Source organism: Crocuta crocuta, unplaced genomic scaffold (assembly GCF_008692635.1).
Source record: "Crocuta crocuta isolate KB4526 unplaced genomic scaffold, BGI_CrCroc_1.0 scaffold141, whole genome shotgun sequence".
NCBI lineage: Eukaryota > Metazoa > Chordata > Mammalia > Carnivora > Hyaenidae > Crocuta > Crocuta crocuta.
In genome coordinates this window covers 5,337,068-5,409,156 of record NW_027527951.1, presented here as the reverse complement: position 1 = coordinate 5,409,156, position 72,089 = coordinate 5,337,068, and the positions used below count along the sequence as shown (strand labels likewise).

The 72,089-nt window shown below is 40.8% G+C and overlaps 1 protein-coding gene and 2 pseudogenes across 2 annotated transcripts; 2 read left to right on the top strand and 1 right to left on the bottom strand.

Moving 5' to 3' along the window:
* Positions 1–28,759: 28,759 nt before the first annotated feature.
* LOC144221980 (spermine synthase pseudogene) lies at positions 28,760–29,771 on the top strand (annotated as a pseudogene).
* A 1,467-nt stretch (positions 29,772–31,238) lies between these two features.
* TRAM1 (translocation associated membrane protein 1) lies at positions 31,239–62,157 on the bottom strand. Of its 2 annotated transcripts, XM_077752450.1 has the most exons (11): positions 62,015–62,157; positions 54,877–54,940; positions 52,813–52,934; positions 52,574–52,690; positions 51,051–51,109; positions 49,194–49,278; positions 41,781–41,851; positions 41,575–41,679; positions 40,614–40,757; positions 40,106–40,266; positions 31,239–32,812 (listed from the first exon to the last, which is right to left on the bottom strand). In XM_077752450.1, exons 1-11 carry the CDS (start codon positions 62,135–62,137, stop codon positions 32,739–32,741), a joined length of 1,125 nt encoding a protein of 374 aa, XP_077608576.1. In that variant the 5' UTR covers positions 62,138–62,157; the 3' UTR covers positions 31,239–32,738. The 2 variants fall into 2 exon arrangements, with proteins under 2 accessions (XP_077608576.1, XP_077608575.1); XM_077752449.1 differs by lacking the exon at positions 62,015–62,157 and having other exon boundaries at positions 52,813–52,931.
* Positions 62,158–65,981: 3,824 nt separating this feature from the next.
* On the top strand, positions 65,982–66,784 carry LOC144221994 (small ribosomal subunit protein uS2 pseudogene; annotated as a pseudogene).
* Positions 66,785–72,089: the final 5,305 nt, after the last annotated feature.

The window sequence follows — 72,089 nt, the reverse complement described above, 5'->3', positions numbered from 1 at the left end:
TAATTTTTTTAGGAGCCCAGTTATATTGCTTTAAACACTGTCTCAGTTATTGCCGTGTAAAAACCATGCCAAATTTACGCAATAAGAATTTATCTAACTCAGGAATCTGTAAGTTGGCTGAGTAGTTCTGTGATCAGAGGCAATTTTGGCTGATCTCTGCTGGGTGGTTGGCACGGGGCTGGTCCAGAGTTGCCTTGGCTGTGACAATTTGACATTGTTCCACACAGCCTCTCAGCCTCAACAGATTAACCTGGCTTGTTCTTATAGCATAGCAAAAGCCCAAGAAGAGAAGTGTGCAAGGCTTCTTGAGGTGTATGTTCATCATAACTGGCTCAATGTCATTTCCACTGCATTTTCTTAGCCAAAGTAAATAAGAAAACCAGCCCAGATTCAAGGGGTGGGAAAATAGACTCCATCTCGTGGTGAATTGCAAAGTCAACTGCAAAGAGCATGGTTAAAAGGAGACCACTAATCGGGACCGTCAGGGCAACAATCTACCATCACACTAATAATACAGAGTTGTTGATTGGAATTGAGAATAGCAAAGATAATTTCCAACAACAAAAAATGTGAATACATTGTCTTTAGTTAGCATTAATCAATCTTTTTTTTTAAAAAGAGGAATTCATGTTCTACAATAGGTCTACTCAGCAGTCATAGACACACCCATGAAGTAAAACATAGAAAAATGTTCTTAGATCTTGGGATATTTTTTTTCTGTCAAACTATACCTGGATTAAGTCTAGGAATGGATACAGAGACAAAGAGTCTGTGGCTAAAGATTTCTTCAACGTTCTGTGAAATTGTAATTTGTCCCGGATTGCATTTTTCTCTGAAATATAAAGTCTGTGTTAAATCTTAATAAAAAGGGTGGGAGTGTCCTGAGGTTCTTGACAAAGAAAATGAAAAGAGTTATTTTTGTTTCTTTGATTGTTTGGGCCAGCTTGTTCATTCATTCATTTAACATAAATGCATTCAGTTCCTACGATGTACTAAGTAACCATGCTAGGCGCTGAGATACAATGATTACCAAAAATTGAAATAGTGCCTACTTTCATGGAGTTTACTCCCAGGGGTTGGGGAGGTGAGACATTAATTAAATGACCTCACAAATAAATGCCCCATGACAAAATGCAGAAAGTGACATGAAGTAAAAGTACACAATGATGAGACTTTCTAAAACAGTAAGCTGATGTAGCCTAGGGCATCAAGGAAAGCTTTGTTTTTTTAATTTAATGTTCATTTTTGAGAGAACAGAGTGTGAGTGGGGGAGAAGCAGAGAGAAGGAGGTAACACCATCCAAATCAGGCTCCAGGCTGTGAGCTCTTAGCAGAGCCCAACAGCACAGGTCTCGAACTCACGAACCAGAAGATCATGACCAGAGCTGATGTTGGATGCTTAACCGACTGAGCCACCCAGGTGCCCCTTGGAAAGCTTTCTTGAAGAAGGGATGTTCGAGTTGAGATTTGAAGAATAAATGAGAATTAAGAGGGTAAGGGTAGAGGATAGGTTCTAGGCACAGAAACAGCATTCTAAAGGCCCTGAAGTACACAAAGCCCAGTACTTACAAAGGCCCTGAAGAAAGCCGCTGGGCTAACACAGCGAGTAAGAGGAAGTGGGTTCTGAGGTGAGATGGAAAGGTTGATGGCTGTGAGGTTACGTCAGGCCCTAGCTGATATAAGAAACTTTTGTCTTTACCTTCAGAACCAAGAGCAGTCATAGGAAGTGACATGAGCAGATTGGTGGATTTGAAAAAATAATTTTGAAGTGAGGTCCGAGACTGGTTATGCAGAGGCCACTTAGATGGCTGTTGCAGTATCCAGGTAGAACATAACAGCTCAGAATAGGATGGTCATGGAGGAGAGGGTAAGCAGTGGACATATTCAGGGGATTTGGGTGATAACATAAGCCAATGTAATGTGTCAGCTATGGGAAGTAAAGAGGAGGAAGATAAGGTATATCGAATCTTTTACCCCTTCCTGCATTCATATTGTTGACTTTGGGCTTGATGATGTGGCCTGCTTTAGCCAATGACACAAACAGAAATGTCAGTAACGCCAGTAACGTCAGTGTGCCATTTCAAGGCTGGGATTTAAGAGACACTGTGTGGGTGCCTGGGTGGCTCAGTCATTAAGCATCTGACTTCAGCACAGGTGGTGAACTCATGAACCATGAGTTCAAGTCCTGCATCAGGTGAGCACGAGCCCCACTTCAAGTGAGTTCCATTTCTCTATCTCCCTTTCCTTGCTCTCTCTCTCTGCCCCTCATGGAATTCTCTCTCTCCCTCTCTCTCTCCCACTCTCTCTCCCTCTCTCTCTCCCTCTCTCTCTCCCTCTCTCTCTCTGCCTCTAGCTCACTTGTGCCCTCTATCTCAAAAAAAAAAAAAAAAAAAAAAGACACTGCGTGTTTCTGCTTTGCTTTTGAGCCTCAGCCACCAGCATAAAAGGAACATACCCATACTGGCCTACTAGTCTGAGAAAGATGGGAGACATGTGGAGGAGCTCCACCCTCCCCAGAGCTACAGCAAGAAGCAGAGCACCCTGGTGGCTGCAACCTAAAAAGAATGGCCCAACTGAGCCCAGCCTGGATCAGGCAAAATCCAGCTAGTCTCTAGGTATATGAGTGTTAAGAAATGAATGTTGTTTCAAGTATTAAAATCGGGAGCTGTTTGTTACTCAACATTAGCTAACTGATACCAGAAGGGTCCAAATTTAAAGCTCCACTCTTGGGCATTAAGTCTGAAAAACTAAATGAATGATGGTACCATTGACTTCAGTTCATCCACTTCCTGTCTCTACATGCCTTTCACTGCCCAGCCCAATTTTCCTAGTTCTTTTCCTGTCAAATCTACTCCTGTGACTGCCACTTAATCTCTAAAGGCAAAGATAAGTAGGAAGCTAGGTGGGAGGAAGGAAGCAAGGGTGATTCTATAGACTGAATTGTGTCTGCTTCAAATTCATATTTTGAAGCCCTACCCCCTGAAGTGACTGTATTTGGGATAGGGCCATTATGGAGGTAATTAAGGTCATAAGGGGTCAGGCCTTGATCCAAAAGGAGTAGTGTCCTTATAAAAGGAGGAGAAAACACTAGAAAATTTTCTCTCACTCATTTTCCCTCCACTCCTACCCTAACACACACCCAGCTTGAATAGAGCAGCCATAATAGAGCACCATAGCAGGTGTGAGGCTGTGTGACACAAAGATGGTGACAGTATGGATGACAAAGGAAAGCTCTATTGGGAAGGGGCAATGGCTGGTAGCACATGGGCATCTCCTTAGAAGGAAGCACTTTACACGATTCAGATACTTATTCTGCTGTCACTGACCTAACTGAAGTTCACAAAGTGATCATCAACCTTTTCCAGAGAGGCTACATTTTAACATAATAAACAATCTCCAAAAAAAGTTGCAGGTTCATAGTAAAGTAAGGGAATAGCAGGAACATCAACCACTGCCCTATCCACATATTCTGCTTCCTCTATTATGTGATGGGCTCTGTGGCCAGGGCCACACCCAGGACAGGACCCCATGCCTCATCCAAAGTCCCGGCTTGTCTGTGAGGAACAACAGTGAAAAAGGTTTAGGTCAAAGGAGATTTTTCCTCCTGTTGATCTGACCCAATCCACTTCCCTTCTGCTAGCAGAGGCCGCAGACTGAAGCTGATATGCAAGAAGAGTATCCGTGACCTTGTTATTTGGATTTGGGTTCCTTCTTCATTGCCGTGGATATACACTGTGGGGGGGAGGGGTACAGCACAACAGTGGTGGTGGGGAACTGTTCAAAAGGAGAAATTACCTAAAACCACCACATAGCACATGTTCAAATCTTACCTGCTGCCTTGTAAAGTGAAACATTTATTATATGGCAGATAACATTAACACCACTCGGTGTTGTTTGCTGCCTCCAAATTTCATGCCAGTAATTATCATGAAGTTTAAGTGCCAAGCCGAAAGAGGGTCTCTGCTCTGACACAGTTCTGAGTGAATTCCACTTGTGAAGGACGTGTGTGTGTGTGTATCAGAGAGGGACTGAGACACAGGAGAGACAGACAGCTGGCTGTGGTGTCTCATTCCTATAGCTAAGCTGTTGGCTGGTCTGGTTTTGGTTTAACAGTTCTTTGACTACCTTTGACTCTGCTTCATCTTTAGAATAAGGTCTTTTATAATTTCCTCCCTTTCCCTGCATGATTTCTATCCATCATTGGGTAAATCAGGATTATTCCTAATGGGTTTTTGATTTGTTCTTTGGAGCCCCCGTTTTTAGTAAGCACACAAAAAATCTATTCATCCACATTGCTACCTTACACTAAACGTTCTTTGTTAAGTTAAATTCTACAGGCTGGGCAGCATAAACATTCAAGGGAAAAAAAAAATCATTGTACAGCCAGTTCTAAGAATCTGGCACCAAACAGTCCTCTAAGGTTTGTTTAAACAAGAAATGTATTAAAAGAGAGACATTTTTTATGGTGATGATGGCTTTGGCCACAGAAGTCACATATTTGAGTCCTGGTCATTGCAAGAGCATTAAGGAGCCTGTCAGTGAAGATTTCCTCCAGGGAAGAGCCAATCAGAAGACTTCTTTACTTTGGGAGTTGTGCATTTTTTATTTTTTCCAACGATAGCTTCTGCTTTTTTAGGCTTAGCACATGTCAATACTTCAGGAGAGGGTCAGAGAAAAACAGCTGCAAGTGTGAAATCATACTACTGACTTTCAATCAAGCGGATCTTAATTTTCTAGCCACTTCACTTAATTCAATCTCTGCAAACAACTTCAGCACTCAGTGGGCAGAGTTGGGGTCAGGGCGTTATTTTTCTGTGCTGTGTGCCCAGGATTTTGTCAGCTTCCCCTTCCCTGCACCGGGCCACTCACTCCCTACTTGTTCCTCATCTGCTCATTCATTCCCATCTTGCTGTAAATCACTGCTCAGATGTTAATTTAATCATGGGATTTGATATTATACTTCATATTTTGTACTGAAGTATACATAGCCTTACAGGATGCTTAGAGCTGACAGGGTCATTCATTCATTTGGTCATTCATATATTCATCATATATATGTGCTTTTGGGTCACGCATTGCCCCGGGCCCATAGTAGCTTCCATTTTGGGAGTGAGGGGGGAGGCATGCAGGGAGTAGATGTGCAGAGAAGCAATTATAACCCAGTCAAATTCCAAACTGGAAGTGTGAGCAGAGTATGGTGGAGGCATAGGAGTAGCTGGTCAGTTGTCCAGGAGGAGACTGTGAAGCCTTCCCAAAGCTGGCAGTGGACAGGTCATATTCAGAAAGCGGGTATAGGAATAATGTTTCCACCGGAGAGAAACTAAGTTCAGAGACCACTGGTAGCTAATATTCCTCCAGGGTATATTGTGAGCAGGGAAGCCACTGCCAATGGCCTTGAAATGGTGGGATAAGGAGCTTGAATGCCAAGCAAGGGAATTTAGATTCTAAACTAGTGGCAGTGGGAAAATAACTGAAGACATTTTAACAGATACTGCATCTTACAGTGATCACTCTTGAGGGCACCTGGGCGGCTCAGTCAGTTAAGTGACCAACTATTGGTTTCCGCTCGGGTCGTGATCTCATGGTTTGTAGAATTGAGCCCCACATCAGCTCTGTGCTGGCAACACAGAGCCTGCTTAGGATTCTCTCTCCCCCTCCCTCACTCTTTTTCCCAAAATAAATAATCTTTTTAAAAAAAGGATGATCACTCTGAAATCAAGGGGTATAAATTGAGGGTGGGGGGGATAATCAGTTGGATCCGAGTCAGGGAAATGTAGAAAGAAACTGGTGTAATAACTCAGGCAGTGGATGAAGGCCTAAGCTAGGGCAGGGACTCTGGGCTTAAACAAGAGAGATGTTCAGGACTAAAGGACTAACTGGGTGGGGAGAATCAATTTAGATTCATCTAAAATGAATCCAGGTTTCTCTGGCTTCATTAATTGGATGGATGGTTGTACAGTTCATCTATGGGAAATCTGAATATTTACAGAGCAGTTTAGAGTCTGAATGAAATGATGAATTCTGTTTTGTGCATCTCAGGTTTGGACTGAAGGTATAGAGTCCTAGAAAAATGAATGGCAACTGAAGTGAGAGAAGTCTGAGAGGAGAAGGTCAAGGCTGGAGTTGTGGAGTAGTCCACATTTAAAGATATCATTAGGGATTAACTCCTCAACTCTGAATAGATTGCAGGTGCTGTCCTAGATGATTAAGAAGGTCTAGGTGAGGCCTAAGGATCTATTTAAAAAAAAAAAAAAAACACCTCCTCAGGGCACTCAGAAAAGCAACTAGAGCTGAGAATCACAGGTCAAGTCCCACCCTATTCCCAGACACTGCTGGAGCCCAGGTCTACTGGGGTGGGATGACTTTTCCAAGGTCACAGACTTCCCTAGAGGCTAAGTGAAGCTCGGGTTTGCAATCGACTATGCTTTATCTTCTGGGGTGCTCAGCTTCTCCAGTAGATCCTTTTGTCTTCTTTAGATTTTAAAACAGCTGGTCTGCACATCTCCTATTTGCAACATACAACCAGTTAGAATAGCATATCTGGCCGAGCAGTGGACCTGGTAGATTGAGAGACATGTCTCTCACAAGTTCATGCCAACAGTTTCCTAACAATCTTATCTTGTACAGCACCTTTATCAGTGGAGAAAAGTGTATATTAGGATTCAGTCTTACTATTCTGCTGGCAGCCTTTTGTGGAATCTGGTCTTTGAGCTAATATCTTCCTATATAATCTGGACCATGGAATAGAAAAATGCTTCAATTTTTGTCAGAGATGCTCAGTGGGAGAAAAAAAGGCCCAGAATCCAAAAGTCCTCTTACAAGTATTTACAGATGTTACAAAAATAAAAGACAACATTGCTGTGTTTAGGGAAATTAGAATTTCATGGGTTGTGAGAGACCTTATTAATTAGTGAATACGAAGATTCCTCTTCAGTTCTCTCCTTCAGAGCATGTACTCCCTTGGAATTAGTCACAGTCACATGATTTGCTTCAACCAAAGAAATGTTAGAGTAAGCAACCTGTGGCGTGTCTACATGGAAGGAATGTGTGAAACTTCTCCATCCTCCATGCTTTGTGGCCCTGGCCTAACAAACCCTGAATGCTCATCGCGTTGAGACGGCAGTGACACAAGATGGCAGAACTGGTAGCCTGGACTGTGGAATAAGTATGATGATCAGAGTGGACAATGTAGTGCAAATGAGGAAAAGAAAAGCCAAGAGTATTGTTTTAAGCCACTGAGACTTGGGAGTGATTTGTTTACAGCAGCATAATTTAGCTTAATCTAATGCACTGATCAATAAAAATACGCACAGGAAGTAGGCAGCTGAAAACACAAACCCGGAGGTACCACAAAAGGAAAAGATTCCTGGATTCCTGCAGGCTAGAGTAGTCATGGAAGGCAATGCTGGTCAACTGGAATAACAGGACATAGACCGGATGGAGTTCAGCAGAGAAAAATTCAGGGTTGTGCACTTGGAGCTGAAAAGTGAACATATTCAAAGGCAAGGTGTCAACCACTCAAAAGCAGTTGGCTGGAAAATTGTAAGTATAGCTTTAGTGGATAGCCAGTTGACCGGGAGGAATTGTCACAACCCTGCAGTTCTGATGATTAAAAAAAAATGCAAGCAGAGAACTGTGGCAAATGAAAAGCATGTCTGTATCATGAGGTAATTGCTACACTGCTTTGCACGGATCTGAGCTGTAACAGAGAGCTGGGGCTGGCTCTGGTCTCCATAGTTCAATGGGATTGAGAGAAAGTGGAGAGAGTTCACAGCAAAAGCCAAATAGTCATTCAGCGACCGGCAGAGAGGGGCTAGAGGACCTGGGATTATATACAGCCTAGAGAGGAAACGCTTCAGGATGACTTAAGAAGCATCAGCAATGGACATGAACTGCAGAAGAACCATAGCGTGGAGGGGAATGACTGCTTTTACTCTGTTGCCAAGAGCACACACAGAAACTGGCCTATTAAAGTTAACCAAAAGGATGAATTTCCTTACCCTAAGGGTTGTTTGACAGATAGGGTTGGAGATTTCTCTCTGGAGGAGTTACAAAGATCAATGTTCTTTCAAATGTAATGGATTCACTGGGTCCTTCCTGAAGCTAGGAGATGGAAGGTTCTCAATCTCTTTTCTGCCACGACCCAGATGATGGATGATGTCCACCAGGGACACACTCCTAGGGGCATGCAAATATTTTACGCAACACCCAGCATCGTACTGGCAGCTGTATTTCTCTCCTTCCTCTCAAGAAAGCATAAGGGAAAATAAGGAAGAGCCATGTTACGATCAAAATAACCTCAAATCTTCATTTAAAAAAAAAAAAAGATAAATGTTTTGTAGATGTCAATATTTTAACTATTGTTTGTAAAAATAATATGTGATATGACCATTTGACATTCGTTTATCAATTAATTATCGACTAAGGTGTGTGTGTGCGTGTGTGCGTGTGTGTGCGCGTGTGCGTATGGTGGGGGTGGTATTTAAGGCTGAATTCTAACATGCAGTTACAATGCGGTGTGATAAATACTGTGATATGGGAAATGGGATATGCGGGGAGATCATGGGGAAGGGGTGATGAGCCCGTATTTGAAGGGGTAGGGAAGGCTTCCCAAGGAAGGCATGTGCAAGCTGAGATCCACAGGGTGAATAGAAGAAAGCTGAGCAGAAAAGGAAAAGCAGGAAAGCAGAGGGAACTACGTGTGTGAAGGCTGGGAGGCCGGAAGCAGAAGGAGGGCCGACAAACAGGGAGATAATCTGGACACAGCAGTGGGGCTGAGGAAGCCAGGTGACGGCAGGAGACAAGGGTAGTGTACAGGAGGCAAGACGCTCAGGGACCCAGTGATTTGAGTTTTATCCCAGGAGCAGAGTGGGACCAGGGAACTGTTTTATGCAGGAGAAGGACATGATCAAGTTTATACTTCGGAAAGGTCCCTCTGGCTGTAATGTAGAAACTGGGTTAGAGGGACTTTGGAACGAATCCAGCCTGCATTTGAATCTATGTCCCGCAAGATTAGCTATCAGATTTTTAACAAATTAATCTCACTGAAAATCAGTTTCGTCATCTGTGAAACAGACATAATGATGTCTATCTGGCACAGTGGTTATAAGGATACATTTAAATAATGTGTATAAAAGGCCTGTGAAGTGTCTGATGCCCTGATATGGGAGCCCCACAAACACTGTTTCCCTTCTGTACCAATTAATTCATTGTCAATTTGCAAGTAATAAATGCACTTGACGCAGTGCAGAATCAGACACTTTTTTCATTTGAGAGGATTATTACATGGGCAGTTTCTACAGTCCTCTTAAAACTACAGAGACCGGACTAGATTTTCCTTCAGTCCTTCATCATCTTTGTGGTTCTTTGTAGAACGCTCTCCAATTTTTCAAAATTCCTCTTCAATTGTGGAGACCACAGCTCGATTAGTCACTGTAGAGAATTCATTATAATTAGATCAACACTGTGCAGTCGCTCCGGCGGCTGGCTCAGCCATGTAAACCCAGTCAGCCGGTCCCCGTCGACAAATAGGTTGTGTTCCAGGAGTTCATTAGTAAGTTGGTTGTTTGGAACACAGAAAGCCTTTCCCCATAGAAACAGAATTATAGATGGTGGCTTGTTTCCCAGGCCAGTGCACAAAAATCTATTTAATGCACATGCAGCTGAACCAGGGCCTGGCAATAATAGTCCTTCAAGCCCTTGACTTGTTAAGCCCCAGACTATGGAGCCCCGAAAACCTCTGAACCCTAGACTTCCAACCCTGGTCCCTCCGACAGAGGCGAGAAGTGGGCTGAGAGCTTTTCGTGTGAGGATCATTTGCAGCATGATTAGGAAGGTCAAGCCTTTGATCTAGGCCTTTATGTGCAATTGTGCTTATTATTATATAAACAAGTAATCAAGAGCTACCTTATGATAAATGCATCTATGATATACTGGGTAGTTTACCTAAATTATCTGGTATATTACCTATAATCCTCTCAAAGATTCTGTAGGAGAAATATTCCTCTCATTCTTCCCACCTTGTCAGGATCTTAAGATTGTACATGGCTCAGGGACGGGCAGGTAGAAGGTGGCCAAACCGCTTTGTGGGAGCCCTAGCTTTCTGGGTTGCAAAGCTAAGAGCTTTTCACTGCACAACACTGCCTCTCAGTGGAGAGTGCTTAGCACATAACCCAGCGCCACTAAACCAACTATGTATAATCTCTGAGTGAAGTAACAAGTTCTTCATTCATACATCCAACAAAGAATCTTTGAGTGCTTGCAATGAGCTAGGCCTTGGGAACGCAAAATCAAATTAGACTTGGCGCTCTCACAGAGTAGTTGGGAAAAGGAACAAGTAAATCAATGATTGAAATCAATGATTGAAATCAATGAGACAAGGATATGATCAAATTTAGAAAATAACCAAAAGAGATTACACAGAAAGCCAGAAGACAGAGTAACAGGGCTAGGATGGTCATGATGGTAACTAAGGAAGCCATTCCTGGAGAAGGTGAGATGAGCTGAGTTTTGATGGATGAGTTGGAGTTAGATCTCTCTTATAAATCTTTAAGACAAAGGGCCAAAGAACATTCTATGCAGAAGGAACAGCATGTTTAAACGCATGGATATGAAACACATAAAAAAATACATTAAGCATTTCTCTGACCCATCTGCGTTTGTGACAGGTCAGCACCATGCAAAGACAGAGTAGCTGATATCCTATCTTGTGCAACACACTAGTGAAAATAGTATTTAGCACAGCTTTAATTTTCCTCTCTTTCATAGTGACATTTCTAGATTCTTTATATGTTTAAAATATATATTTGTGGGTTTTTTTTCTGATGAGCTGCTTATATTTATTGTTCATTTTTCTATTGGATATTATTGGTTATTTAAAAATTGACTTGTAAGCAAACAAAAAAAAACAAACTTGAAAAGATATCTACATGTTCACTGCAGCTTTACAATAGCCAAGGTATGGGAGCAAGCTAATGAATGGATAAATAGAATGTTGTATATATGTACAATAAAATATTTTTCAGCCTTAAGAAAGAAGGAAACCTTGCCTTTTGTTCACTTGAGGGCATTACACTAAGTGATATATGTCAGCCAGAAAAGGACAAATTACCGTATGATCTCACTTCTATATGGAATATAAAAATTAAAAAAAAAATCAACCAAACTCTGATTCAGAGAACAGATTGCTGGTTGCTAGAGGCAGGAGGAGAAGGTGGGTGAAATGGGTGAAGGGGGTCAAGAGGTACAAACTCTTAGTTATAAAATATAAATAAATCCTGGGGCTATAATTACAGCATGCTGACTGTGATAATACTGTATTGTGTTTTTGAAAGTTGCTAGAGAGTAGATCTTTAAAGTTCTCATCACTATGAAAAATACATTTGTAACTCTGCGTGGTATGGATGTTAACTAGACTGTGATCATTTTGCAAGATACACAAAAATTGAATCATTACGTTGTTACCTGAAACTAATATATCTTACACACATATCTCAATAAATATTGATTTGTAAGACCTTTTCATTCACTGTGTGATCATTTATCTTTTGATTTACACAACTACCTTCTTCTAAAAACCCTCCCCAGCTCTGATTATTTTTTTAAAAACTTAGATTCTCTTTTCACCTTTAAATCTCTGACGCAGCCGAAATGTGTCCAGGTCAGCGGAAGGATGAGGGCACCGCCACTACGTTTCCTAGTGTGTCCTGTGGCTTTTACCCTCATGGCTGGGAGACCAGAGCCGGGCCTCCCCACGGGTGAAAGAAGTCTAAAGAAGCTGGGGTCACCGCACGGGGCTGCAGCTGGCATGAACGTGCCCGTTCACACCGGCCGGTTGCAGCGGCGCAGAGCAGCAAGCTCGGAACCCCCTCCCAAGCCCGGGCCGAGGCACTTCCCCGTTGAATGAGGCAACCAGGAAAACACTTGGTGTCGAAGCATCTAGACGGCCCCAGAAGCCTCTCTGCAGGCACAATGGAAGGGCCGTAGGGGCTGAGCTTGGAAAGAATTAACAAGGCAGACCTTCCCTCTCCCCCCCAAACACACACACGCACGCACACACACACGGAAAGAAAGTAAACAAAACAAAGGCCGCGAACCTCCAAACCACACACACACACACACACACACACACACACACACACGGAAAGAAAGTAAACAAAACAAAGGCCGCGAACAAAATTCCAAAGCACATGTAGGAAACTAACGAGACGAAACAGGAGATCATTTAACTACTAATGAAAAACCACCCGCAGCCTCCCCACCAGCATCTCTTTTGAGTCTATTAGGGCTAATCTCATTATGCCTGTAGCTCTGTTCGCTCGCGCTCCCAGGCCTCGGGCCCCAGGTCACTCCTCTCCTGCCCCGCGGTCTCCAGGGTACCACACTGTCCTCATTCTGTCCGTGCCTCCCATCCCTCCCCAAACCCAGGGACCCTCACGCCAGCCCTNCCGCCCCCCCCCACCCCCGCCCCACCTCATCCCTGAATGTTCTCAGCTTCTTGCTCTAACCAAACTATGGCTCTCCCTGAGGTCACGGCTTCCCTGTGGTCCTCCCAACGCCCGACACCCCTGGAACCACGGAGCCAGGGGGGTTCTTCCTCCTCACTGAGGCCCCCGCCCGCCCCGTGCCCTCCATTCTCCTGAAACCCACGCGCTTTAATGGTTACTGCGCAACAGTGCACACAAAAATCTCACAAGACTGTCTAATTACCAAAATTAAAATAAAAACAGACTTTGACTCATTTTTTTATCAAAGGCAAAGACTGCATGCAGTGCTTTCACTTTTGCTCCCTTCTCGGATCACTGCACACTCAAGGCTCAGATTCTCTCCCGTTGTCTCCTTCTGCCCCTCCCCCGCTCGCCCGAGCGCACATGCGCGGGCTTTCTCTCAAATAAAAAACAAACTTGAATAAAAAGAAGAAGAAGAAGAATTACAAGGGTCCTATAAACATGCATTGATTGAACTAATAATTTAAAGAGTGAAGAAATGCGGGGCACCTGGGTGGCTCAGGCGGTTCAGCGTGGGATTCTTGGTTTGGGCTCAGGTCATGATGTCAACTGTCGCCCCCTATCCGGCTTTGCGTTAACAGTGTCCAGCCTGTTTGGGATTCTGTCTCTCTCCCTGTCCCTCCTTCTCTCTCTCTCTCTCTCTCTCTCTCTCTCTCTCTCTCTCTCTCACTGTCTCTGAAAAACAAACATTTAAAAAATTTAAACAATTAAAAAAAGAAATACAAATTAGAGGTAAGGTTTTTTAGCTATGGGATTGGCAAAAATTCAAAAGATCCATATGATGTTTGATGTAAGTGAGGGAGAAAAGGCATACTATTGATGGTTATATAAAAGATCACAGCACTTTGGGAAGATAGTTGTATACTCTATGGACTGTATCTATCCCATTTCTTGGACTCTTCTACAAATTCATAAAGATGTATGAATATATACACATATATACATAACACACACAAAGCAGTATTATCTGTAGAAATACAATAATGGAAATGATTTCAATGATCATGAATGGGGACATCCATCAATACTAAGCATCTAATAAGACAAATATGGTTGCTCCCTATATATACCGACCTAAAAAGATGTTCATGGTGTATTATTAATGGAAAAAAAGCAAATTGCAGATGAATATAATCCAGGTTTTGGTACTCCCCTCTCCTATCAAAAAAGGAATCTGCATAGAGTATGAATGTGTACAAGCAGAGAAAACTTTTGGGAAGGATACAAAATGCTGGACGGTTGGTTTCGCCTGTGAATGGAACTGGAGAGGAAGTGGGGGACTTTTCCTTTTCACTCTATATACTTTCTTTTTCAAATGCGGTGAGCCTCTGCTTAATTACTACTTGCTTTGGTATATTTTTCAGTAATCCTCAAGCACCACTTGCTTCACACACATTGAAAATGAACCAGGGATGGGGCACCTGGGTGGATCAGTTGGTTAAGTGACAGACTCTTTGATTTCAGCTCAGGTCGTGAGACTGAGCCCCTTGTTGAGCTGACAGCGCAGAGCCTGCTTGGGATTCTGTCTCTGCCTCTCCCGTGCTAGTGCTCTGTCTCCTTCTCTCAAAATAAATAAACGTTTGAAAAGAAAATAGACTGGTGATTATTTTTCAATGTTAGCAATCATTTGTTTATTTCTTTTTTAGTTGTTTACAGTGGGAAAAGGGCCTTGTTTTAAGAGGTAGTAGGTGACAAGCATATTCCATAATTAATTAGGCTATGGGATCAATTAAAGTCAAAATAAACCACTTCAAGTATGTGTCATTAACAATGTTTGTTCAAAGGCAAAACACTACAAAAATATAGTATGGCGCATGGAAGGTATTTGGTTTTTGTGGTTTAAAGAGTACTACTTTGGGATGCCTTATTGGTTCAACCAGTAGAGTATGACTCTTGATCTCAGGGTCATGGGTTCGAGCCCCATGTTAGGTGTAGAGATTAGTAAAATAAATAAATAAACTTAAAAAAATAGAGAGTACCACTTCAATGATAGGGAAATAATCAAAGAATGCGTAGGTATAGTTACAGATGCTCAGTTTCTTGATGATAATGATGATGATGATGGTGACAGCTCTACAGCACCAGTAGCAATATTAGGTTTCAGCTCAAGATTGTGCACACTGGGTCTCTGCTCTTTCTTTCCCTGTGCCTCACTCTGACCTGCTTTTGGACATACCCCTCCTCATGGTACAGAATCCATATGGCCAAAGAGTTGCCCACCCAGAGTATATTCCTGGCCTTCACATCCAGGGAATAAATGAGCCTATGCCTTAGGCCTGTTATCTCAGATGTGGACTGCGCTGTAGTATGTGCAATTCCAGGTCAGAGGTCTGGCTAAAAGGAGGCTGTTTTCAGGGATTAGATGGAACTTGGACATGTGGGCTGGAAAAATACAGGGGTAGGAGAGGTGTGAGTGGGTGGGGAGAGGAGTCCTGGGGACAGGGCAGGGCCGGGGATGGGGTGTGCTGGGTACAGGACAGGGATGGGGGTGGGAAGAGAAGTGGGATTGCTGAGGGTCAAGGGCCTGCAGATGGCTTTCCCTCACATACCTCATCCAGGTGTAGAATGCAAAGAAATCAAGAATTCTGAATGCACCCTGGCCAGCGTGTCATGAAGTATACAAGTCAAGCTAGGAGTTTAGAATATATTTTATTTAACACATTTAATGTATTTATTTAATTAGACCGATTTTCAACTTAAAATGTTTAAATGCATAGTATGTGGGCTTACAACTGTATTCTTCTCCTGAACGCTGCAGTGGAGAGGAAGCCTGTTCTTCCAGAAAACAGAACTGGACAAAGTGAGATCGGGGAAAGTGGATAAAACAGCGTTGAAAAATGAAGCAGACCAGAGGCAGCCGTGGCCTGAAGATGCTGGAAGGTGGCCCCCTTGGTAGGGGACATCTGCCCAGAAAAACCCCGGAACCCTACAGTGCTGGGTGGGGGTGGGGCGGAAATGGGACTGGGAACCCCCAGCACGTGGAAGACTTCAAAATACCTTCTTGTTCCTACCATCGTTTCTTATCAGACCCTTGAACTGTTTAAAAGCATAATACTTACTTTCCAAGCCAGAGGCTATTTACGAATTATTTTCATGATTTCTAACCTAGTTTCACTTGACCTATCATACCTTTAAAACTGCACACCTCACAGAGCTTTCTTTTTCCCTTGGCCCCATTTTATATTTTTATATTTATGTGTAATATATATACATGTATTTTATATTATATGTAGTATTTATCACTTGCTGATAGGCTACCATTTATCAAGGCCATTTCTCTACTTTTCTGAACTCTGTGCTATTTTTATTTTCTGTACTCTTTCTAGAATGTAAGCCCCAGGAGAGCAGGGATTTTTGCCTATTTTGTTCACTGATATATATCCTAGTGCTTAGAATAGTTCATGATACAAAGTGGACATTCAGTAAGTTTTTACTGATCCATGAATGAATTCCAAGGCTGAGTTCCTTGACAAAAAAATACAAAATAAAGGCATCAATGGCTTTCAAACAATAAATTTCCTCTCTATTGAATCTTACCAGGACTTTCCTTTCTTCCTTCTCTCAGGGGACTACAGCCCCCTGCTCGTCCAGCCCAGGGATGAGAATCCTGCCGCCCAACTGGAAGAGTCATTCAGGACACATGGCAACTCCAAACGCCAAGCTGCCTTTCCTGTTGCCACTTCTGGTGTCTCTGGCTCAGCCCATTTTCACAAACGTTTGATTTTGAAAGAGAACTTTTAACCTCAAAGGTCACTTTAATTTACAAATACTCTGAGAATGAAACTCCTTTATACTGAACACATTAGCTTTTAAGCCTGGGTTCTGTGTGAAAGACAGAGGGCAGAGGCACATGAGATTCAGGAAAGAGAAGAAGGGGTACCTGGGTGGCTCAGTTAGTTAAGTGTCCGACTTTTGCTCAGGTCATGAACTCAGGGTTTGTGGGTTCAAGCCCTGAGTCAGGTTTTGTGCTGACAGGTCAGAGCCTAGAGCCTGCTTCGGATTCTGTGTCTCCCTCTCTCTCTCTCTGCCCCTCCACTGCTTGTGCTCTTTCTCTCACTCTCTCAAAAATGAATAAACATTAAGAAAAAAAAAAAGAAAGAGAGGAAGCAAGAATATGCACACAGGCTCCCTCAAATATTTTATTTCTTTTATTTGGTTGTGATAGTGTATTCATATTCTACTTTTATCTCCATGGAATGGTTTAGAGTGACTTGCAAAGATATACGTGGATGTCTACACTCTATGAGAGCAGGGACTTGGTTTTGTTCATAGCTGTATTCATGGCTCCTAGAACAAGGCCTGGGACATGGTAAATTCTCAAGTGTTGGTTGAATGAAAGAAAGAATGAATGGCAAGGCATTTTTTAAAAAGTGTTTATTTTTATTTATATAGTTAGTTATGTTTGAGAGAGAGAGAGAAAGAGACAGAACATGGACAAGTGCAAGCAGGGGAGGGGCAGAGGGAGAGGGAGAATCCGAAGCAGGTTCCACACCCAGTGAAGAGCCCAACTCGGGGCTCGATCCCATGACCGTGAGACCATGACCTGAGCCGAGACCAAGAGTTCACCGCTCAACCAAGTGAGCCACCCTGGCACCCTGGCAACATGCCTTTATAATATGAATGAAAGCTCAAGTATTGGAATCTGTGGGTCCAACTGGATACTAACCAACTTCTGGACCGGAGAGTGCCAGAGGGAGTTCTGGCTTCCTCAGCCCTGTCTTGAGGTTGGATGGGGGTATTGTCTTGTGTGGCACTGGCCCTTCAAAGTCATGTTAAGGCTAGTCTGCCTGAGGGGATTACTGCACCTCAGGAGTGTATGTGTGTGTGTGTGTGTGTGTGTGTGTGTCTGTGTGTCTGTAGGAAGGAGCTTGCTTGCCCGTATCTTTGGTTGGGGTCAGACTTTGAATTAGGTTCTGTATTTACTCATTACCCTATCCCTTCTGTGACTATTACAAATCCAGCAAGTGGAGCCCAACAGAGTCTTTGAGGAAGAGGAAAATTTCTCCAAATACAATAAACCTTCCTCTCCCCAAAAAGATTACACACACACTCTGTTGCCAGTTAGAAACAAGTACAAGATGTGTTTTAGAATCTTGTTACAACCTCCTCCACTCTGGATCTGCTTTCAGACACCAAGCTATGAATGAGGAGGGTGCACAAGTCTCTAAGATGTTAGGGAGCTGCAGCCTTTTACAAGGAAGGAGACAGATGTCCTCAGATACAATCTAGACCTATCTCTATGTTGCTGGATTGCCTCTGTTCTCCACTGTTGCTGCAAATGGTTAGATAGCTAGGAGTGTGCAGCTGTTCTAGGAGGTGAATGGAGAAGGCTTATGACAGACTTAGGGAAGCATCACGTATCTGTCCTTGACTTCCTCTGTGGCCTCACAAATACCTATTAATGAGAAACACATCACTGCACAAGTAACTGGGTTTCACTTTAGCAGGAATTAAATNGCAGCTGTTCTAGGAGGTGAATGGAGAAGGCTTATGACAGACTTAGGGAAGCATCACGTATCTGTCCTTGACTTCCTCTGTGGCCTCACAAATACCTATTAATGAGAAACACATCACTGCACAAGTAACTGGGTTTCACTTTAGGAGCTTTGCTCCCTTTTAGAGTTGGCTTTTAGTTTTTTTTCCAGTTTTCTTCCTCTTTGTCCTTCCTTCACTTTCTGTTTCTTAATTTAAAAAAAAAATCCCTTTTCTGATATCTTAGGAAATATCCTAATATAGCCTATGCAATTCCATTACAGGTAGTGAAGTTCTGACTTTAAAATGAATTGTTGAATCAAATTCTGCACACTAATGAAGGAATTATTCTACAAGCTTCTGCCAATAGCAAATATGCCAAAATTATGCTACAAAACGCATTTCTCAGAAAAATTAAACAAAGGAAATAGGAATAACAGGCAAAGCCCTTTCCTTTTTTTCTCTTTTATTTCCCCCTGTTGCCTAATTCTCAGCTTTTATAAGGTCATCTGAAAAAGGACAAGGTTCTGGAGACGTGGGCCTCTGGTGGTTTTTTATCTTATATTTTGTAGTTCCCTTCTCCATCTTTACCTTCTCTATTACGACTTGTGCTCACTTAGAATAGGAACAATATTGTTACCAGATGGCATTACAGAGGCATCACCAAATAGGTCTTTTCCGGAACAGGCTGTAATAAGATTCTAAAACACAGCTTGTATTTCTCAAAGGGTTTAGTTAGCGTGGATGCCATCTTACTTAGGGAGGCTGAGACTTACTGTATTTGAAGGGTTTGGGGTCTTTCTCAAAGGAGTTGTTGGCTTCACTTGCAGGGAAGTCAGAGGTGATGGGGTAACACATGAAAATGGAACCTTTGATTCAAAACATAATGTGGGCCACTTCCCAACCCCCAATCAAGCAAGTTCCCTTCTTTTCTCTATGAGAAAACGGACGTGGGTTTGGCTAGCAAAGATGGGGATGGGGCAGGTAAATGCAGGAGAGAAGGAGACAAGGAGATGATGAGGGAAGAATGGAACAGAATTTCTATGCCCTAAGTGCTTCTAATTCTTTCCCAGATGGAGTTGTGTTACAGTGATGGCCTGAGGCTTACTCTCAGAGATGGGACTCTACCCTCCTGGGCTCTATCTCCCTGGGCTTTGCCATCGTCATGCCTCCTCGGCTCCCTCATAGCTAGGCCCTTGCTCCCTGGGTGTTGCGGCTGCCTTCACTACTGCCACGAAGAACACATTCAGTTTCCATCTGAGCCTTTCTGCATAATTTTTGGGAAATTCAAGAAGAGATTTTTTAAAAAGGCGGGGGGCGGGGGAGAGAAAAGAATAGGAAAGTGCTTTAAGCACTCTCAACAATAGCTAAANAAAAAAAAAGGAAAAAAAAGGAAAGTGCTTTAGTTTTCTGTTTCTTAATTTCCCTTCAAGAAATCTCCTCAGTTGAGGCTTCCTCAATGGGCGAGTAGCTTGGATTTTGCCTGAGCTCATCAGGTATTGATATCTATTTGCCAAGTTCTATGGCTGGGCATGATACCTGAGGCCACAGGATCCAAATGAACCACGTCTGCATTATTTTTTCTATGTTCTTCTATTTCTAAAACACCATCAAAATAATAATAATAATAATAATAAAGAAATGCACTGAAAGTGAGAAAAAGAAACCTGCTGTTTGATTTACATCATTTTATTAATGGGTTAGTCAACATTTACTCAGAACCTACTGGGCACAGGATGTAATAGACATGTGGGAAAATCACAAAAGATATGGGAAAATATTTTTTCTGCCTGTAAAAATCCAACTAATTTAGTCTAATAAAAGACACCAACTGAAGACCTTTGAGAATAGCTAAGAACACAAATCATGGAACCTGGCGACGTTTGCTAAGGACGCATTAGTTTTCGTTGCCCATGAGTGCCGATGGGCTGGCTCCGTGAGACACATGTTGCCACGAAGCATTCCACTGGGAGTGTTGTGGCACCTCCGTGGCCAAAATCAGTCTAAACGCAGACCTCACCTCTCTCAGCCGCTGCAGGAACAACCATACAGCTACATGTGGTGACCTTAAAGGGCTGGTTTTGTACCCATAATACCGGATTTTATTTAACTGGTAATACAGCTGCGGCCATTCAGGGATTTTTGCCACAGGCTTTGTAACTGTATCAGCTCAGGACGCTTCTATCCTCTTTGAGTCAGAAGGAACAGACGTGACACGTAGCTGTGAAGACACCACTGGCAACAGTCTCTGTGCCTCTAGTTGACCAGCTCACATTTTTGTGGATTTCATGTGAAATTAATTGTCGCTCTGGATAAATCTGATTTTTCAAGGGGAGTGTAGCCTCCTGATCTGTGTTTCCTGCTGGCAGAAATCTGGAAAGCTGCCAATGATCTGGCCAAGGATTCTGTTTTGAATCAGAAAGTCTACAGGGTGGTTCCTCACTTGTCATTGGTGTCTCCTGACCCTTTGGGAACTGTCGTGTTTAACCACCTGTTCTTCTGAGTGGACTGCCTTTGAGGCCCACTTAGTGGCTCGGAACAACGTTTCTCAGAACACATGTGTAGAAGGACCAATTCTGTCTTAAATCCATTGTAGATCAATAGTTTTACAAATAATAATAAATAAAATAGAAAAATTTAAAAAACCCTCCAAAGACCTACAAAACACAAGCTCAATTCTTTCTTTCTTTCTCTTTCTTTCTTTCTTTCTTTCCTTCTTTCTTTCCTTCTTTCTTTCCTTCTTTCCTTCCTTCTTTCCTTCCTTCTTTCCTTCCTTCTTTCCTTCCTTCTTTCCTTCTTCTTTCCTTCTTTCCTTCTTTCTTTCTTTCCCTCCCTCCCTCCCTCCCTCCTTCCTTCCTTCCTTTTCAGATTCAGCAGACATAAAACCATTCTGTCATGTTGCCACAAAAGTTCTAAATGCTTAGTTTGTTTCTGTACGTATTGCAGACGGGTTACACACAATTTGCAGAATGGAACAGGACCTGGTCCCTGGGTTGTAGTTTAAGTAGCACTGGCTTAAAAGATGAGGGGGCTGTGAATTACTTTCAGAGTAGGAGCCTTAAGCTAATTGTTACAGAGCCAGGGAGCAGCCCCCCTTTAGTTGATTCCCTGTAGCCTTTTGTTCTGACTTAACACCAGAACTTGCAAATGTGAAATCAGCAATGCTTGTCCTGAAAACCGGCTCCCGCGTCTCTCGGCTTCCCAGCTGGGATGCAAGCTCCGTGTGCACACTCCCAGAGAGCCATTTAGTGCAATGTCTTACCTCCTTGACTAACACGCAAGAGCTCCCTCACTAGTGCTCAGTAACACGCGGAGGAGAAACGAAACGGTAACACCAAGCATACGCCCTGGGGCACTTTACCCCATCACATTTACAAATGTTGCCGAGGGNCCCGAGGGCGGGGCCCAGAGCTGGAGTCCTAGGGCCCTGGCATGAAGCCCCGAGGTCCCGCCCTTCCTGCCACGCCCACCCAGTGGCACGCGTGTCCTGGCTGGGCCTCCCTCCGCCTCTGCCTGAGGTGCACGCATCGTGAGCTTCTTAGCTCAGCGGTAGTTTCCTCGGAGAGGCCCTGCCGCCTCCCGCCCGTGTCCTCTCGTTCTAAGCCGGGCTTTCTCCCTTTCTAGAGCTGATGGTTTNGGAGCCGTGCGGGGGCCGCCCCGCCTGCAGGAGCCGCGACGCGCACGCACCCGCGCCCTGCGAGGCGGATTAGTGACAGCCGGCCACGCCCGCCACGCCCCGTGTAATCTTTCCTTTTCCCTCTCGATTTGGCTCGTGATCTTTTCATTCCGTGAACTGGGTTTGATAGGGTGGGATCCTAAAGCCACGTCACTTTGTTTCATTGTCCCTTCAAACCCAGTCTGTGGGCCCTTTTTTCCTGCCCCTGGGTGTGAGGTCAGGCGGGTCCGCTCGCCTGTAAAGGCAGTCGTAGGTCCCAAAAAGTTGCTTGCGTGGGCGTCTGGGTGGCTCAGGCAGGGAGGTGGCCGACTCTCTTCGGCTGAGGTCCTGATCTCACAGGTCGTGCGACCGAGCCCTGCGTCAGGCTCTGCGCTGACAGCGCGGAGCCGGCTTGTGATTGACGCGCTCTCTTCCTTGCGCTCTGCCCCTCCCCCCTCGTGCGTGTATGCTTGCGCGCTCGCTCTAAATAAATAAATAAATTTTTTAAAAAGTCGGTTGCAGTCACAAGAGCCGATATGTTAGTAGTAAAAGCGGACACCAGGGGCCTGAGGAAAATCTGTGAACGTTTGCCCAACCTTGGCTCCTCTGGGGGGAGGGACTGCGTGCCCAGGAGTCCGGGGGCACCCCCCACGTGGCGCTCAGCGAGGGCAGCGCTGGGGGCAACGCTCCAGCACCCCCACGGCCCTCACCTGCGCTTTTCCGGTTGGGATTTCCTGCCGGCTGGGGCGGCGTGGTGGTCTGTGCTGCAAGGCTGCCCTCACAGCCTCTTCCCGCGTGCTGGGAGACGTCCCGCGCCTGCTGTCTACGGGCAGCTGATCCACACAGGGATCCCACCAATCCTTCTGGGCCTTAGTCCCTAGGTGAAAATGAGGCAGAGGGAACCTGGAAACCTCCTGTCTGCTCTTCTCTGAGGGCACCGAGACTTCCAAGGAAGCCGATTCGACCAGCTCTTTTCAGGCTTTTTCTTCTTTGTACCTTTGGCCATGGCTGGCTACTTCCTCCCTGAAGCCCCTTTGCTTGGTTTCCATGGCCTCTAGCATCTCTTCACCTTTTTCCATTCCCTCTCAGGCTCCCCCAAGGATTTGTCTTTCAGTGATTGCTCCTTACGCATCCAGGTCCCCAAGTTGTGGGCTCAGTCTCTTTCAAGCCATAGTTGGTTGATTCCTTTTTTCACTGATTTATTGATTCATACATTCACTCATTCATTCATCATCTTACACTGTACATGAAGCCTGAAGTAAATTCTCATGATTCAAAACTCAACCTCAAGGTCATTTTCTCAAAAAAGCCTTTCAGCAACCATATAGTCCAGCTCAAGTTCAGCCTTACACCTGAGGTACCTGGTACTTATCCCTGCTCTAGAACTTTCCCCGTTGCTGATATTATTGCCTGGGATGTCTGCCTCTCCACTGGACTGTGAGCCCTTGAAAGTAGGGATTGTGTTCCAGGAATTTTTGTAGTTTCATAGTATCCAGAAAAAAAGTGTATCAGTGTTTATTGAATAAAATAGACAAGCAATTTTACTTTACATGATTAATATTCCATAATTAGAGATAAGCAACACTCCTTAGATGGAAGAACACTGAAGATCAGAGAAAATGCTCCTTTTCCCAGGACAGGCTTGGCTGGAGGAGAGGTGTGTGTGGAACATAGTGAAGAAAGGTGCTCAAACAGACCTGTGTTGAAAGGTGCTCAAACAGACCTGTGTTCAAAGCCCGGCTTTGTCACTTACTAAGTCATTTTATCTTTCTGAGATTCAGTTTCTGTAAAACGGGGCTAAGAATGGTCCTGACCTATTAATAGGGTTCCTGTGGAGGATCAAAATGAGGGGGTTGGGGAAAAGACTTAAAAAGAATAATTGGGGCATGCCTGGGTGGCTCAGTCGGTTAAGCTGCCGACTAGGCTCAGGTCATGATCTCATGGTTGTGAGTTTGAGTCTCACATCCGGTTTCCCCATTGCCAGTGTGATGCCTGCTTGGGGTTCTGTCGATCCCTCTCTCTCTGTGCCTCCCTTACTTGCTCTGCCTCTCTCTCAAAATCAATAAATAAAAACTTTTTTAAAAATTTAAAAAATAATAATTGGGACATGGCAAACCTTCAGTAAATGCTACCAATTTTTACTGAATTTCATACAATCAAAGGAGTCACAAGGGTTGTTTTTTTAATCCTTATTTTGTGTTCACTAAGAAAATTGCTGCCAATTATGGCATGGCATTGATTGAAAAACCCACTCTTATTCCAGAGATGCTAAAGTACGGGTGGGGAGGAGTACATTTTAGAATCAATAAAGTACAATATTATTGTGCCTTATGGAAAAAATGATTGTGGAGGATAAAGGATGGACTGTGGGATTGTATTTTGGGGACAGAGGTAGGAGGTTGGGCGTTTGCTATATGAGAATATAGAAATGCAAATACCTTTTCCCCATCTCTTCCATTTCAGATGCAAGATGCTAGACACTGGAATTCCGCTGCTTGTGGGGAAAGGTGAAGACACAGTGTACTTATCATAAGCTGTCCTGTCAAGAACGGACATTTGGAGAGCTAAAGGAGAGTCAGAGCAGAGTGGGAACCCATCAAAACTAAGCTTCTCTGGAATGAGAATCACTGCATGCAAAAAATACCCTGCATAACTGATCGCTTCAGGTTTTTAGGCAATTGGTAATATCAACAAGAAACACATTTCTAATGCTTTTAAAGCCAAATTCAGATCAACGAGTGAAGTTCTGGACTTACATTCAGCTCGATCCCCACCTCCACCCCCACCCCTGCACCATCACCTCCTATCGCATCAAATCGCAGTAAGGCGCAGGTCTTCTGTTTGGAATTTTGAACCTCAGTGTGTGAAATGTAAGAGTAATATTTTAGATGCAAGTGCACATCCTGGAAAACAGCTGAAATAATCAATGCAAAAAAAAAATCACAGGCTGAAAGTCTCTGTTTTTAGTAGAGAATTTGCGACATTAGGTTAAAAAAAAGGGAACAAATGTCAAGGGCGGCTGGGTTAATGAGTACAGAGAGTACAGCTGCTCTTACCTCTGGAGACGAGAGCGCTGACGTGGATGGAGCGTGAGCGGCAAATTAGGGTGGTGATTGCAGCAGCCCCTAACGGGCACTTACTCCACATCAATATATAATGGGGTGTGATTGGCACCGCCTGCTGAACAAGAGATGCTGGACTGTAATTAGAATGTTGGCTCTCATCAAAATACAGTAAAACAAGGAGAGCAGTGATTACTCAAACCTGAAGCTACAGTCCACAAGATGGCTTTGCTTTTTAAATTCTCTATTGTTCCAGTGTTCATTAAAAGAACAAGAGCAACCAAAAAAAAAACCCACAGGCCATACAAAATTAAGATGCTCTCTAATAGAATGCATGAGATGAGTCTGAGCTTTCTGTACAATGGCCAGTGTTTAGAGATACGCTCTGTAAATTTCAGTGACAATCACTGTATTTCGTCAGAGATTCCTTTTTGCTACATGGCCATCTCTCCATCTTCATCTTATTCCTCTGTACCATTGTGTCTGCACCGAGGCAGAATTGACCCATAATACGATAATAGCAACAGAGAAACGGCTTGGAGGTGTAAATGTTGGCTTTGTATTCCCTGGGTGCAGTTACGTAAGCTCTCTGAAGACGAAGTTGAACCAAGCCTGGCTTATTTTCTTTTGAATTTTTCAAAGCTTCCTATGTGTATTGTTTTTAGATATATCGCAGTCTTCTAACATTCCTGGTAGTCTTCTAGGCCTTAATCCTACTGAATGGAATTTACTTTTTAAAAACCACACTTAGGGATGCCTGAGTTGGTTGAGCATCCAACTCCTGATTTGGTCTCAGGTCCTGATCTCACAGTTGTGATAGCACAGAGCTTGCTTGGGATTCTCTCTCCCTTTCCCTTTGCCTCTCCCCTGCTTGCACACATGTGCACACACACTCTCAAAACAAACAAACAAAAACACATTTAATTTTTTCTTCTTCGTACACTTGATATAGACATTTTCCCCTTCTGACCTAAGTTACAAATAAACTGTATCTTATTATTTTGTTTGTTTGCTGTGAATGGAATCAGCAAAAAAGAGAAAGGATCACCCAGTTAAGAGGTCACTACTAACCTAAATTAGTCTTGTAAAACGACATTAAAAAATTACTCTCTAATCATTCTCATAAAAACTTTATTATCGTTTCTCATATTTGATGAAGGAATAAAGGATTAGTACAGAAGTTACACAGCAAGCACACACTAGAGTAAGGACCTTAGTCTTTAGATTTTAGTCCATTTCATGCAGTATCCACACTTATGTGCATATCTTCCACACACTGTTACAGCCGGGCCTTCCGTCCACTTGTGGAATTGTAATTGGTAGGACATTTTTTTGAGATTAGTTTAAGTATATTTATAAACATTGCTTGTAATACATTCTTTTCTTATCCCAGGTAAATATTCTCATTTACCTGATGGAGTTTGATTCTTCCCACTAGAAGGTAAGGCAACTCCAAGCAATTAAAAATTCTCTGGAAGTTGTACATACCATCGAAATGAAACTATGATTTCATAAACCCTAGGTATCTGGTTTAAAAACTCATTCTTGAGGCGCCTAGGTGGCTCTGTCAGTTAAGCATCTGACTTCAGTTCAGGTCATGATCTCAACGGTTTGTGGGTTCGAGCCCTCGTCAATCTCTGAGCTGACAGCTCAGAGCATGGAGCCTGCTTTGGATTCTGTGTGTCTCTCTCTGCCCCTCCCCTGCTTGCACACTGTCTCTCTCTCTCTCTCAAAAATAAATAAACATTAAAAAAATCATTTTTGGTGTGCCTGGGTGGCTCAGTCGGTTGAGCTTCTGACTCTTGGTTTCAACTCTGGTCATGATCCCAGGGTCGTGGGATAAGCCCTGTGTCCAGTTTCACCCTGAGCACGGAGTTTGCTTAAGGTTCAGTCTCTCTCTGCCTCTCTCCCACACTTATGCTTTCTCTCTCTCTCAAGTAAAGAATAAATATAATAAAATAAAATAAGTCATTCTTTAGGAACTATGTATGCAATTTGCTGCTTTTATAACGATGGTAATACAGGATACGTGGATGGTTCAGTTGGTTAAGTGTCCGACTGTTGATTTCCACTCACATAGTGATCTCAGGGGCATGAGATGGAGCCTTTCTTAGGGCTCCTCACTAAATGATGGAGCCTGCTTAAGATTCTCTCTCTTCCTCTCTCTCTATCCCTCCCCCACTCATGGGCACACACTTTCTCTCTCTCTCTTTGAAAAAAAAAATAAACAAACATGTATTTATGGTATCACATAAATATATCCAAGTACAGACTTGGATGTTTGCTTTATGAACTTTTGTGCTGGACAAGCATGCTTACAGTCTTGCAGTGATTAAATGGCTATAACGTTGGCTTGAGCATCTGATGCAACTTAATTGGTTCACCTGCTCAAGGGTATGTGCATTAGAGAACATGAGTGCTCAATAACTTTGTATAATGGATCATATATGGAGGAGTGACAACTAAAATTATTTAATACTATTAGTCATTCCTTTACTGTGTTTGTCAGAATCTTATGAGCTGACACCTAACATCTAGTGAATATCAGGCATGGAGGAATGCACAGTTTATGTGCACTATGTTAGTCTGTGGAACGACCTTGTGGGGTAAGTGCCTCAGGAAATTTGCGGGGTCATGGATCTCAGGAAACCGAGGCAGTAGAGAAGTCAACTTGGACTGTGGTCTGCTAGTCTTACCATCATGTGCCCGTTAATGTTAACATGTCAACAAGGTTATTTATCACTTGAATTGGTTGATGTGTGAAATCTTCAGATGAGAGTATGTTTTTCTCTGTGGCCCACTTACCCTTAAAGTTACTAATAGTTATACACTATGTGATGGACCTAAACCTCTTAAGTGCTTTTTTCTGTTTTGTTTGCTTTCAGGGCACCCGAATGTTTGATTTCAGCCTTAAGCAAACACAGCATTTTCACTAAAAATAGTTAGAATAGGCAAATTGGCTTAGCCTTTCCCCGAATGGTATTGAATAAAGTGGGTTAACTTTGTAAAGCAAATCATGCTTAAACCCGGGACTGGTTTGTTTTTGCAAATAATGCCTCATTTCATCCTCGTGGATTGGGCTCCAATGCACCTGGAGACTCAGTCCAACCCCATTCATTCCCTTCTCAGGCCCTGGGTTACTAGCCTTTCATTCTTGCAGCTAATACATGCTAATGTCTGTTTTGAAATTCCCAAACTTGTCTTGTGTTGCAGTTTTATAGTTGATGATTAACTGAATCACCTGTCACATCAAGGGAGATCTTTGGAGAGAACCATCTGTTTAAGCATTTCCCTAGAATTTCTCCCAGAATTACTTTTGAAGCCATCCATTTATTTTTTATTTATTTTTATTTAAAAAATGTTTTATTTATTTTTGAGAGAGCACAAGCAGGAGAGGGGCAGAGAGAGAGAGAGGGATGGAGGATCTGAAGTGGGCTTTGTACTGACAGCAGTGAGCCAGACATGGGGCTTGAACTTACGAATTGCATGATCATGAGCTGGGCTGAAGTCCCAGGCTCAATCCACTGAGCCACTCAGGTGCCTCTTGAAGTAACTCCTTTAAAAATGCAAACCAGGGGTGCCTGGGTGGCTCAGTCATTAAGCCTCTGACTTGGGTTCAGGTCATGATCTCACAGTCTGTGAGTTCCTGCCCTGTGTCAGGTCGAGCCTGCTTCGGATGCTGTGTCTCCCCTGTTTGTGCTCTGTCTCTATCGCTCAAGAATAAACACTAAAAACATTTGTTTTTAAAAATACAAACCAGTGGGGGCACCTGGGTGGCTCAGTCGGTTGAGCGTCCGGCTTCAGCTCAGGTCATGATCTCACGGTTCGTGGGTTCAAGTCCCACATCGGGCTCTGTGCTGAGGAATAGCTCAGAGCCTGGAGCCTGTGTCAGAGTCTGTGTCTCCCTCTCTCTCTGGCCCTCCCCTGCTCACGCTGTCTCTATCTCAAAAATAAATAAAACGTTAAAAAAAAATACAAACCAGTGGGCTCTCCCTGCAGGCTGTAGCCTGACATGAGCCTAGCTCCCCAGCGTCCTGCAGGCACAGCACAGGGCCTGGCCTCACTATGGCAACAGCACCACACAGCACGCTCACCTTCCTGCCAGGCACCAAAGCTGGTGGTGAGACTGATCTAAAAGGCCTCCGGTCCATTCTCCAGGAGCAAGCGATGACAGAGTCAGTGCACAGCTGGAGGACCACAGTTATTTAGTGACTTCATAAACCAAAATGGTAGCTTTGCCAATATGAGAGTTTACCCACACGGATCGGTATTGTTGAACCTTCAGAGTTATGATGGTGATTTGCAAGGCCATGAAGTTGAGTCTTTTGAAAAAGTAGAAGAATGAAAGAATTGAGTGGGACTGTGCTTGGCGGGTGAAGCGATAATCACCCATAGTTTGAGGAGGAGCACTGGACAGATAGTGACCCACCACTGATGGCTGCCTGGTTGAGTACGACACAAAGGAGGTGGTGTGTAATGAAGATCAGAACATTACAATTCTACACTTGAAGCAATTTGGAAATATTCTCATCCTTGGGATGTTAACCTGGCAAAGAGTCATTTGGGTATACCCAAGCCATCGTGGGCAGTGAAAAAGATTCTAGGGAGTGGAGATGCGGGCATATTATGTGACATAGAAACTGAAAACAAAGATGGTCACTAGGGTAGAAATTGACCAAATGGTGATTGACAGATGTAAGAAATACATGCGAAAAACATGCGGCATCGCCTTAGACAACCTTAAAGGGGACTGCTCTCGGGTTCTAATAGAAGACTTTATCCCAGTACTGAAGAGATACACCAGAGTTTGATTACGTGATTCATGATTTGACAGCTGTTCCAATCTCCAGAAGGTCCCACAGGGGAGTTTCTTGGACTTCTTGACCTCTCAATGGAAGTACTGAAACAGGATGGGAAATATTTTACACGTGGTAACTGTCAATTTGACGGAAGCACTGTAATTCCCTGATCAGTTCGGGAACCTGTATTGTCCTACGGAATTCTCAGGGATCATTGGTGTTCTTTCACACTCGGAATTGTGGGTATTTACACTGTTTGGAAGAAACCTGAACCTTGAAGACCAGTATCCCCTAATCATGGGTGCCGCAAATAGTCTTCCTGACCTTCATATACTGTATATGACATTGAAATGAGTCACGCAATAGTGAATTCCTTCAAGTATTTTTAAAATTCTTATTTTTAATTAAGAAAAAGTAAATGGAAAAAGTATATTTGGATGAGGGAGGGTGTTCCTTTTTTTTTTCTTTTTTAAACCAGCTTAAGGATGAAGGGACAGCATAGCCATGGCTGCAAAATGCACTCAACCCCTCCAATGTGGCTTTTGTTACTTTTTTTGTGTGGGCTTTCTTTTGATCATCGAGACTTTGAATTTGGTTGTTTGGAGGAATGAACATCATTGTTTTGTTCTAGAAGGGGGTTCTTGATGGGGCTTCTTTCCTCCCAAATTGACTTAGATATTAAAATTTGGTAATGAAGAGTTAAGAAATAATGAATGGCAATGCTTCAAAGAAAATTATAAATTGGGAAAAAATGGAAACAGTGATCAATGTAACTATCACTTCTTGAAAACAATTCTTATTATTTTATGCAAGACAGGCGGAACTAGTTTTCAGTGAAAACATTTGGGAACACCTTGCAGACACAGGGTGTCGTTGGATACTGCTAACAAAATGTGCAACCAAAAATTTCTCTCTCATTTCTTCATCTATACAAGCTTTGTTCCAGGATTAGTTCTGGTTTTGACTGTGCAGAATTACTCAATTTTAGAAGAATGCAGTTAATACGTTTGTTCCAGAATAGTCCACCTGGACCACCCATAACCATATTCTAAAATGCAAGCCCAAAGGCATTTTACAGACGCAAAGACTGATTCCTAAAATGGCAAAGCAACTAGTTCAAGGTTACTCTATGAATCTGACAGCTGGCAGTCCTACATGCTTCCCATCAGGCTCTGAGCTGACCTGAGGCTCCCGTGACAGTGCCATACGCTGCACGATCTGGAAGCCCATAAAGGTTTTCCTGAGAGCATTTGGGATGAGGGGGTCTAGAGCTTATATAATTCACAGATACACTTGGGTATTTTATGTGTGTCTGTGAAGTTTTAGCTACGTATAAAGGACTTTTTTCTTTTCTTTTCTTAAACCAATGGTGTATGGTACAGAACACAGTTAAATAATTCCATACAAAGAAGGTTCCATATTCCAAAGACTTGGGAAACACTGCATATTATAGCCCCATTGCAAACATTCTTGGTTCATCAGGAAGCATCAGGGTTGAACAGTTCTGTAGTAAAGAAACACCTGTTAACTTAGTAGTCTCTGAATTTGTTGACCATTTTTCCCCCTCAGTAGCTCTCATAAATTAATGAAACTAATCATCTTTTTTTTGCAGAACACTGTTTTGGGAAAGACTGTTCCGAATGTCTATCAAGTGCATACTCTTTAAACACGGTACATTTAAAATGAGATTATATACTAAAACGCATAAGACTTGCTAACAATAAAGAAAACGTCCAGGATACAGCTTGTGAAAGTAAAAATTTTATTTGGATTGATTTCTCAATGTATAGTTCAATATAATGCCAGTTTTTAATGGCAAAAATTTGGTTCCACTGAAACTCCATGATGCTACAGAGAGCTACTACTTTTTCCAGGAAGTAAGTAAACAGCTGGAAATAGAAAGCACAACTTTCTAGCAGCATGGCAACTTATTAAACTGCAGACCTAACAAGCCTGCAACTTTTATACTAAAAATGGCACAAACAGGAGCTGGTGACATAAGTGAGAAATGGAGAACAAGATGTGAACACCAAAAGGAGCAGTATAGGTACTGTGAAGACAACAAAAAACCAAATATAGCTATAAGAATTTTTAAGGATAATTATAGAAAAGGGAACCAAATGTTTTACTCAAATGTTTTTAGAGCCTTTCTGTAGAGATACAAATATATATATATATATTTATCCAAAAATATGTTTTATACAGATAAATGCTTCTCAATTAAAGATGGGACCAAAGCTATAGTTATAACATAAAGCACTTTCTTTTGTAAGACTATTTATCCAACTCAATTTTCAATTTCTATGAGATTAGTGCAGTAAATGTATTCCAAATATAATTACACAATATTCTTTTTATCAATATAAATCAAGTAGGCATTATTTTTAAAATGGGTTTGTACATTAAACAGTATTTTTCTAAGATGCTGTGCATATTGAACTTATAATAAGCCCCATTAAGAATCATTATTAATAAACATATCAAAAAGGGCTATAGGCAACTTTGTTTCTTTATTGTAAATATCTGGATTTTCTGATTTCCAGTTTATAAGTGTTGAAAATGCACAAGAAGATTTTCCTTCACATGTACTTTTAAGTTCATATATTTTGATTCAATATATATGGCAGTAAATCTCCACACTTCGTAACCAATAGTATGTTTTCTTTTTAAATGGGATGTAACATTAACAACCATTACCTATATAATAAAGCACACAATTATTTTAGTGAATTTACAAATCTTTTTTCCCAGGTGTAAAGACTACAAAAATTCCTAAAAATTAGAGAACACTTGAAAACATATTAAAGTTTGACTTCCAACTTTATAGTATTTCCATTTTACCCTGAAAGATAACTTAAAAAATATGACCTTGCTGGAAGAGGTCATCTTGCTAATATAAAAAATTGGTGAGAGCAAGAAATTTTATCACTGATATGTAGAATTTTTGTAAATAGTCATCTCTCCAAATCATTAGAAAAACATTCAAAGATAAAAAACAAAATAAAATATGGTGGTGGTCCCTAAACTATTTTGAAGGCAGGTAGCTTACTCTAAGCTAAATATTTTTTTCACTCATAGTAATCATCCTTCCCTCAAATGCCCTTTAACAAAATGCATGAAACAGTACAATAGCAAGAATCAAAGAGCACAAACTGTATTTTCAAGGACAGAAAAATCTCTAGTGCTGAAAGATATAGTAAAAAGCAGATTTCTTTGGGGACATTAATCAATTAGATTATAATTCATTATGAAGATTTCTCTTTTCTATTACGAGGAGAGTCTGCTCCATTTGAAGTTACTGTTCCATTTACACCATTTTCTGAAAAGAGAAAGGAATAAGGGTTACTCTCTTTTCTAAAGAAATGCAGAAAGTATCATCTTTATTCATAAAAGTACCTTCAGAAAAGGAAACTTAAAACCTAGTATATAAGTATATGCCCTTACGTAAAACTTACTTAGTAGTAATTACTTTTTAAGAGTATTCAACCAATCATAAAACCTGGTAACATGTAACACAATCAACCAAAAGTAGCAAATCTTTTAAAAAGTAGCTATGTCAACTGTATCTCAATAAAAACTAAATTAGAAAAAAATCAATTACTATATATAAATTTAAATCTATAATTTATAAAAAATAAAAAAGCAGAAAAAAGTGATAGACGACAGAAAATTCTAAAATCAATTACAAGAATTTTAAAACAGTAGTCTTAAGAGCAGCACTTTTGATAGCAATAAAGAACCTCTTCACATTTGTCTACAAAGTTCTTGGGGACGTATTTCCTTGCAATACATAAAGAGTTGGGGTTTAGGATAACTCTTATGTTTAGGAGTGTACTATGGCTGCCTTCTCTTTCAAGTTATGATATGGAGATATACATACCCATATATATACATACACATGGAGATATACATACATATGATGGAGATATACATACACATATATATGTAATTAATGTCAGATTAACCCTCCCTCCAAAAATATCCATTAAGTTGGAATACAAAAATGGTTATTTGAAGGCAATGAAAAAAATCATACAAACAAGGCAGCTCTGTGTACTTCTCCCAATTACTATCATGCGTGCACAAAGCAAGACTCAGAAAAATCAAGCAGAAAGCATTTCCTTTGCAAGTACAAGAGAGCTGTTTAGTCTCATAATAACAGGAAGAAAAAAATCTGAATTCAGAGTCTGTCAGAGAAGACAGATTGCACAAATGGTTGTTGATGTCCTAGGAATGAGGGCAAACTGGAAATAGACCAACTGTGACAGGACAGAATGATCTACCCATATTCAACCCAGAGCCTCTATACATGCATCTAGAGCCTACACACATTTCTATATAAAATATCCAGTATTCAATTAAAATTACCAGCCATGCCAGAAAGCAAGACCAAATTACCAAAAACTAAGAAAAAACATATGTATCAGAAATAGGCCTTTGCTTTTCAGCCAGCACCCGGTGACGGGCATGTGTCGGGACAACTGGCACAAGCCCTGCACGACCGGGGCATGAGCAGGCCTCCCACAAGAAGATGAAGTACGAGCGGGGACGCTCTGCCCCCTCCACATTCCCAATCTGGGGAGGCAACCAGAAGCACTGTGCCTTGAGGCTGGCTGTGGGCAACTGCTCTGGGGCTCTGAGTGTTGTATGCACCGAACAGGAATTAGCGACGCTGTCTACAATGCATCCGACAGTGACCTAGTCCACGCCAAGATCCTGGCGACGCACAGTACTGCAGTTAATGACAGCACAGCACACCGACCATGGTAGGAGTCCCACTATGCGCTGCAAGATGGGGGCCACGTTGATTCTTCAGGAGGAAGAGATTTTAAACAAGAATCAAAGACAATGCAGAAGAATTATAACGGAAGGAAAAAGGATGCCATAATCAGCAGTCTCTGGGAGGAACAGTTCCATCAGGACAAGCTTCTCGTGTGCACTGCTTAAAGAGCAGGCCAGTACAGCTGGGCAGGCTGCGAACTGCTAGAGCGCAAGAAGCTGGAGTTCGATATGAGGAGAATCCAAGCCCAGAAATCAATCAATCCTCTGCCCTCAAGTAATAAAGGTGTTACTGATAACAAGAAAAGAAAAAGATACTCAAGTCATCCACATCTGGAGTTATCAGACAAGGGAGAACAATGACTAATAAATGTCAATGAAAACATGGAGAATTTCACCAGAGAGCTAAGATCTTAAATCCTAGAACTGGAAAATATAGTAACTGAAAATACAGATTCAACAAGTGAATTTAACAGCAGATTAGGCACAACAGAAGAGATCAGGGAACCAGAAAAAAATACTCAGATTGAAACTCAGAGAAAAGGGATGAAAAATGCAGAAAGTATGAAAAGATATGAGACAGGGTAAGAGGGTTTAACACACATTTCCAGAAGGACAAGAGGCAGAGAATGGGACAGAAGAATATTTGAAGAAATTATGGTCAAGAATTTTCCAAAAATGTAAAAGAAGCTAAGCCAAGACTCAGGAAGCTCTACATGACAGAATGCAGGATAAGTACAAACAAAATCATACCCAGGCACATCACAGTGTAACTGCCAAAAATAGAGACCGTAATTATCAGACTGGATGAAAACAAGTCCAATTATATGCCGTTTACAATAGACATAATTTATATTTAATAACAAAGAAAGGTTTAAAGTAGAAAAATATAGAAAAAGATACTCCACAACATTTTACCAAAAGAAAGTTGGTGTAGCAGGGTGGCTCAGTCAATTAAGTGTCAACTCTGGACTTCGGCTTAGGTGATACTCTCATGGTTCATGAGCTTGAGCCCTGTGTCCTTCCCACACTGTCAGTGTGGGTTCCCTCCCCTTCTCTCTGCCCTTCCCCCATTCTCCTTCCCTCAAAATAAACTAAAAAAAAAAAAAGTTGTAGCGATAGTAAATTCAGACACTTACTAGAGATGAAAGTGGACATTCAGTAAGAGAAAAGGACAAATTCAATAGGAGTTGATAACAACCCCTAATTTTGATGTACCTACAATACACGTTCAAAATATTTAAAGCAAAAACCTAACAAGCTACAAGGAGAAGCGGTCAGTATCTCCTGCAATAACTGACTGAACAAACAGAACTCCTTCCACCAAATAAGTAAAGATATAAAAGACTGAACAAGGGGTGCCTGGGTGGCTCAGTTGGTTGAGCATCCGACTTCAGCTCAGGTCATGATCTCACAGTTCGTGGGTTCGAGCCCCACATTGGGCTCTGTGCTGACAGCTAGCTCAGAACCTGGAGCCTGTTTAAGACTCTGTGTCTCCCTCTCTCTCTGACCCTCCCCTGCTCAGGCTCTCTCTCAGAAATAAATAAAACATTAAAACAAATAAATAAATAAAAGACTGAACAATACTGCTAACAAACCTGACCTGATATACAACATAATACCCAACAAATACGGGAAACACATTCTTTTGAAGTATAAATGGAATATTTACCAAAACTGAATACATGTTGAGCCATAATGAAAGTCTCAACAAACTTCAAAGAAGCAAAGTCATTCAGAATATGTCCTTTAACAACAGAATTAAGCTAGAAATGAGTAACAACAACAAAGAAATTAGAAAATGCTCAAGTAGTTGTAAATTAAACAATGCACTAGTAAGTAATGCATGCATGGGTCAAAGAAGAAATCAGACTGGAATTATAATATCCGGAACCGAATGATAATGAAAAAGACATATCAAAATTTGTGAAATGCAGCTAAAACATTGCTAAAAGGGAAAGTTTGCCCTTAAGTGCAAGTAATTCACAAGATGGGTGGAAAAATCAATGATGTAAAGATCCATCTCAAGAAGGTAAACCACAAATAACAAAACAGCAAATCAAGCCCCAAAAAGGGAAATAAGAGCAGAAATCAATATGACTAAGAAAATCGACAAAACCCCCCACAAATGTTGGTTCGTGGCTAATGGAAAAAAAAAAAGAGATAATGGCATAAGTTACTAACATAGGAAATAAAATGCTGCTGTTGTACACAAACTAATAAGAAATATTATGAATAACTGTACCAATATAATTGCAAATTAGATGAAATGAACAAATTCCTTGAAAACTCAACTTACCGAAAGAGACATAATAAGGAATAAAATATCTGAATAATCCTATTATCTATTAAAGAATGTAAATATCCTCCCCTAGAGAAGATTCTAGGTTACATGGCTTCACTGGTGGATTCTTCCAAACATTTAAGTAAGAAATGATGCTTGAAATCACACAAAGGATAAAACTATTAATACTTTTTAAGAGATTGTTTTCCTTAAGTTTATTTTATTTTGAGAGAGACAGAGACAGCAATGAGTGGAGGAGACAGAAAGAGAGGGAGATGGAGAATCCCAAGCAGGCTCTGCTCAAACCCACAGAACTGCAAGATCATGACCTGAGCAGAAACCAAGAGCTGGACGCTTAGCCAAATGAGCCACCCAGTTGCCCCTCAACACTTTTTAGAGAGCCTTCATAACCCTGATACTAAGACCTAACAAGAATATTACAAAAACAAGGAGAAAAACAGGTTAATTAGAGGCCAATCTTTTATGTGAATACAGATACAAAAATTCTAACAGAATCCTGAAAATGCCAATCTACTAAAAGTGATATATTGTCATCATCAACTTGAGTTTATACCAGAAATGCAAGACTGGTTTTACATCTGAAAACAAATACTTAACAGAAAAATATCCATCAACATCCTTTATGCATATAGATATAAAAATGCTCAATAAAATCAAACAACATCTACAGAGGATTATATACCATGACCAGATGAGATTTATCCCAGGAATGCACTGTTGGCTTAACCTTCAAAAATCAATTAAGAGTAATACATGATATCAATAAAATGGAAGGACAAAAACCATCTGATGATCTCAGGAGTAGATGCAGAAAAAGCAAGTGACAAAATATAACATTCTTTCATAATAAATATACACAACAAACTAAAAATAGAAGAGAACTTCCTCATGCTGCTAAAGGCATTTAGGAAAACCCACAGGTAATAACACCATACTTCATGGGAAAAGACTGGATGCTTTCCTGATAAAATCAGGAACAAGATGAGGATGTTTGCTCTCACCACTTCTATTCAACATTATTCTGGAGGTTCTAGGCAGGGCATTATTGCAGGAAAATGAAATAAAAATCATCCAGATTTGACAGGAAGAAGTAAAACTANATGCGGGGCTCGAACCCACAAACTATGAGATCATGACCTGAGCTGAAGTCGGACGCTCAACGGACTGAGCCACTCAGGCGCCCCTATTTCTAATTGCAGACGACATGATCCTACATACTGAAAATCCAAAGGAATCCACACAAAACCTCATTATTCAATAATAAGCCTAAAACTTTTCAGCAATATTGCAGGATAAAGATAAATATTGAAAAGTCCATTGCATTTCTACACACTGGCAATGAATAATCCAAAACTGAAATTAAGAAGACAATTCTATTTACAATATCATTAAAAGAATAAAATACTTAGGAATAAAAAGAAATTTAAGAGTTGTATACTGATAACTATAAAATTTAACTGAAAGAAATGAAAGAAGACCCAAATAAATGGAAAGACATCCATGTTCTTCTCAAGGCAATCTACAGGTTCAAAGTAATCCATATCAAAAGCCCAGCTGGCTTTTTTGTAGAAATTGACAAGCTGATCCTAAAATTCATACGGACTGGCTGGCTCAGTTGGTAGAGAATGTGACTCTTGATCTGGGGGTCATGAGTTCAACCCCCATGTTGGGTGTGGAGATGACTTAAAAATAAAATCTTAAAAAAAAATTCATATGGAAGTGCAAGGGACCCAGAATAACTAAAACATGAAAAACAAAATGGAAGACTCACATTTCCTGATTTCAAAACTAACTAGAAAGTAACAGTAATCAAGACAGTGTGGTATTGACATAAGAATAGGTATACAGATTGACAGAATAGAATCGAGAGACCAGAACTAAATTCTTACTTTTTGGTCAATAGATTTTCTCCCCCTGCCCAAAACAAGTTATTTATTCTGTCCTGTAAGCACCTGATCAACTGATTTTCAACACGAATTATCAGGACAACTCAATAAAGAAAGGTTAGTCTTTTCATCAAATGGTGCAGGGGATAACTGGATATCATATGTAAAAACAATGAATGTAAAATGGTGCAACCACTTTGGAAATCAGTTCAGCAATTCCCCTGAAAATGTTAAACACATAGTTACCATATGACCTAGCAATTCATTCCTGGGTATGTACCCAAGAAAGCAAATATAGTTGTTCAAGCAAAAACCTGTACGTAAATGTTTACAGCAGCGTTATTCATCATAGCCAAAGAGCAGAAACAACCCAAATGCCCATCAAACAATACATTGATAAACATAATTTGGTATATCCACACAATGGAGTATTATTTGGCCATAAAAAGGAATGAAGTATTGGTATATGCTACAACATATATGAACCTTAAATACATGCTACGTGAAAGAAATCATTTGCAAAAGATCATGTATCATACGATTCCATTTATATGAAATGTCCAGAAAAGACCAATCCATAGAGACAGAAAATAGGTAAGTGGCTGCCAGGGGTAGGGGGAAGGAAGAGACAGGAAATGACTGCCAGTGAGCATGGGGTTTCTTTCTGGGGAGATAAAAATGTTCTGGAATTAGACAGTGGTTCATGAACTTTGTAAATATACTTAAGAACCACTGAAAACTACACTTTAAAGGTCAAACTTTATGGTATGTGATTTATATCCCAACAAAGTGGTTACTAAATATTACTGAGAGAAATTAAAGATAATCTAGGTAAACAGAAGTATACACCATATTTATGGGCTAAAGTGCTCTTATTCTCCCTGAAATGATCTATAGATTCAATGTAATTCCAATCTGGTATCTCAGCAAGAGTTGGGTTTTTTTTTGGGGGGTGGGGTGGGGAGAGGGGGTGAAAATCGACAAAGATGTACAAAAATTTATACGAAATACACAGGCCCAAGAATTGTTGAAACAAGGCTGAAGAGGACAGGGCTAGAGGACATAAACTATCAAATGTAAAGTCATACAAAGAAGCAAACCAGAGATGATGAAACTGGAACTCCCTGTGTCACAATTCCAAGTATAACACCAAACAGAAGTTCAAAAAAATTATTGCAGTGTCAATGGTTTTTCAATCAAAATACAGAAGGAGAAAAGAGGGTAGATGCAGGCTCAAATACGAAAGATCAAACAATCAGAAGTTATAGAAAGAGCTGTTCCACTTGGTACTAAAGGGCAGATGGGAAGGGATTTTAAAGATGTTTTGTTTTTTAAATATTAGTAAGATGCCAGAAAGCACAAACTATCACTCTCTAGGTTAGTTACTGACTATTAAAACAGCCCATATACACTAGTCTAATGGAAAACTTAGGAAAGAGAAATTCAGTGGACGGCTTTTGAGGGGAATAAATGACCCCAGGCAATCAACATAACTGAAGAACAGGGTGAGTTTTACTTTGCCACTAATTTTGCTATAGAGAGTATAAAATTTTCTTTGAAAGATTTTAAATCTTATTAAGTTTATAATAAGACTCCACAACCTTTTTAAAAAAATATTTTCCACTGCTTATTGAATACAAACCTGTTCCTTTCCTAGAAGACCTGCCTTTAGTCACTGTTGGTTTCTTCTTCACAGTTGGTGCCTGAAAAGTAGAGTGTTCTCTCCACCTCCGAAGCTGAAAATTAATGAACTTCCACATCATGAATGCTTGGGTGATGCAAATGGAGGCCAGGACAGCAATTCTGAGGATATTGAAGTTAATAAACAAAAAATTAGGGGTACATCAAAACAATGCCATTGAATGAAGCATTCCATCTTGCACTGACAGAATTAACTTAGTGCTAAATTCCCAAGGTTGACAAGATTATGTTAATAAACAATTATTCCATTAATAGTTAATCCCCAAAGTTAAAGAGATCCTTCAGTGTTTCAATTCAGACATATGCAACGAAAACAGGTCTGAAATCAAACCAAATGAATATGCTCCCTCCATATCTGTCTCCATTTCTTTTAAGGTGATTTGTATCATAAACTGAAAATATATACTACATAGCAGGACAGAGTGAGAAAAATGTTAAGTCGATTGTACCTTACAGCTAACACATTGAAGTTCCCAGCACTGAAATCCAGTTTCTGATTCTCTGCTCTTGCAAGCCCAAAACCAACAGTGAGTACTGAAAGAATTAAAGTCAGAAGCCTTCCCAGAACAAACAGAACTGCCCACAGAGAAAACCTGTAAGAAAAATGTCCTAAGTCAAATTCATAAAATTGCAAAGATATGAAAAGATTCTAACATGAATCAGATTCCTATTAAGTAAATGCATATTAAGACAGCATTTCCTATTGTTCTGCAAAAGAGATTCTGAAGTAAAACGTTTAGAATATGCTAGAAACTATATTACACTCTTTGAAATAAACACAGCATATTTAACATTCTAGGAAGTCCAATAAAGAAATAATTAATTTGTATTTAGCTGATCTCTTTTTAAAATATAACTATCATTTCTAATCCTCAAAACTGCTGGCACATAGAAAAATTTTCAAAAATGCTAAGCAAGACAAAACAAAAGCTAATCCTGTTAACAGAACCACCCATTCTCATTTAATAGGCCTAGTTTTACTCTTTTTTTTTCTACAAGTCATAGTGCTCTAATTCTGTTTTCAGTCCAATTTTCCTGTTGAAATGTCTTAATATCTTACGTAATCTATTATTTTTTTGCTTCTTCCCTGTTACTATTATCCCCATTATCACTTCCTTATTACTCTTCCCCAAAAGAAAAACATGCATTAAACAAAAATAAACTCGAAAACTCCTCAAAATTACAAGTTTCATGTATTATCTGCCTAGCTAAGACAAGACTCCATTTTAGAGAATAAAATACCATCCTGAATTGTGAAATTGTTTCATTTTACTTAAAGCTACTGCTAACAGCTTACAGAGTGACCTAACTGCCCCCAGCATGGACCTCCAGGCTTGGCAATAGCACGGTCCTTGACAGTACAGGCCTTGACTTTAATTACACAAGAAACAGAATGGCTAAGCAACTTACCCTTTCTGATACTTTTCATCACTAAAATAAAACAGGCGGGAAATGTGGAAAAGAAATTCCACAAAATAATGCAGCACCAGAAGAACGAGTCCTAGATGATTCAAGCTGTTAAAAGAACAGATTTAAAATGTAAAGATTAATTATCAGACAGATTAACATACTATCTACCCAGTCCATTTACACATCCAAGCAAAATCCCAACTCACTTTAAAAGATAAGCTCCAGCGATGTGAAAGAGGTAAAGACCAATGTAGACAAGCTGACGAGGAATATCTTCCTGTAAACAGAGACGCATTATAGATTAAAACATGTCGAAACAGTTCCGTTCCTTAGCAGCAGCGTGATAGGGTGAAAACCGTACCCTCAGAGAAGACCTGCCGGCTAGTCAGCCCCTGCACTCGAGCCCGGCTGCTCATGCAGTCCATGGCACTAGCAAGTCATTTCACCGCTCTCGGCTTCAGCTGTTTCACCTGGAAAATGGGACTACATACTTGGGTTTGTCTGAATCAGAAAAACTCAAAATCCCTTTCAATGCCAAGACCTATGGTTTCTTTTTGTAATAAACACTTATTAAATGACATAATGTTGGTAATCACAATGATGTCCTTCTAATACTAAAATTGCTGTTTATAGCTGTAGAGATACTTTTATCTAAAATAGTATTCCTATTTTTTAGCTCATGCTTTTAGACCCTTTTGTTGTCTGTTATAATCATTAAAACTGAAGGTTAAAATTTTATATTCTCACTCAGGACGCTACCTTGTTATACATTCTTTCTCCTTTGAATAACCCCGTAAGCCACATATCCAGATTCTACTTTTTGCTTTTCTTTTTTCTTCCACAATCCCTAGTGACCTGGTTATCTTAAAAATAGTGTTTTTAAAAAAATGTGAGTCAAGGGCTACCAGTGGATCACAAAATCAATTTAGGAGGTTATGCTAGTATTTTTTAAAATATGAAATAAACTAGAAAATACTAGAGGGTACAGCAAGCACATTGCACTGTTACACGAAAATTTTATTATAGATTTCACACACACACATATGCATTAAATTATAATGTAAAATCTGATGTTTCATCTTGAGTTGCAGTCAGAAATGTTTGCAAAAATTGACAGTGCTAAACCCAATATATACTTGTTAATTAATGAAATGCATGTACTTCTCATTTCTACTCTCCCTGGTTTTTGCTCTTTTCCATATGTGTGTGTGTGTGTGTGTGTGTGTATGTGTGTGTGTGTATATATATATATATAATCCATATAAAACATAGTTATAATTGCCTGACCTATATATAGTATAAAGCTAAACTCATCTGGTTAGTACTATTCATGTACTACAGCTGCTAATGATAATTTTTTAAATGGTGAGATGATGGGAAGTAGACTGAACTGTATCCCTCTAGAATCTCACAAAACTCATCCATGTCATACTAGCACAGTTGACTGCAGGTCTCTGTTGGCTGTCTACATTTCAATAGTTACTTCCCCAAATCTTGGGAGAAAGAACAAAGGTTTTACAATTGCGGTTTTGAAACTGAAAGCTCTTCTCTAGTACGAATGGTACACAGATCAAGTGTCAGAAAGGTAGGATAGGACGGTCGGATAGTACCACACGTAGTACGTGTTTTGGGACTATTGGGGTAAAACTCAAGACAGAGCATCAACTTTACAGAGGTTCTTCCATTTGGAGAGTGAAGGGGCGCTGAAAAGGAATCGTTTTAAGATTTTATCCACATAACTTTCAAGCTTCCAATGAAATATCTCTCCTTACACAAGGAGGGGGAGAACAACATCAAGACTAACAAGCTGAAATCCAACCACAAGGGAACCTTTTTCTGCTCTTACAATAATTTTAGAACAGCTCACTTGTAGTGTTATAAATGTAATTTCATACGCTATGAATAGAGGTGCCACTAAATATATACATGATATACATGTTTCCCAAAGTATGGTGTTCATAGCATTGGCACTACGTACAAAATGATTTTAGATAGTACACAACAAAATACTTTTAACTATAATTTTAAATAAAATAATTTAAGTTGGAGCAAGTGGCACGTAAATGACTTGGTATGGGAAATACTGCCATATTCCTTCAGATGTGTTAATCGATGCTCCGAATTTCTGAGTAGGAAAGAGACCAGGGAGACTCTCAATACTGGTAACAACTGCTTTGTAGTTTTTAAACTGCTGACTAAACACGAAACTCATTTTCCTACATAAAAACCCGTGTAACTCAATGTAACTAATTTTNAGAGAGAGAGAGAGAGAGAGAGAGAGAGAGAGAGAGAGAATCACAAGCAGGTTTCGTGCTGTCAGTGCAGCGCTCAATCTCACAAACTGTGAGGATCATGACCTGAGCTGAAATTAAGAGTCAGACGCTTAACTGACTGAGCCACCTGGGTGTCCCCATCACTTAATTTTAAAGACAAAACACAAACTTAAAAAATACATCAGTTAGCAGAAACTTAAGCTGCTTATTTTTCCCCTTTCAGACAAATCTAAAAACACTGTTATAAATTACAAACTACATTTTCAAAAGCCATTCCATTTCTCTTATATTTTGTCCTTAAGTCTCAACCTAATTAGGTGAGGTCATTACCTGAGGAAAAACTCCATGTTTTTCTTAAATTCAGGTTCAACTTTGCATTTTAATTTTAGCCTTGCTCTTTTTGATAGCTGACCAACTGAGTCAGTAATGGAGAGTAAAATGTCATTACCAGCTTCCATCTCACAACCATCAAATGCTTAGGAAGAGCTTTTCAAATAGTTTCTACAACTTTCCAAAAAGACAGAGCGTCAAGCAATCTTTTTCTAAATAACATTCCCTTCAGCTATATACAAACTGACGAGTGTCTGTAAAGCAACGTTTGTACATGCAAAGTCCAACCAGAGAAAAACTTTGAATAAATGCGCGACGGGGAGGAGTATAATACTACATGGAGTGGTAAAGACTGCTGTGAACTGGAGAACACACATTCTAAAGACACTCCCATATCCTTTTAAAATTACAAAGGCAATGGGGATGATATAACCTGGTTTTTTAAGTGAGAAATTTTACCTCTATTTCATTTAGAACATGGCTACACCGGCACCCCTGTTTTAGGCCAAACTCCTCCAACATTCTCCAATCCTTGTGGGGTTACAGGCCTACTGGCAGAGTGCTTATGTGTCTGAGGCCAGCAACAACCCCGCCCACACCATGGCCTCTGGGGTTACATGTTTCTGTGGAATGAAGGGAATGGGAAACAGGCAGCTTGACGAAGCCTGGCCATTTTAGTTCACTGGCCACATCACAGATTCTAGTTAGGCAGGCAGCATGCTGTCCAAGAGCAATGATTATTTTTCTAGAATCTAGTGTCTAGCTGAATTGCTGAAAGAAAGCTGCTTTGGCTTCTCAAAACATTTTCACACGTCATCTTATAATAATATTACATAAATAAATGTTTCCTACCAGGGGCCAGAAATGAGGTTTCGTTTGTTTAAAGATTAATAAACTTCTTTTATATTTGAATGGAAAAATATATATAATGAAAATGAGTTATTAGAAAAGCTTTATCAAGTTCTTATATATTCTTTTTAAAAAATTTTTTAAATGTTTATTCATTTTTGAGAGAGACAGAGACAAAGACAGAGCGTGAGTGGGGAGAGACAGAGAAAGAGGGAGACACAGAATCTGAAGCAGGCTCCAGGTTCTGAGCTGTCAGCACAGAACCCAATGTGTGATTTGAACCCACAGACTATGAGATCATGACCTGACCTGAAGTTGGCTGGTTGGCCAAATCTTTGTCTTGTATTTGGGTTTGTTTATATTTACTATAGGACATTAAATCAAAACAAGTACTAAAATAACTTCAAGTAACATTTTCAGTTATTATTCCAACATCTTTTTATTAAAAAGATCAAGTATATACTTCAGTAGAGTTCTATTTTTATAAGAAAATGTTTAACTATACTGTACTAAAAACTTGACTTTAAATGGAATATCATAAGTACACCCAAATACAAGGCAAAGACTTCCCCCTAAACCACACATGAAGCCATCTCCTGTTTATATCTTTTCAAGGGTCCTATGTTATAGGGATCTATGTAGATTATTTTGAACAACAAATATATGTTTGGGTAAGCTACACAGCCTGAAAAACCTCAATCAATGTTCCTTCTAAGTGCTTACAGAGGTCTAGCAGAGGAATCAGTAGAAGGAAGATGATGGAGTCTGGAAAAACTGAGTTAGAGGATTCAAAAAGCGGCTCTAGTGATGCATGACAGGCATGAATAACAAAGTTGCATGTGGAAAAGTGGGAATACAACTTTCATGAAGTGGGAATGGGAAAATGCATTACTTCTGATTTAAAATAGTTCACATGGTAATGCAATATGCATGTATAACTAAATGAAACAAACTGAATACTGTAAATAAAATATTTGGCCATCTCCTCCAGACTTCCCTGAAAGTTCATATATTCAAGTCGGCTGAGAAATTACATTGTTAATCTTCTTATAGGCAAAACGGAGTAATGTTTATATGGAGGCATACATACTGAACGCAATTAAAATATTCTCCTCAGGAGAAACGGAGTTATTTGTGACTAACGCACCTCTTGAACTGCTACTAACAGTGTTCCTTCCTTTCTTCATTTCTCTGTAGGATCAGTTCAAAACAATCACTGTACTAGTTTCTTCCAGTAAAGAGTTCTTCCAAAAATAATCTTCATAGAGTAAATTTTAAGAAACTGTTTAACACATATGCAGCTGTTACTTTCAAATTATGTTAATTACTTGAAACAGTTACTTTCGACTGTCATATGTAGGTGTTAAAAATAGTTTCAGTTAAGTTCTAAGTTATGCAAATTATTCCATAAAAATTAGATTGCATTTCTGGAGAAATGCCATCTGGCAGGAACTGATAAGGAAAGAATTTTGAAAACTAAAATGAACAATTACTTTGAAACCTCTCCCTTTATTTACATGGTCAAGAAACAAGACAGACACATATGGATTAATAATGAAGCCCAGACGTATTATGTCCATGGGCATACAAGTACACTTATGAAGAAAGCCTAAAATATTTGAGCCATGCTACTAAGACATCTAGAACCTATGATGTTCTCAGCAATACTGCCCAACAGAAGTTTCTGCAATGATGGAAGTGCTCTCTCTCTCTCTGCTATCCAAAATGGCAGACAAGTAGCTACACGTGGCTAAATGAGCACTTACAAAAGGCTAAGTGTGGCTCAGAAAGTAATATGGTTTTTAATTGTAATTATTTATTAAAATTTTGTTGTTGTTATTTATGAGAGAGAGAGACAGAAAGAGAGAGGAGAGACAGAGTGTGAGTGGGGGAAGGGCAGAGAGAGAGAGGGACACACAGAATCCAAAGCAGGCTCCAGGCTCTCAGCTTTCAGCATGGAGCCCAATGTGGGGCTTGAACTCATGGACCGGCAGATCATGACCTGAGCCGAAGTTGGATGCTCAACCAACTGAGCCACCCAGGTGCCCCAATTGTAATTACTTTAAATGTGGCTAGTGGCTTCTCTTTTGGACAGTGCAGCACCAGGACATCTGTGATTCACATTTGGTACTTAATGAATACTGAAGGGCTTCTGGAAATTGCGAGCCTAAGAATCTTACCCTACCTTTTTTTTTTTTTTTTAGTTATTTTATTTTTCAGAGAGAGAGAGTTAAGAGCTTACAAGCAAGGGAGGGGCACTGAGAGAAGGACAGAACCCCAAGCGGGGTCCATGCAGTTAGCACAGAGCCTGACTGTGGGGCCTGATGTCACAAATTGAACCATGAGAGTATGACCTGAGCTGAAAGAAACTAAGAGTTGGACGCTTAACCGACTGAGCCACCTGGTGCCCCTTATCCTAACATAGTTCTAAGCCAAAGGTTTTGTGGATCTTCATCCTAATTCTTATGATCAACTTAACTAGAAAAACATTCTACTTGATAAAAGAAATCAACGTTAAAAGAACTTTTGAAACATAGTGCATAAACTCTAATTTAATGCTGTTTTCAAATAATAGCAGACAACATCATGATGATGTTGGTGACAGACACACAGGACACAGAAAACACAGACACAAAACAGTAGTAAATCAGGTACCTATATTCATGGATTAACTATTTGCAGCACACACAGTAGTAAATGTGGCTTTGGAGAAGGCAGAGATAAACTGGTCCCATTACATTTCTATCCTTAAGTTTCTCGAAGTAAGGGGGCTATAAATGCAGAAAAATGTAAATACATATATAACAAATAGTATAATGAAGCCCCATGTAGCCATAACCAGCTTCAATAATTGTTAACCTAGGACCAAACTTGTTTTTTCCATATTCCTACCCATGTATCATTTCCTATGTGGGGATTTAAAAAATAATCTCTCCCCGAGAAAGGGACTAAGGGCACTTGTGTAGTTTAAAGACATTCCCAGAAAAAGAACTGATGTGCTGGGATCATAAAATTAGAGAATATCAGTGTGAATGAAGACCAAGGAGAGGGCGCCTGCGGGGCTCAGTCAGTTAAGCGCCGACTTCGACTCAGGTCATGATCTCGTGGTTTGTGAGTTTGAGCCCCTTGTGGGGCTGTGTGCTGACAGCACAGAGCCTGGAGCCTGCTTCAGATTCTGTGCTTCCCTCTCTCTCTCTACTTCTCCCCTGCTCGTACTTTCTCTCTCAAAAAAGAATAAACAGTAAGAGAGGAAAAAGGGAGCAGAGAGGAGGTTGTACAGACCAGAGAAACCCATATATCACAGGTGAGCAGCTGTATTTTATTTAATTAATTAATTTATTTTTTGAGAGAGCATGAGTAGGGGAGAGGGCCAGAGGGTGAGAGAGAGAGAATCTTAAGAATCTTAATTCCTAACTCAGGCCTCGATCCCAGGATCCCAGGATCATGACCTGAGCTGAAATCAAGAGTCAGACGCTCAGTTGACTGAGACACCCAGGTGCCCTAAGCAGCTATATTTTAGTTTAAAGCAATAGGGAGCCGGTATAGGTTTGAGACAAGAAAGGGTTATAAGGAACTAAAATTTATTTTGCGGATATTGACTTTAAGAATACTGAGGATATAACAGAAAGAAGGGTATTGCGCTGCTCTGGTAGTTATTTGTCCAAATACATCTTTCCCACATGTTAAGACATATGCTCCACCCATCTCAGGAAAAGCTTCACTGCTGAGTGTTTAACTATGGTTTACTTTATTTTATACTGAATTTTTCAATGGGCCTTAACACAGAACTGTTAGTTGTAGAATAATCTGATTAATCCTTTTGTCTCATTTGTGAAACTCCTAAGAGTGTCAATAATATAAAATTAATGTTCCATTTTGAAATTTTAATTTAAGTTACCACTAATACAATTTTAAGAGAAGTGATTAACATGTCACATGTTAAAGACTCCACTCTAAGTTAAAATAGGACAGAAGGCTTTTATCAAGAGATACGCAAGAATATTTAGCCTCTGAGAAAGGGGAGGTGGGAGAACAATGGAGGAAGAGCTGAGGTGGGAAGAAAAGAGGGAGGTTACAGACACGAGGAAATGTTTAATTTTAGAGTGACTTTTCAAAAAAAGGAAAAAATGACAAGACAACTTTTAAAGTTACAAAAGCTCAGCTTACTTTTTTGGTTTTCTGGAAGTAGAGTTCAGGAAAAGCATGAAACCAGTAAGCCAACTGGGCTATGTAGAAAAACTTCATTTGAAATCTGCACAAGAAAGCAAAAAATATCTTTTAAAACACAGTATTTATTAAAGAATAAAGTAAAACACTGGAAATCAGGGTGTACTATGGAGCTCCCTTCATGTTAGCATTTCAGCTCCCCCCACGATGCTCTGTGCCCCTTTAACGATTCCCCAGCAGCCACTTCATCTCCCCAGAATATTCTCACCACCAGTCAATTCCCGTGGATTAATCTGCAGATGCAAAGACATTATCTGCAGAGCCCAATGATCTGCAAGCTGGCTGAGCGGTGCCAGAGCCCCTTCTCTATTAGCAGATTAATACTGATTTGTATGTTACGTTAGCTACTGAAAACATAAGGAACATGACCAAGGAATCAGCTCACAGGCCTGGAAGGTTTCATCAAAAGGAAGGCAGGAAGGGCAAAGAGACGGACACAAAAGCGAAGGTGTGGAGATGAACCATCACCTGAAACTGGTATAATCCCAACTGTGAATATGCCCTGGGTATCCCTGATCAGATCTAATCAGTCTAGAATCAACAGTCCCCTGACATTATGCCTCCAGTCCTCCTGCTCTCTCTTTGTTCTCCCTTCTCTTCCAGATTTCTGTAACAGAGAACACAAAGCCAACTGGGAATAATTTGGGGGGAGGGGAGATATGATCCCATATAAATATGATGTCTATCACCTTATTCCATAAAACTCACTGAATTGATACCATTTTAAAAAGTCAGAATGACTCAGCAGCATGATTATTATTGGGGGACTTAAAAACAAAGGTATGCATGTCATGTTGTTCCCTTTGTATCTTTTCTCCAATTGTCACGTCACAGGGCATTTACTGAACACTGCCGAGGTGGTGAGCACCTACTTACAGCCAGGCACAGGAGGGATGTATAATACAGAGACATTTCCTACTGCTGTCAAGGTACACAGAGTCCTGGTGGGCATGGGTACAATATAACTTAAACAAATGAGACAATTATAGAATGTTCAAGACAACGTAGAGATATTACCAAAATACACCAAAATGACAAACTGAGGAAAGCAAAAGACAATATTGGCTAAAGTAGCAAGGAAAAATAATGTGGGATAGTGCTACTAGAGTGGGGCTTGAAGAATGAGTCGTTTAGCGGAATGTCTTTGCAACACTGCGCTTTTTCACAGGACTATATGGACATGTAGGGCGCTAGGAAGATTAAAAAAGACACAGTCCCTATCTTCGAGTTTACAGTGCTAGAGGATAAGAAATGAAAGGACTAGAAAGAGACTGATATAAAGAAAGGAGCAAAAGTATAGAGATGATGGAGAACTGACGCGTAGAAAGGATAAGGGAGAAGGGAAAACAGAGAACTAAATTACGATTACTGTTAAAACCAGTTTTCTCGAGCTAATGAACATATTGGAAATATCATATACACGAAAAAAGCACACTTTTTTTTTTTTTTTTTTTCCCTAGGAGAGAGAGACAGTGTGAGCAGGGGAGGGTCAGAGAGAGAGGGAGACACAGACTCTGAAACAGGCTCTAGGCTCTGAGCTGGCAGTCAGCACAGAGCCCGACACGGGGCTCAAACCCACGAACCGCGAGATCATGACTTAAGCGAAAGTCGGACCCTTAACCGACTAAGCCACCCAGGCGCCCCAGCACACATTTATTTCTAATGGCACAGGACTGCCAATGACATATCTACTGTAGGAATTTGCAAAGTCCTAAAGAGAATGACAAGAATGGATTCTGCTTAAAGGTGACATGACCATGGTCCATAACTAAAAAAATTCTGCTAAAAATGACTTACGTCATCAGGTTATGGGGATAAGCCCTCCACAAGATAGTTGGGTCTGAGATGTAGTTTTCCTAAGAAAGAAGATATAAAAATTAGCCTACTGAGTATAATGCAAATTTCTTGGAAAATAAGACTGTATTTTCATTTCTTGAACATTTATAATTTCCCAGATCAGGCCCCAAAGAGCCCCACTGAAGTTGAACGTTTTAAGTTATTTTGATTCCACCAAATTGCTTATTTCAACAAAGTGAAAATCACTATGAAAGATATGAGGTCAAATAAGCATAATTGCTGGCCTTCAAAATGCTTTCAATTCTATAGGGTAAAAAATACATGTAGGCAAACAAACATAAAACAACCAAAAAACAGTTAATAGTACGTAACAGAGGTAACAGCAGCTATAGGAGTGGTGAATTTTGTCTCGGGTAATCAGAGGAGGGTTTTGAGAAAGACATGGCATGTGGCAGAGATGGAGGATTAAGGTGCTGCCCAGTTTTATAGGATGATGTCCACGCACCAACCAGATCTATTCAGTGAGAATTATTGTACACATAGAAAAGAAACAAAAAAAACCTCTCAAATGACTTATCTTAATAAGAACAGTTTCCCACTGAAGTGTGTACTTCTATGTTTTAAAAAAAATTATACAGCAGATTTTAAGCTAAAATTACATACATTTATAAAGTATTATATAAACAGCAGTATAAAATGGAATGTGCCCTGGAAAGATTGAGTTTTAGTATATTTCCAACATTAAGTATCATACACTTGCCTGTTTATTCATCTTTAAGATGGTAATTAAAAAAATTACGTGTCTTGACAAACTCAAAAATATGTATACTCTGGAGTCCATACATATTTCAGAGACTGTTAATATTAATACTGATGTAGATACTGCCTTCCCCCTCATTAGTTAGAATCAGACACTTAAAGGTTCTGATAGCTCTAACTGAAAAGTTACACAATATTTTAAATTGCGTGGACAATACCCAACTATTTTTTTCTTTTAAGTAGGCTCCACACCTTGGAGCCCAACATGGGGCCTGAACTCATGACTTTGACATCAAAACCTAAGCTGAGGTCACGAGTCACGCACTCAATCAAATGAACCACCCAGGAGCCCCTCAGACTATTTTTAAAACAGGAAATGACTGGAAAAATTACAACTCATGAAACCCACTAAAAGTACCACTGACCTCTTACTCTTTTTGCTAATAGAGAGTTATCTGCAAATGACTACAAGATACAAAATCAACATTCAGACTGACTAACAATGAGTAAGACTTTCCGAAACATTTAACAGAATTTAGAATTTCTGTTGTATAACAACAAATCTAAAGAGAGATTTATCACTGAAACTTGATTTACGCTAGTTCAAAAAGAATTCCTCATCTCAGATAAGAACAAGAATAGAAGAGGGATTTTCTAAGGTTTAGGATTTGCTTACAAGCATTAAAAATAGGACATCATTTTTGTTCTGGGTATATAACATAAATACTTTGAGAAATGAAAACTTAAGCATAGTATATACTTACAGATATTAGAATGAATGTGCCCCAAATACAAGAGAAAAGGTAGAACGCACTGAGCTGACCAGATTCATTAAACTTGCTGTGTTTCGTTTTGGAGAAGTGCATTCGCCTATTAATTTTCTAAAAATAAAAACAATCATTAGTAATTAAGAATATATTATAAAATATATTTAATATATGTCTACCATAGTATGGAGAGCTAGTATTTTACAAAGTATAGATTTCTAAGATTGTATACTTACATCCAACACATACTCTTGAATTATGGCATGAATAATTATCGCCACTAGCATGTAGAAGAAAACTGTAGCCAAATCTTTGATACCATAGTAATAAAGGGACGCGGATTCAGTAGCTTGTTCTTCTGAAGGCCAAAAAGGACAGGACACACATACACAAAAATATACATAAGATTATAAAAACAGCACTAAGTACAACATAGTTATGGAAACAAACAAAAGAAGACTAATAACCTAATAAATAAATCCTATAGAAACATCATTGGTAATTTGCTTTTAGACATCTTGAGTCTTAGGAATAATGAAAATTGAAGAGACTACCTAGAAATCTAAGGCCTCAGAAATTACTTACAAAAGACTTGACACATGTTAGTTACAGCCATCAAAGACCAAAAAACAGGGAAAGGGAGGCCATACTCAGACCCCTGAAAAGACTGTAAAATTGATATAACCCCAGGTAGAGATCAGATTATACTTAGGTTACATCAAAGTTATACTTAGCCTATTTGACTGTCTTCTCATGGAATTTTGACTTTCTACCTCATTTGAAACTAAACACTTCATTATGATTCTGATGGAAAAACTGATTTAACCTATATATGAATTAGTGTTGATGTATAAGCAGTAGAGACAGAGGCAACTGCTACTTAAAATTGTTTTTAATCCTTGAAATTGTTTTATTTTTCAAAATAATTCTTAATCAAACACTTGAGAATTGCTATAGCTTGTTGTTACCAAGCTTTATGTTTATGGAAACAACTAGGGGAAAGAAGCATTATTCTTCTTTGGCATATTCAAATTTCAGAACAACTTTGTGATTTTGAGTGATCTAAGTCACTAAATCAAACATGGTTGACCCTTGAACAGCACAGTTTTGAACTGCATGAGTCCTCCTACCTGCCAGTTTCTTTCAAGGAATATAATACAGTACTGCAAATACACATTCTTGTCCTTATGATTTTAGTAACATTTTCTTTTTTTAAATAACATTTTCTGGGGTGCCTGGGTGGCTCAGTTGGTTAAGTGTCCAACTTTGACTCAGGTCATGATCTCGCAGTTCGTGGGTTTGGGCCCTGCATCAGGTTCTGGGTTGGCAGCTCAGAGCCTGGAGCCTGTTTCAGATTCTGTGTCTCCCTCTCTCTCTACCCCTCCCGCCGCTCATGCTCTGTCTCTCTCTGTCTCAAAAACAAACTATAAAAAAATTTTTTAAATAACATTCTTTTCTCTTAGCTTACTTTATTATAAGAATGCAGTATACAATACATATACAAAACGTGTTAATTGATTGTTTACATTATAGGTAACACTTCTGGTCACCAGTAGGCTATTGTAGGTCAGTCTGTGGAGATTTAAAAACTATGTGGATTTTTGATTGTGCAGGGGTTGATGCCCCTAACCTCTGCATTATTTAAGGGTCAACTGTATTTAGACAACTATATAACTGAATTACGTCCAATTCAATGTTATACATATAATTGATCTTGCATTCTAAATACAAAGCTAAATACTCGTCTGAATATGTTAATATTTTATTAGCCAAATACCTTCATGCATGCTAGTTAATTGTATTACTGTACTCAATTACAATCAACTTCCAAAAACAACTTGATTTTCACACAGCCCAATTTAGAAATAAAATTTTAGGGGTGCCTGGTTGGCTCAGTTGGTACAGCAAGTGACTTTTGATCTCAGGGTCATGAGTTCAAGCCCCATGTTGGGTGTGGAGCCTACTTAAAAAAAAAAAACAAAAAAAAAAAAAAACAGAGAAAAAGAAAAAGGAAATAAAATTTTAAAAAATAAAGCCTGAAAGTGTAGTTTGGATACTATTATAACTCTTAGAGCTTATACAATGAACATTAAACACATAAATTCTGATTTTCATTTAACCTATAGGGTGAAGCCAACAAAAACATCATTTCTTGCATTACAAAATCATCAAAATAATGTTCAGCCTAATTCTGAATGAAATCTATTAAAATTAAAGAATTTAGTATTCATGGAAATTTCCAAGTTTGTTCAAGTAAACCCTTCTATTTAAACAGAAGATTCTAACAGAAAACTACCTACCTGTTGCAGGGAGGGTAACATTGTACTGAAGAGTAACAAAAATGATAGAGGCTTTTGCTGTTATCTAGAAAGAAAAAGAAAAAGAAAAGATCAAGTCAGTCTGTGACCTTGTCCCAAATAGAAGATCAGGGGAGGAAACCGTTATAAGTTCTGCCCTAAATCTAAGAACCAAGGGCACCCTAGTTCCTGTGGCACCATGACAGCCACAACTGGAATTTCTGATCACTAAGGAGTTTGGCTTGGGAGTGAACATAATTCACCCAACAGTGCTGCAGTTTAGATGAGTCTGTGTTATTCCTAACTTTAAGATTTCAAATGGGATACTGTGCAGTTCAAGTAAATAAGGATTTGACCAAAAAGGTTTCTCTACTCTGTACAATGAACAAAGTTCCTATCAAGAAAAAACTGGAATGTAAATTAACAAAGAAAAGAAAGCACAATTACCATGACAAAATAGATCAAAAGTAGGGTCTGTGGTGTGTGTGTTTATCTCCCACACATCTGGGATAGTTAAGTGGTCAATAAATATTTAACTGACCTGACTACTACAAAAGTGAAGTGGTCAGAACAGAAAAATGGAATGCTTATTCAAGATTTATAGGCACGAGGTAATGTGCTAGACAAGAAAGGATAACAAAGACGAATGATACAATTCTTGATGACTCGCAACACAGTTGGGTCAGGAAGACAGGTAAGCAAACTGTTATTATACTATAGAATCCATGCAAACAGGTACTCAGGATAAAGAATGCATTTTTTTTTTCCTGGAGTATGGAATGAAGCAAAGGCTTCTCAGAGAATGTGGTGTGGAACTGGCTCTTGTTGGAAACAGAAGCTCCCTAGCCTCATAAAGAGGGATGAAGAGGGCAGTTTAGATGAAAGAAGAGAAAGCACAAAGGTTAAGTAGCAGCAAACCTGAGGTCTGGCATGGATACACAAGCAGTAAGCAGCAGAAAAGACTAGGAAACTTATCAAGTGGTAGGAAGGGCCTTGTTTGTTGAACTAAGTAGTTTCGATTTTATTTTGGTGCAACTGGAGAATTATGAGGTGAGGGAAGTTCACTTGTTTATTTCAGAAAGATCATGGATGTAACCTGCCAATTGGTCTTCCAAGCCTCTGATCCACTCTCCACACTTCAACCAGACTCACCTTCTGACCATGTTAACACCTTTCCCCATGCCACCCATCCCTCATCCCTACGCTCAAAATACTTCACTGGATTCCCATTCTTTCTAGGATAAAGATCTTTAATGCGGCCCATACAACAATCTGTAACCATTCCCCTCTCCTCTCCAGCCCTACCTCAGACCACTGCCTCTCTCGCATTCCTCCTGTTACAGGGTCTGCGCAAGTTCTATCTGAAACCCTGTTAAAAACCTTCCCTCTTCAGATCCCAATTCAATCACACCTTTTCAAGGAAGCCTTCCCTGTCTTAGAGTAGGTCACTTCCTTTGTTAGATTACCTCAGAGAACAGTGTTTCCTTCTTTCAAAACATATACTCTTAGTGTGATAATATTACCAATTTGTCACACTCTGAAAAGTAAGCTTTGCGGGCACCTGGGTGGCTCAGTCGGTTGAACATCAGACTTTGGCTCAGGTCATACCTCACGGTTCGTGGGTTCGAGCCCCGTGTCGGACTCTGTGCTGACAGCTCAGAGCCTGGAGTCTACTTCGGATTCTGTGTCTCCCTCTCTCTCTGACCCTCCCCTGCTCATGCTGTCTGTCTGTCTGTCTCTCTCTCAGAAATAAATAAAACATTAAAAAAAAATTTAAAAAGAAAAGTTCCGAAAGAGCTGGGACCATGCCTGTTTCTTCACTTCATCCTTAGAGCCCAGCATAGGGCCTGACCCATATTAGATGACTGATTGATACTGTTGAATAAATACTCAATAAAACATAAATTGAAGTACACATATAATATATAAAACTTCTGCAAGAGACCACATGAAAGATAGTAAGACCTGAACTAATACACTGATAGTGGGATAGAGGCAGAATAAGGCTTGGGGAGCAAGAGGGAAGAGTCAAAGATTATGTATAGATACTTACAGCTTGAACAATTAGATGAAAAGTAACACTACTGATAAAAATGTGGAATAGAAGAGGAGGGGCAGATTTTGGAGAAAAGAGAAAAAAACTGAGTTTTAGATAAACTTTGATTTCTGTGAGATACACAGGTGAAAAGACCAGGAGGCATATAAGCCTATGCCTGGAACTCTTCAGGGAGACCCTTGCTTAAAGACTTGGGAGTCTCTATTTACAAGTAATAGTTGAAGCTGTGGAGGTACATAAATCACCTACAGAGAGTGCACAGAGTTTGTAGAGAAGTAGGACAACATCAGAGCCATGGAGTGGGCAGAGAAAAAGCTGGTGGCAAAATAAGAAGAAATGATCAGAGAGGCAGAAAGAGAATGAAGTGGGCTTGATGCCTTCAAAGGCAAGAGGGAAACATTTCAAAAAGATGTGGTTATAAATTCAAGGTTTCAAAACAGACGTGGCAGGAAAAGACAACAATGCACTGGACAGTTTAAGAAGTCAACAGGGGTCATGGCTGGAGTGATCCCAATGAAGCAGTGAGAGCAAAAGCCACATATATGGACTGAAGAACACAGGAGAAAGAAAATGGTATCTAGCAAGAGATGCCAGGTTAAGATTAATGTTTTTATGATGAGAGAGACTGAGCTTGTGTGGGTGCAATTAAGAAGGTGCCAGGGAAAAGGAAGAAATTCAACATATAAGGGGATAACGGATAGAAAGATCTCACAGGGGATGAAATATAAGGATAGAACTAGTTGATTTTTAAGTTTCCTTCTCAGATGGGGAAGTAGTAGTGATGGATGAGACAAATAAGTTCAAAAGGCAGGAAAAGTGAAGAAATTCACATCTAATAAACTCGTATTTTCCTTGTAGGAAAAAAAAAAAGCACTGCCATCTGTTAAGCGTAATTGGGGATATGGATGATGAGTATTCATGTTGTTCCTATAGGAAAAGGAACTGGCCAGGGAAAAGTAAAAAAGATCACTGGGTGTTAACTGATGTCTGAGATTAGAAACCTTTGATTTGTAATATGATCTACAGCACAAGTGTAGGTTTCTCTCTGGCAACCCTTAGCAATCCACGCATGGAGAAGCACAGAAAAGGCAGATGGTGGGCTGGATCTATGGTTGGATATCTGTAGGGCTAATATGGAAAAAAAGGCCATCAGGGAAAGGGGGCTGAGGGCCTGGGGTAAGTGTGGATAAGTAGTTAAAGTCTACAAGAAGAAAGCAAAGCAATGAGAGGGCCAAGGCACCGCAAAAGCTTAGACTAGGTAGAGAGCTGGCACATAAGCAGTAGAATGAGGGAGATGAACAACATGTAGGTTGTGGCTGAGCTCTGTTCTACTGGAATTCAGAATCTGGAAACAAGGCAGGCCTACGTGATAAAGTCCACGACATGGGCACTAAAGTGAGTTGCTTAACCGTGGTAGATATGTAAAGGTCACTTGAATAGAAAAGGCCAGAAAGGCTTCTGGTATTACCATTTGGGTCATTCATACAGATGCATTAGAGCAGAATGAGGGCATGAGTTTCCAGGGCAACATTGCTTTCATGTGATTATTTTTAATAAAGTTGACTGATTACTAAATTTCATTTTTTGATATCTTTCTGTAGATTTCCCACATATCAGCACATGACATACTTTCACCACATACCTGTTTCTAGTCTGGAATATGAGGTCACCACTACCATAGCTAAGAAAACTTCTTAGGAGTCCATTAAAAACGACAAGTGAAATTCCTCAAGGATAAGTTTAATATCAAATACCAAAAGCAGCAAAAATTGGATTATCTTTTTATGCTAAGCTTCCAAATAAAATTAAAATCTGGCCTGTAGCTACTTTACCATGTGATATTAAGTAGAGCGAGAGGAAAAATACAAACCACACACCTCAAAAAGTTTATAGAAAAAGTAACCAGTAATCATGCTACTAGCCATTTCCAGGCCTTCTAAGCCTCATACCCCAATTAACATTGCTTTAAATTAATAATACAGTCAGTTAATAGTATGACAAAAATTAATTTGGAATAAAATATGTAATAAAAATGTTTTATATTCAAAAGTAAAAATAACTGAATTTACGACAGCTTTGGACAGTTATAAGAAAAGAATGAAACTTACTTAGATACATCTTATACAGGTCCCATAAGCTCTGAGGAATTATCTAATTCTATGACTATGTAATACCACGAATATCCTAATGTTTGCTTAATCAAGTGGTCACCAGTTGGGGCTTGGTATTTTTTTTCTTGTTAAAATTATTCTGAACTTGTTAGAGGAAGGTGTGACTTACTACATTGACTGTATGTCTGAAAGATAAAGACAATTTCTGAATATCAAATTCCACTTCCCCACCCACGTATATAAAATTAAGTTCTTAAAAAATGAGACGGAAAGACAATGCTAGCATTAAGGCAAGTCATCCTTAAAAATACAACAAACCTCCAAAGCTCTTCCAAGATAGCTAGAATTGTAAATGTTTCCTCAAATCTGCACAGCACATACAACGAGGCCTCCTGCAAAGAAGCTCCTTTCCAGAAGAAAATATTCCTCTTGGAAACCCCTAACTCCTCTTATCCTCTCTTGGATTCCCAAGCTTCCTTATATTTTTGGATTGTTCAAAATTTCCTAATTCAAATATGACATCATTAACTATAGAACGTGATATGCTTTATGTGGACAGATACTGACTGTGCTAAAACCATGATTTTACAAGTTACAAGTAATTTCTGATTAACATGAGCGCTCTTGGAAATTAAACTTAGATTTCTCCAAAGCAGTCTACTTCTTTTTCAACCTTTTTTGTATTTTAATCTCTTTAGATGCTAACCACTGGACTCTTCTCTCACATAAAAATGCTGTCTTCTATCTTCAACTTTGATAAATATCTAATGAATAATAATAGCTACTATTTACGGCATGACTCCTGTAAGCCAAGCACTGAACTAAAGCCATGATACACATTAGTTAATTTAACTCTCAGAGTAACCCAATGAGCCTCGTTTTACAGAAAAAGAAACAAGTTCTGAGAAGTTAAATGATATGCCCTAGGTCACCCAGTAAGCAAGCTGCAGAGCCCTAACTTGAACATGAACCCCTTTAGCTTCAGCATCTATGCTTCTACTATATATATATACACACACATATCGATTTTCATTTTGGCTAGTAATATAGTATCTGTTATCACATTGTCAATTTCACCATAAATCCTCTGACATTTCCTCAATATATTTACACAAAAGGCTTAACAGGTTCTACTGCAAAAACGTCAACTTCTCTATTATTCTAGCACAAATACAGTAATTCTATAGTTATGTTAACATTAGTCAATTTGAGACTGAGCAGCAATTATTTTAAAAGTCAAATAGCAAAACTAACCTCGTTAAGTTTTTCTGACATGTAGATAACATGCATTCAAATTCTAAAACTGTAACACATGGTAAGAAAAATGTACAATTTGCACAAACACCCCTCTTCTGTATATTACTTTAACGTTCACTTTTGAACTAAAAACTTCTACTTAAGTCTTTGTTGTATCTATTCAGATTTACAAATTTTACAAATTTACATAGAGGCAAAAATCCACTCATTATAAAAAAAAATCATTGACACGTGGGGCAAGGTATAGGTGGTGAACTTCCCTCAAAAGACGGTAAGAGACTGTGAAATCTTTTACATAAAAGCAGGGTTATACCATTTTTAAATGTTTTGGGATTTCTGATTTATATTCCATTTTGTTCAAAACACTGCAAACATACGCTGCAGGTAATATTACTCCTAAATTATATTTTTAAAGTCAGGAATTCTTACCACGTGGAGATGGGTTATGGCAAGTTTTACAAAACTGCTTTACAAAACTGTATATACCAAAGTATTACTTCAAATCTCAAAGCAGAAAATATATATAAATGCAAAATTCAGAAAGTGAGTACAAATGTTTAGAATTGCATTTTTAATATCATACCTTCATATAGTACTTTACACAACCGTCAGATGCTCTCACACCATATTATCTGATTCTTTTAACGGTGGCTGTGAGAATACCACAGGTGGTTATTTCCTTACATAGAAAAACTGAGGCTTAGACTTGAGTCACCAAATAGGTAAGTAGAATAGGGCCAGCCTAAAAGCGTGGGACATATGTTAGTTCCCTTCTAACTTTCCTTCCACCATACGTACCACCTCCTTGTAGTGGACTGGGGGGCATAAATGACACTATCAGGAGTCAAAAAAAATCTATCTAGGTCCAGAAAAGCCTATTAGAAGAGAAGTAAAAGTAAACCAAAATGTTAAGTTACCTAATAACATTCATAAAACCCACATCGACTCCATTTAAAAATTTTATTCATCTTGCTCACAAAAAAAAAATTATTCATCTGTCACTGGCAGTCTCGTTCTACTAGCTTTTCTCAAGAATTCTTAATGTCACTCATTCAATAAATATTTTTAAAGCACCTACTATGTCTCACGTACTACTCCTGGCACTGAAAACAGCCTGATAAAACCTCAAAATTTCTGCCCTCACTGCGGTTTTATTCCAGGAGGAGGGAGACATACCATACATAAATAAAATAATTAATATATCTGATGGGGCATAGCGGCTATACAGAAATATTTTAAAGTTAAAGAAGATAAGGAATGGGCGTGTGTACTGAGGAGCGAGGGAAAGAAAACCGTAGGCTGTTACACACACGTTCACCTTGCAAAGTTTATTACCCATATTCAACAGCTGTTAAATAAGTCATCAAAATACTAGGTATGTGGGAAGAGAATTTACACACTCCTGACATTTCCATTCTCTCATACTTCCAGAAACAAAAGAAAATCATTCGGCTTCTTGGCACAGCTGCTCAGAAGCTACATTTGCGGATCAGACCTGGTTTCTTTAAGGAAAAAGCAAGAGTCACGGCAAAAAGTTCGGTTAAGTGACTGGTAATAATACCAGCTCGGGAGAGAAGAATGAAGACAACCGGGTGTGCCTCGATGGACCGAACTCGTGGAGATCACTCGCTGCCCCGCGGCCACCGCCCTTCAAATAGGCAGCAGAAGCCTGGCTCCGTCTGCTTCCCGTTCATCCCAAACTCGGTCCTACGGGGGCCNAGAACATGAGCCCCAGCAGGAAGACCATCGCCACACAGGAGACGATGTCCGCGTGATTTTGCAGGATGAATTCGTGGCTCAGGACTGGGGGGCTCTTGGAGCTCTTCTTGCGAATCGCCATGGTGAAGCCACCGCCCGTGCNCACAGCGGGGGTGAGCATGCGCACCGGGGAGACGGCGCTCGCTCGTGCCGGGGCAGCCCCTGCAAGCCCACAGCGCCGCCTGGGGACCGGAGGCCGTCGGCCCACGGCCCGGCCTGGGGACGGAGTCGGAGAGGCACGCCCACTGCTCCGCTCCGGGACGGAGGTTGGGAGTCGTTTGAGGCTCGAGCTTCCAGCGCTTAGTTAACAGGCTGAGTCCGCGGAGGGTCGGAGACTGGCCTCGTGCGGTACCGTGCATGGTCGCACGCATGCCTTCGCTCCCTCCAGGTCACGCCGAGCTTGGGTGTCAGTCAGTGGTTGCCTCCATATAGATTGTCACTTCTTGAAAGCCTCAGCCGCCATCAAGATAATCTAAACATGACTACAGCCCAACTAGCATCTTTTAAAAATTAACTTGACGGAGGAACAAGGGGGAGAAGAAGGGCGGAAATGGTGGGGGAAAGGGAGAGAGGCAAACCATGAGAGACTCTTGAATGCTGACAAAAACTGAGGACTGATGGATGTGGGGGGGAGGGGGGGATGGGCATGGAGGAGGACACTTGTGGGGATGAGCACTGGGTGTTATGTGGAAACTAATTTGACAATAAACTATTAAAAAAAAATAAAAAAAATTAACTTCAGAGTTATTGTGAGCACGCTTGGGGACTTAAAAAAAAACCAACTGTTGAAAGCTTGAACTAGTTAAAAAAAATTCCTATTCAGCCCCCCTCCCCGTAACCCTTGTCCCCCCTACTTCCCTGCCCCCACTGGGTCTCTCACGGAAGACAATCACTATCACTTTGGGTTTACTTGCTTGATTCTTATTAACATTTCTTAGTAATCTAGAGAGAAGGTAACAAAGGTTTATAGACTAGATAGGTCTTCCTCTTTCATCTTCTGCCCAAACGAAGACATTTCTATTTTTTCTCTTAAATTGCACCACTGTTTAACTCTTTGCCAAATCTAGAAACCAAAGTCATCCTGGACTGATACCTTTCAGCATTCTTCCACATCCAAGCTATTATCACACTCAGGTAATTCTATCCCTTCTCCCCTTTACCACTGCCACAGCCTCAGGAGGGAACTTACTTCTTGCTTCCAGAAGCAACTGGTGAATTACAACTGTTGAATCACTGAGTGGTTTACGATGATGGTTTTTTGAGACCGAATTCTGCCATTTATTACCTGAATGACGATGGACAAGTTACTTAATCTCTATGAGACTCGATTTCTTCATTTATGTATTCATTTATTGAAAAAATACTGAGAATTTGCCCACATGCTTGGCACTGGGGATACAGAACTGAACGAAAAATACAAATTAACCTGTTCTTGGAGGTTTTCATTTTAGAGAGCGGAGAGGATCTTTAAACAGGGTTTCAGAAGTGAAACATGTTAAGTTGAGATGAGGGTCCTGGAAAAAAAAATAATAAAGCAAAAAGAATAGGGAAAGCTTGGGGGAAGTTTTTTTGCCTGAAGACTTGAAAGAGCTGAGGGATCAAGCCATGCAGATATCATCTATAAAGAGTAGATAATTTTAATTAAATGAGATGCAATTACACGAGATGATTCCAGGAAAGTGCTTAGTAGAGAATTAGGGCTCTATACACATTAGCTATTAATGTTCTCCTTTCTGGTTAAATGATTACTAGTTTCACTTACCTCCAGATCACCTTTCAATTTTTACATTAGGATGATGCATCTAACAGGCTCAAGTTTTTTTCGTGGTTTTCCTTTTGTTTCATGGAATGCTAGCATCACTAAATAGCTCTTCATGATTTGGCGCCTGCCTACAGGCTCAAACCCTGCCTTAATAGGCCCCGATCTCTCGACTTCACACACTATACGTTCTATGGGATGCTCTCTTCCCATGCCGTCTCCTGACTTTGCCTTCTGCTGCTTCTGTCTGGAATGTTTTCTCCTCTCACCTTCACATACCCAGCACACTCCCACTCTTCCTTCAAGTCTCATTCATGCGTGATCTCTTTGAAACCTTCACTGACTTCTGTAACTGATCTAGGCGTTCTGTGTCTTACGATTCAATCGTATTTTTTAAAGCACATTTTAAAACTTGAAGTTGAAATTTTAGGGGCGCCTGGGTAGCTCAGTCGGTTAAGCGTCAGACTTAGGCTCAGGTCATGATCGTGAGTTCAAGCCTTGCATTAGGCTCTGTGCTGATAGCTCAGAGCCTGGAGCTTGCTCCGGATTCTGTGTCTCCCTCTCTCTCTGCCCTTCCCCTGCTTATGCTCTTTTTCTCTCTCTCTCAAAAATAAATAAACATTAAAAATTTTAAGTTGAAATTTAAAATATTTAATAATTTGTATCATATAGTTCAAGTGTACAATTTGATGGTTTTGAGTATATTAACAAAGTTGTGCAACCATCATCACATTCTAACTTAAGAACATTTTCGTCATCTTCCCCAAAATCCTTTACATGTTACCACTCACTCTCCATTTTCCCTCGCAGTGTCAGCAGCCCTTGGCAACCACTAATCTCTCTGCATCTCTAGATTTGTCTGTTCTGACATTTGATATACACAGACTTGTGGTCTTTTGTGATTGGCTTCTTTCACTTACGATAAGTGAGGTTTTTGAAGTTCCTCCATGTTGTAGCAGGCAGCAGTATTTCATTCCTTTTAATGCGCAAAATAATATGCATTGTAAGGATACGTCACATCCTCTTTATCCATTTATCAGTTGATAGGCATTTGGTTTGTTTCCACCCTTTAGCTATTGTGAGCAATGGTGCTGTGAACATTAGTATGTAAGTTTTGTAGGGATGCTTATTTTCAATTCTTTTGGGCTGTATACCTAGGAGTAGAAGAGTAGAGTTGCTGGTTATATGGCAACTTTATGTTTTACTTTTTGAGAAACTGTCAGACTGATTTCCAAAATGGTGGTACCATCTTATCATCCCATTAGCAATGTCTGGGGCTTCCAATTTCTACACAAGTTCCCCAGCATTTGTTATTTTCTGTTTCAATTTTATTTATCCCAGTGGGTATGAAGTAGTATCTTATTGTGTCTTAGATGTACATTTCCCTACTGACTAATGCAGTTAGTAGCTATTTCATGTGCTTACTAGCCATCTTTGGAGAAATGTTTATTCAAATATTTTACTATTTTCTATAATGGCTATTTTTAAAAAATTCACTGAGTTAGGAGTTTTAAAAATGTATTCTAGATACAAGTCCCTTATCAGACACATGATTTGAAAGTATTTTTTCCCAGTCTGTTTGTTGTCTTTCTGTTTTCTTGATGGTGTTCTTTGAAGCACAAAAGTTTTAAATTTTGATGAAGCCCAATTTATCTGTCTTCTCTTCTATCACTTGCTTTTTTGTGTCCTAAGAAATCATTGCTTAATGTGAGATGACTAAATTTATTACTGTCTTTTTTTCTAAGAGCTTTGTAGTTTTACTTTTATATTTAAGTCTATGATGATTCAATCATATTCTGTACATCATTTTATTTTAGCAGTTACCACACTGTATTCTAGTTGTGAGTCTGCCATTCCACTAGACTAGTGCTCCTCGGGAAATGGGAGTCATTTCATCATCGTATCTCCTATTACTTGGCAGTATGTTGCCAAGTTTTAGTGCTCAATTTTTATTGAGTAAATGAAAAGGAAAAAGGTTTCACATGGACTAGACAAAAACTCAAAAATAGTTTACCGAACAAAAAATATAAAGGTGAATGGAAATAATGGCTCTACAAATTTAGTGATTTTAAAGATACTTAAAGAGCACCTGACCTTTCCACGCTACTCAGGGAGGGGTCCATACAGTGTTGTTTTGCATTCCCGTCATTAAGGCGAAACTTTCACAATGTCTGCAGCCCTTGATGTCCTACAAACGAAGGAGGAGGGTGTCCTCAAATTCCTGGCAGCAGCAACCCACTTATGTGGTACTGACCTTGACTTCCAGATGGAACAGTACTTCTACAAAACTCCCAGAACCTGGGAGATGCTTCTGCTGGCAGCTTGTGCCATTGTTGCTGCTGAAAATGGCTCATGTCAGTGACCTATCATCCCGGAATCCTGGCCAGCGAGCTGTGCTGAAGTTTGCTGCTGCTACTGGAGCCATTCCTACTGCCGGCCACCCCACTCCCGGGACCTTCACTAACAGGATCTAGGGAGCCTTCCAGGAGCCAAGACTTGTGGTGGTTACGGATTCCAGGGCTGAACACCAGCCTCTCACAGAGGCATCTTATGTTAACTCCCCTCATCACCCTGTGTAACACAAACTCTCCCTTGAGCTCCGTGGACATTGCCATGCTTTGCAACAAGGGAGCTCACTCAGTGGGTCTGATGTGATGGATGCCGGTGCAGGAAGTTCTGCATGTGCGTGGCACCATTTCCCATGAACTCATGGGAGGTCATGCCCCATCTCTACCTCTACAGAGACCCTGAGGAGATCGAAAAGGAAGAGCAGGATGCTGCCGAGAAGGCTGTGACCAAGGAGGAATTTCAGGGTGGATGGACTGCTCCAGCCCCTGTGCTCACCGGCCCTCAACCTGATGTCGCAGACTGCTCTGAAGGCGTAGCACGTGCCCCCTGTGCCTGGAAGACTGGAGCGCTCAGCCTGCCACTGAAGGCCGGTGTGTATTGTTCCGGCCACTGAATGGGTAGGAACAGCCACGGAGTGGGTCTTAAGCTGCTCCTCCACAAAGGCAAACAAAATGGAAATAAGGTTGACAGAAAATGAACATTTTCTAAATAAATAAATACATAATAAATTGCACTTGCGATGCATTAAGTAAATGCTGAGTACTAGGGATATAACTGTGAACAAGACAGAATTTAGTCTTTGTTTCTGACGCTCACATACAGGTATCCCCTGCTTTTCAAAAGCTCACGTTACACCATTTACCTTTATGAAAGATCTATTTCAGTACTTGTTTTTGACAACAAAAATAAATCCAAAGGAGGATTTTCTCAAAAGGGCAAAAAGCAAGAATAGTGCTCAGCATGTGTTTTGCAGCCAGTGGTTACAGAGGTCGTGTGCATCCCAAGCAGCGAGAGTGGCTCTGCCAAGCTCCTTCGCCTGGACCTTCCCCGGGGAGCTACACTCAGCATCTCGGCAGCAAGCCGCTTTAAACTACGGCTAGGAGCATCTGTGCTTTATCTCAATTTATTTTGTACATCTGTTAGCAAGACGTGTCCTAGGGTATCAGAAAAGCCTAAGAGAGGTTATTTTTTGGGTCTGGGGATGCTAAAAAAAATTCCGTATACATTAATGGTAATTGCTTCTTTGCCCTATGCCATTTCTACAAAAGGTTTCAAAGGAACGGTCTGCTTTCCCACAGCGGGGAGGGGCGGGCGAGACCTGTACCTGGAATGGAAGACAATAAACAAGCACCAGTGTGATGGGGTTTTTAAGACTTGCTTGGTGCAGGGGGCAATAGAAATATTCTTGGTCATTTGGAAACTAATTGTTCCACTAAAGTGAGTTTTTAAATTAAATAGATGCTTTCAAGCCTTAAAATTTTTAATTATTTCTCACTCTTTTATGGGAAAATGTTCATTGGTCTTTCAGTTTCATAAACCTATCATACTCTGGGCAGCCATAGGACTTGAGATGACCATTGCGTATGGCAAGACAGAGGCTGTCTGATTGCATCAGTGTGGGTCATCCAGGAAACATGCCAAGACAGAGTTAGAAGCATAAGAGATTTATTGGCAATAACATTTGTGAAAACTAAAGGGGAAAGAAGTCGGTAGGGAAGGCCTGCAGATCACAGTGCAGGCCTGACGCGTGAGGCAGGAAGGAAGGAGGAGCAAGCAGGCAGGAAGATCCTCAGATGAGGGTATAGTCTGAGCAGGTTCCAGCCAGCCCAGTGGAGAGCACCGGCACGCTGGGCAGAAACGGGGCGGGGGTCCCACCACTGCTGTGTCAGGGACTTGGGGCGCCCTCCGCTCACTCCTAAGATGACGGCACCTGGGGTGTAAGTGCAGCACCCACCACCCAGAGTAACTAGAGGGAGAGTGGAGTTTATGGAAATGCTGATGGTGGCAAGATCAACTTGTCAAGATCAAGTTCTGAGAGAGAGAGAGAGAGAGAGAGAGAGACAGCATGAGCAGAGGAGGGTCAGAGAGAGAGACACACACACACAGAATCTGAAGCAGGCTCCAGGCTCTGAGGTAGCTGTCAGCCCAGAGCCTGACGCAGGGCTTGAACCCACAAATCGTGAGATCATGCCCTGAGCCAAAGTCGGACGCTTAACCGACTGAGCCACCCAGGCGCCCCTAGATCAAGTTGTCTTCTGATCTCTTCTGTTTTCTCAGTAAAATATGAAATGAAATCATCAGGAGTGTGGATAGTACAATGAATTTTGAGGAGAGAATGGGGTAAAACTGGGAGGGTGAATGGATTAGGGGAACATCACCAGATGACAGAACCTTCTGGAGACTTGTAGACATAAATTCTGAGTGAAACTTGTAAGCAGAGTCACACACCGGTCTCCCCCTGCTTGGAAACAGGTGTGGAGAAGGCAGAGGGCTGGGGCTTGCAAGGCCAGCATGACAGTGGGGCGAGGGTGCTGAGGATGCATGTAGATGCAGGCAGGGCTCGTGAAGTGAACGGTGTGAGGGGTGGTCGTGCTCCTGTCTTCTGGCGCCCTCCAGCCTACAGTCCACCCCTTACTGCTGTGAAAGGCAAACTTCTGCAGACTGCATCCCCGAGGCTTTCTTGTGCTCTTTGTGATTCCTAGTTGACTTTGGCTGAGGTAAGGCACTGGCCAAAAATCAGAGGAGAGTTTTGGGGACTTATGGTCCCTTGATTTCTCCTTGCCTCACTGTTTCTGGGGTGGCTGTGTTGTCCTGTGACCACAACCCAATCAGGTAGCCTTTCTCTCACTGTGCCAGCTCTCCCTGAGCTCAGTGAGCTTATTCTCTCCTTGGTCTCCTCAGGCTGTTGGTGGTAATGGCTTCCCATATCCTTATCCCCAGAAGCTTCCCTATGTCTTGTTACTTTCCTCCACCTGCACACTCCTCCGTGAACAGGTCCTTCATTCAACTCTCAGCAGTTAAACCCTTCTAAACATGCCATCTATTCCTTGCCAGTCTTCTGTCAGATGCAGAGGACAGGAAAATAGTGCTAGGACCTCTGAATGGGGGTACCCATCCGGTGGAAGACAGGTGGAGTGGGACTGGTTGGCCAGGAAGGAAGTAGTCAGGGGGTGGGAAGCAGGGAGTGAGTTCAGATGTGCACTCACTGGCCGTGAGATGGTAAGGGTGTGATGAAGCGAGAGGGTGCTGAGCTGGATGTAGGAGGAGTGCCTTGGAAGTGAGAAGTCAAGGCACCAGGAGGCAAGGGTGCTTGACACACACTTTGCATGGATGTTCAGTCACCAAGCATGAGTGAAGGAGCAGAATCGGAAGGGAGCCAGGGAATGAGCCAGGTGCTAACGTCTGACATGAATGGAGTCAGAGAGCTTAGCAGATGATTGCCACAGGCGGACAGTGGGTGGTACAATTGGAGGGCAAGGGCTTCCAGAAGAGTTGGGGCTTTTGAGCGAGGGAGGAAAACTGTCATCAGCCATAAGGATCATGAAAAACACCCACTCCACCCCTGGGTTCTGTGGTACGTGAGGCGGCGGAGGGAAAAAACAGCCACCCCTTGACAAGGCACTAAGGAAAGCAGGTTTCAGTTTTCAGTTAGAGCTGTAGGCAGGTTTCTGCATAAGAGGGTGAAAAGAATATTCAGAAAGTGGTGGAAAGTGTGGAGGATTTGGCAGGCGACACAGCTGGGGTCCTAGGGGATAAAGTAGAAGGGTTTAAGGGCTGGGCGGGGGTGGCCTTTAGTTTAAGTCACTAAGGGGATAAACAGGGTCATGTGGGGAAGGGGAAATGGTGACAGATGGATGACACTGGAGGCTTGCTTCCTGAGGGTACCAAGGTGGAAAGTGTTCTTACGCATGATGGAATTATCCTGATGGTCTTTTAAGGGAACTGGGGAATCTACTCTAATTTTAACTTCCTTTTTAGGATTAAGGAGATTATAAGGAGGGGTGGCTGCCACTAAATCCTCCAAGGGTGGATTATGGTAGTGGGGAAAGTGGTCTTACCAAGGCCCTTGGGGCTCTGGAGGCTTCTTTTAAGGCTTCTTTTAAGCAGATGGGTTGCGCAGGTGTGTCCCACTCTGGGGGCCATTGCGTGTTCGGCACAGTGCTGACTACAGTGTGTACAGGAACCACATTTTGGGTAAGTGATTTTTTGGCAAATATACCTTGGGCCCTCAGTTGCTGGGATTCTCAGGATATTTTCAATAATTTACAAAAGGACTAAAGGCAGATTATGTGGATTTGGATCTATCTAGGAAAATGTTTGGCATAGAGTTGCTGTAGTTTTGAGAAACATGAAAGAAAGAGAAAGATGATCTTTGCCCTCAAAGAGGTTATCTCTATTTGGCGGTAAAAGACCTAAACAGGGATGAGAAAACACTCCTGAGATGATGTGAAAGTAACATGCAAGAAAGTGCCTGACTGAGTGAGAAGGAAAGCGGGACTGTTGCGTTTTGGCTCCGCCTCCATGACAACAGGATGAAGGATGAGCAACTATTTGTTGCAAGCCTACTGTGTTCCAGGGAGTTTGCTCTCACACAGATTATGTCATTCACAAAAACCCTGTGAAATGGATGTTATTATTTTATTTTTTAAACTTTTTTAACGTTTATTTTTGAGAGAGAGAGTGAACAAGCATGAGTGGGGGAAGGGCAGACAGAGAGGGGGACAGAGGATCTGAAGTGGGCTCTTCACTGACAGCAGAGAGCCCAATGTCGGGCTCAAACCCATGAACCATGAGATCATGACCTGAGCTGACGTCAGATGCTTAACTGGCTGAGCCACCCAGGCACCCTAGGTGTTCTTATTTTAATTTAAAAATGGGGAAACTGGGGCTCAGAGAGCTTAAGTCATTTGCCCAAAGTCACAGGGCTAGTAATCTGTTTGCCAAACCCACTCTTGTTTCATGTAAGTACTCCTCCAGGGACTTCACTTACCAGAAGGATGTTGAACTTCCAGAGAACAATGATTGCCAACCTAATCCTTTCCAGACTATAGTTCCAGCCCTCACAGAAACACAGCACATTTTTAAAGTTTGTTTTAGAGAGATGGGCAGAGACAGAAGGAAAGAATCCCAAGCTCAGAGCCCATGCTGTCAGCACAGAGTCCAATGCGGGACTCGATCTCACAATCAACATGAATCTGCCTAGGACATGAGATTATGACTCTAGAAGCTTCAGGGGCCCAAGGTGGACTTTATCCCCTTTAACTTATTTACCCGATTTAACTGTACTTAACCTCACTATATTTAACACATTGAGGGCCTGAGTCAAAGGTTCTCTGGTAGAAGAGAGATCAGTTCCAGAGAGTGGTGAATGCAGATTATCAGCAGCATGAGCATGAGTGAATGAGCATAATAGAAGATGGGATGACTTGTTTCTTGGTAACAAGAAAGTAAATACTTCCAAGAAATGTAGCTTTGAAGAGGAAGAAAAAGCAGGGTATGTAACTAAGGAGGAATAAGGGAGCCACGGTAGATTCTGAATGATGTAACAGTTTTTCATGTTCAGATGACAAGAAGGAGGGATGAGAGGGAGAGGCTGACGACTGTGGGGAAATGGGAAGAGATGGCAATGATGGACTGAGGTCTTTGTGGTAGAGAGAACATAGATAGAGGATTAACTTTACAAAGGAGGGGACACCAGTTTTCACCCCGAAAGGAAGGAGGAAAGGTCAGTAGGGACAAGGCAGTCACGGATCTGTGAGTGGACGTTGCCCTGCTGGGGTGGTGAGATCAGGAGAAGCAGTGTAAGGAAGACCGGGAGCCAGATTCCTCTTCGGAATGAATGAATGGGGGGGAGGAGAACAAATAGCAATAAGGGTAGAGAGAAAGATGGCTGAAGGGGCAGGGTTTTGTTTTTGTTTTTTGCTGT